At 36.6% G+C, this 58,936-nt stretch overlaps 2 protein-coding genes across 2 annotated transcripts; both read left to right on the top strand.

The window, feature by feature from the left end:
- The first annotated feature begins 7,402 nt into the window (after window positions 1-7,402).
- LOC117326714 (basic salivary proline-rich protein 1-like) lies at window positions 7,403-14,398 on the top strand. Its single transcript, XM_033883440.1, has 5 exons — window positions 7,403-7,842; window positions 8,343-8,413; window positions 9,233-9,290; window positions 10,746-11,242; window positions 11,676-14,398. Exons 1-5 carry the CDS (start codon window positions 7,507-7,509, stop codon window positions 11,779-11,781), a joined length of 1,068 nt encoding a protein of 355 aa, XP_033739331.1. The 5' UTR covers window positions 7,403-7,506; the 3' UTR covers window positions 11,782-14,398.
- A 2,695-nt stretch (window positions 14,399-17,093) lies between these two features.
- LOC117326724 (WD repeat-containing protein 90-like) lies at window positions 17,094-58,463 on the top strand. Its single transcript, XM_033883450.1, has 42 exons — window positions 17,094-17,248; window positions 18,466-18,557; window positions 18,842-19,154; window positions 19,283-19,453; window positions 19,619-19,742; window positions 21,667-21,734; window positions 22,400-22,509; window positions 23,984-24,133; window positions 24,283-24,336; window positions 24,698-24,766; window positions 24,957-25,067; window positions 25,282-25,427; window positions 25,902-25,959; window positions 29,034-29,152; window positions 29,426-29,587; window positions 31,723-31,847; window positions 31,957-32,073; window positions 32,211-32,281; window positions 32,725-32,889; window positions 35,254-35,393; window positions 36,865-37,126; window positions 37,245-37,415; window positions 38,085-38,213; window positions 42,412-42,539; window positions 44,352-44,404; window positions 46,041-46,187; window positions 47,505-47,605; window positions 48,547-48,741; window positions 49,141-49,243; window positions 49,955-50,076; window positions 50,484-50,640; window positions 50,757-50,998; window positions 51,216-51,360; window positions 52,075-52,274; window positions 52,977-53,066; window positions 53,263-53,382; window positions 53,870-54,110; window positions 54,397-54,527; window positions 55,275-55,448; window positions 55,595-55,717; window positions 55,970-56,054; window positions 56,915-58,463. Exons 1-42 carry the CDS (start codon window positions 17,239-17,241, stop codon window positions 57,067-57,069), a joined length of 5,649 nt encoding a protein of 1,882 aa, XP_033739341.1. The 5' UTR covers window positions 17,094-17,238; the 3' UTR covers window positions 57,070-58,463.
- The last annotated feature ends 473 nt before the right edge of the window (window positions 58,464-58,936 follow it).

Raw genomic sequence — 58,936 nt, forward strand, 5'->3', positions numbered from 1 at the left:
ATCTCCTTTATTTAAAAAAAAAATATCTATCTCCCTTATTGGTCTGCAAAAAGTATGGCATGTAAGTCTTATGATAAACTGTGCTTTGGCATTTATGAACAGATAACATTATCCAACACCCCACACAGACCTAAAATCTCGTTAAAACATTTTTACTTTTTTTTTTTTTTTTTTTTACAAAATGAAATGTACTTGAAACTGCGGAACTCCTCAATTAACCACGATCTCCCTCATCCGGTTCAGCAGAGACTTGTGTGATATATAAATCTCTGGTTTCGGCTTGATAGTGCTATCTATATTTTAAGAAAAGATATATATTCGCATGTGTGTTTATAGTTGTTTTAATTCATATTTGCTCGGAATGTAAATGGCCTTTTAACACAAACAACAGTAAGGCTAAGCAGTAGTACAGTAGGCTAAAGATAGATTTAGTACAATCTTTTCGTAGCTCATTTGCAAATATAATTTTATAATAATTTCAATATCTTAAATCATTGCATTGACGCAGAAAATAATTTGAGCCGCTCATCAATTTGACGCTTCAAATTTTGACTAATACTAATAATAATAATAATAAATAATAATAATAAATAATAATAATAAATTAGTTTATTAAAGTGTCACGCATTGATCAACATAAAATACATTATACAATAAAATATACATAGTACAATGATCAACACCCAGCCAGTATGGTTGACTTATGAGACACTTAAAACAGTAAAAAAAATATCACATATGTTATAATAAAAGTGTATCACCTAAAAGTCAATATATATATAGCTTAATGTACACAGACTACGGTATAGTATGGTCAAGAAAAATATGTACATATATAAAAGTATCACAAAACTGAGGCTGAACTATTGTACGAATACATGAATGAGTGAAATTTCAATTATGACCCGTACAACTGTTGAAAGTTCAAATGTTCAAATTTCAGTAAGTGGAAGTAACGAGATCACGCATATTTAATTAACTCAATTATTACCGTATTTATTCTAGAACACATATGCTTATTTAAATTTATTATTAATAGTGCTGCATGTAAGTTCTTTTGTGTTGTCCTATATACAGACTCACCAAAGTGTAGGTTAGCTATGGTCAGTGACACTAATTGACCCCAATGGGTTAATTACAAGAGTCAGCCAACCGTGAAACACTCCGACTGTCGCCAAATTGGGTCACAGGTGAATTCTCCAATTAACAACTTTACATGAAGTAAATTATGTTATTTACAACCTAGATAGTTTGCTAAGAAACAGTATCTTTCAATTGACTTAAGAATATTGGGCTAAACTGCAGCCATTCTCTCTCAAATATTGGCAAAATCTCTCTCTTTTTTTTTCTTTTTTTTTTTCTCAAGCGAAGCTTATAAACATGAATTTTTATAAAAAAGAAAAAAGAAAAAAAGACAGAGACGTATATATACTTATATACATATTGTGACTGTAATAACTGTATGTTTAAAATGTTCTGAGTATAAAAGAAACACAGATATATTTAATAAATTCTTGTAAAAACTCTGTCGTCTATCTTCACCGGAAATCGTTTTAATATTGATCCGAAATTTCCTTTTTAATCATATCTGCACCGTGTAAATTTTGAATTTTTATAGCCATCTAACATTTGATGGTCTTATTCTAATTATTATATTAATTGCACAAGTACATATGTTTTAATGCAAAAGAAGTGTAACTAGATCTAGCTCAGTAGAGTTTTCTAATCCAATCCGATACAAAACGATAAATTATACTGTATCTTTAAACCTTCAGTCAAAGATAATTTACATTTAGTTAAAGTTATTATAAAGAGTCTTAAGAAATTCTGGGTATATCTCGCAGGTGAAAAATGGAGGTCTATAGGTTAACAACCCCCCCCCCCCCAACTTAAAACCCCCAGTGTAGACTTAAACTCATCATATTGTATGACTTACTTCCAAACCTGAATATAGTACTTAAAAAGACAGTGGAGGATTTGTATATTGAAATTGTGAAAGTCGTATTCCAGAAATCTATATAACACACGCTATAATAGCAACAAAAATTAAATAAATATTTCATACAGTAATTGAATCTGAGTAGTCAATCATATATAGTTCATAATCTTACTTATCAAGGTAAAGTAATAATACAAACTGGTAATTGCGTTGCCTTTGTATAATTTATATAAAATACCACACAACACTGCAAATCACCATTCTACTGTGCCACGCACTCACTATTTCTTGCATATTATGTAATATGTATAACCATGGATAATATATTAAATCATTATTTTTTATTCTTATTTTGTATTATACAAGTTCCTGTGGAATTTGCATAATGAGGATGTTGGAATTATAAAACGTGTAAAAAAGTTATGGTGTAACATATGTTTATCAAAATAAGATGTTCTTAAAATTTAAATGATTTCAATGCAGTAACCTTTGTGTTGATTATTGAATAATATACAGTTTATTCAAGTGTCTTTAATATTTCAATTTATGTCTTAATAATTATGCTATTTCAACAACATATAGAACTATTGAATTCATATTCAAATCAGACGGGAATCGGGCTGTGAATCCCGAATGATTAAAAAATAAACCCCTAACATTTCACATAAGATACAGTTGTGCAATGGAGAACATATATTTGAGTCCATTCTCTGAAATTAATACCAATTAAGACCCCATTTTTAGCCCACCGTCTGATTTTTAGCCCACCATCTCATATGTAGGTTGCCCTTGGTCCCTAGTTACAATGTATGCATATCTCATTTTGGGACCAGTCAGAAAACAACATGGCCGACAGGCAACCATCTTGGATTTTGACAATTGAAGTTTGTTATCGCTATTTCTCAGAAAGTACTAAAGGGATCTTTCTGAAGTTTCATATGTAGGTTGTCCTTGGTCCCTAGTTATGCATAATTCATGTTGGGGCCAATCGAAAAACAACATGACCGACAAGCAGCCATCTTAGATTTTGACAGTTGAAGTTTGTTATCGCTATTTCTCAGAGAGTACAGAAGGGATCCTCTTGAAATTTCATATGTAGGTTCCTCTTAGTCCCCCGTATTGTATTTTGGGACCAATCTGAAAACAACATGGCCGACAGACAGTCATTATCGCTAAATCTTAAATTTAATATATAGGTTCCCTTTGTACTGACCGTAGGCCGGTGGTTTTTTCTCCAGGTACTCCGGCTTTCCTCTACCTCCAAAACCTGGCACACCCTTGCTGTTAATAGGACGTTAAACAAACTAAACCAAACCAATTTGTTTGAAAAGTACTGGAGGGATGTTTCTCAATTAACACAGATTAGTAAGAGGAAGAGAAAATAGAGAGAAGATCAATCTGACATGGAATATATAAAGATCATTCAATGGTGGACGCCAACATCCCTCTGGGATCTCTTGTTTATCTCCGTTTCGGTAATTCTAAGTCCGTTTCGGCAAATAGTTATACCTCAAATCCACCAAACATCGTTGCCAGCTCCCGGTACTCTTCCTCATAACTCTGTCCCCATTTTTTGGCAATTCCATGGCATTGACATAGAAAACAGATATAAATATTATGGAGGCATCGACCAAGCCATATATATGTGATCTTGGGATGCCATTAATACATGTGTGCAAGTAGAATTTTAGGTTATTTGGGAGTATTTGTAGTCCGAGAGATTTCCATCAAACTTAGTAACATGTTGACATGCCTTAAAAGTTCGGCCATGTCCGATTGCCACTTTTGCAATCGGTGGATTTGTGGTCCGTTTATTGATAAGATGACTGAATAAAAATATGGCCGGTTTCCTTAAACTTAGTAGAGTCCGACCGAATTCTTCATTCTTTAAGATTTAAAAAATCTGATAGCGTTGAGAGTCGGAATGGTCTTTTCACTACATCTTCTCCATACAATGACCAGGGTAAAACGCTTCAAAATGTTGCAGTGTCCGCGTCTGACATTCATTTTTACCTTGACACTGCTTCACAAAATCAAAAGGCCCTAAATTAGTTACATTTGACTTGTGCGTTCATGTAATAGAAGTCAACAACATCTGTTGCAATAAATTAACATCAACCATATTCAATGAAACAACTATGTTAACACTTTCAAACGGCTTTTGGCTAACTAAAATGAATACAATGGACATGTGAGTTTGGTCAGGTCCAAGCGTGTTATCTGTCAAATTACGGTAATAAACCAATTGAAGAACTGAATATCGACTTGCTCAAAAATAAGGGAAATCCTGTTTGTGATACAATTCCAACAGAAAAAAAACGTGTAAAATATTGTCAACTGATAAAATTGCAAAAAAAAAAAGAGTTTTAGCGCTACAGTACTTTGATTTGTTATTTTCATTATTTTTTTTTCATCGTGGGTTAAGATAAGAATAACGAGATGTGATAAGTACAGAGTTTGTACATTTTAAATACTGTAGCTATAATAATGTAATTTTATGATCTACGCGAAAATGTAAGAGAAGCCTTTTGGCCATAGTAGATTTTTACGCCGGACCTGAAATAATTTTGTCGTTTACGTCACCATTGATCAGCAGCCGTACGTGTTAGAACAGTATGCACACGCATGCTATTGGTCGCCCCTGAAGTAACTCTCGTAGCCTTGTCATTTTAAGACCCCTGTCTCTTAAGGTAATTTCTAACAGAACGAACTAAATCTGTACTAACAGCACGAACTAAATCTGTACTAACCGAACGAACTAAATCTGTACTAACAGAACGAACTAAATCTGTACTAACCGAACGAATTAGATATGTACACGTGTACTAACAGCACGTAACAGAACGAACTAAATCTGCACTAACAGAACGAACTAAATCTGTACTAACAGAACGAACTAAATATGTACTAACAGCACGAACTAAATCTGTACTAACAACACGAACTAAATCTGTACTAACAGAACGAACTAAATATGTACTAACAACACGAACTAAATATGTACTAACAGCACGAACTAAATCTGTACTAACAGCACGAACTAAATCTGTACTAACAACACGAACTAAATCTGTACTAACAACACGAACTAAATATGTACTAACAACACGAACTAAATCTGTACTAACAACACGAACTAAATATGTACTAACAGCACGAACTAAATCTGCACTAACAGAACGAACTAAATATGTACTAACAGCACGAACTAAATCTGTACTAACAGAACGAACTAAATATGTACTAACAGCACGAACTAAATCTGCACTAACAACACGAACTAAATATGTACTAACAGCACGAACTAAATCTGTACTAACAACACGAACTAAATATGTACTAACAGCACGAACTAAATCTGCACTAACAGAACGAACTAAATATGTACTAACAGCACGAACTAAATCTGCACTAACAACACGAACTAAATATGTACTAACAGCACGAACTAAATCTGTACTAACAACACGAACTAAATATGTACTAACAGCACGAACTAAATCTGCACTAACAGAACGAACTAAATCTGTACTAATAGCACGAACTAAATATGTACTAACAACACGAACTAAATATGTACTAACAGAACGAACTAAATCTGTACTAACAGCACGAACTAAATATGTACTAACAACACGAACTAAATATGTACTAACAGCACGAACTAAATATGTACTAACAGAACGAACTAAATCTGTACTAACAGAACGAACTAAATATGTACTAACAACACGAACTAAATATGTACTAACAGCACGAACTAAATCTGTACTAACAACACGAACTAAATATGTACTAACAGCACGAACTAAATCTGTACTAACAGCACGAACTAAATATGTACTAACAGCACGAACTAAATCTGTACTAACAACACGAACTAAATCTGTACTAACAACACGAACTAAATCTGTACTAACAACACGAACTAAATATGTACTAACAGCACGAACTAAATATATACTAACAGCACGAACTAAATCTGTACTAACAGCACGAACTAAATATGTACTAACAGCACGAACTAAATCTGTACTAACAGAACGAACTAAATCTGTACTAACAGAACGAACTAAATCTGTACTAACAGAACGAACTAAATATGTACTAACAACACGAACTAAATATGTACTAACAACACGAACTAAATATGTACTAACAGCACGAACTAAATCTGTACTAACAACACGAACTAAATCTGTACTTACAGCACGAACTAAATATGTACTAACAGAACGAACTAAATATGTACTAACAGAACGAACTAAATATGTACTAACAACACGAACTAAATATGTACTAACAGCACGAACTAAATCTGTACTAACAACACGAACTAAATATGTACTAACAGCACGAACTAAATCTGTACTAACAGCACGAACTAAATATGTACTAACAGCACGAACTAAATATGTACTTACAGCACGAACTAAATCTGTACTAACAGAACGAACTAAATATGTACTAACAGAACGAACTAAATATGTACTAACAGCACGAACTAAATATATACTAACAGCACGAACTAAATCTGTACTAACAGCACGAACTAAATATGTACTAACAGCACGAACTAAATATGTACTTACAGCACGAACTAAATCTGTACTAACAGAACGAACTAAATATGTACTAACAGAACGAACTAAATATGTACTAACAGCACGAACTAAATATGTACTAACAACACGAACTAAATATGTACTAACAGCAATGATTTCTGAGATGTGTAAGTTCCCGGAGAAGATATTGAAATTGTAGATTAATTCACTACGGTGGTACGTAAAGATGCAAGTATCGACAAAGAGTAATTAATATCGATTTAAAGACAAGAATATGCCGTTGTATATTTGTATATGTAACAGGAGAGGAGAAAATGTAGCGGCCAGACCGGGGTTCGAACCCGGGACCTCCGAACACTAGCCGGATGCTCTACCAATTGAGCTTCCTGGTCACCGATGATCGACCCAGTCCAGTCCCGCTACACATACAATACCCAAAGTTAGATAATTTATGCTATAAGTATAACCACCCTCCGAACGTTTTTTTTAATGGAAAATTAATCAATTGCGCAAATGAACGTTATTTTTTTAGGATTTTCCTCATCCGAACGATGAAGGGGTCTCCGTACACAAAAAGAACATGATATGATGGAGTTAAAATACATTTCCTAACGTTTAACTTGGTCTCCGTTTATACTGTTTAGATGTACTATATATACAGAGAAATAAAATAAATTACAATACATATTTATTATATAAGTTCCCCGTGTAGTTATTGAATTATTTATAATTGTTAAGAATGTTTAGTCTGCATTAGCTGTTTGTCAACATCGATGAATAGGAACGTATACTATACACAGTGATACACGCCATCCTGAACACGCCTCTAGTATATCATTTATGGTGTTCCAGGTATGTAATCATTGCGCATGTCACAGGTGAGTCAGGTAAATACAGGTGAATTGTGGGATAGTGATTAACGGAAGTGAAAGAGCTGTTACAAAAATACAGTTCCTGATGAAGACAACATTTCGTTTTTCATAACAACTTAGACTTATAACGATGTCTAAAAGTCGCCATGACATCGATAAAGATACCGTGGTGGCCTACCACGACTTTATACAGGGCCAGATTAAAGGTGAGCTAAATGGCGTTAATCTGGGCCCTGGACGGTCCTGCTGTTTGATGGCGGGGATAGTGTTTGTACTCGGACTGGTATTTGGCATGGTCGGTATCCTAGTGGTCACTCTGAGGACTCGCCATGTTTACCTGTGGGACTGGAACGACCAATTTCTGGGGCCAGCCTTCATCGTGCTGATGTTGCTGTGTGTGGGGCTGGCCGTGTTCCTAGTGGTGGAGGGGAAACGGAGAGCCAACGCCTACAGGAGAGACCTAGTGGTAAGTATAAGTCTAGCATAGATTCCTATATATAAGGATGATTGTTAAAGTGAATTGTACCTTACCCTTAGATAGTAAACTAGTCACAGCTTATTTATACCTTATTCTTTAGTTACTATTTAGTGTGTATAACAATAAGTATATATGATGGATTGGGTGGTCGGGTCACAAATTTACAGTGGTAACACACTTGTCTTTAACCTAGGCGACCAGGGTTCGATCCCCGCGATTCCCCTATCGGACGTGAAAAGGTATGGGATCACCTGCCCGACCACGTGGGTTTTCCCTGGGTACTCTGGTTTCCTCCAACAGTAAGACCCCACGCATGCTTCCATCCGGGCCAACAAGCGTGATTAATGAAGTTCATATATTAAAACTTGTTTTGCAGTTGTTGTAAAATAAATAAAGTTTGCATTTTAGGGTTCCAGCTATTAGAGAGATCACAAGTAGAGCTGTATACAAAACAACAAGGTTGTCATTATTTGTCATGTTCTTTCTAGTTCCGGCCCATTGGTGACTATGGAGTAGCTGTTGTCCACAAAAGTAGACTGAATTATGAAGAGAAAACAAGGTACAGTATAAAATATTACACTACTGTGATAGTTAGTATGAAAACTGGCACAAAAGAATTCAATTATGTGAAATCATTACTTGAATTAATCCATTTTTAGGTCACCTGAGACAAAGTCGTGCGTCGTGAACAATTTACATTTTCAACTTCTTCTCAATTACCAAAAGGCCCAGAGAACTGATATTGGGTCTGTAGCATGATGGGATGAAGGGCTACCAAGTTTGTTCAAATGGATGACCTTGACCTTCATTCAAGGTCACAGGGATCAAATATGCTAAAATCTTTGAACGACTTCTTCTTGATAACCAATCGGCCCAGAGAACTTATATTGGGCCTGTAGCATGCTGGGATGAAGGGCTACCAAGTTTGTTTAAATGGATGACCTTGACATTCATTCAAGGTCACGGGTCAAATATGCTAAAAACTTTGAACGACTTCTTCTTGATAACCAAAAGGCCCGGAGACCTGATATTGGGCATGTAGCATGCTGGGATGAAGGGCTACCAAGTTTTTTCAAATGGATGACCTTAACCTTTGTTCAAGGTCACAGGGGGCCAAATGTGCTAAAATATATCAAAACTCAGGTGACCGTTAAGGCCCATAGGCCTCTTGTTATTTATAAAGATATCATGACTATGTTGACTCCAGCCAAACTAAGTGAGTTATGATCCTGACAAACTACTGCAGTAGCTAGATATATATATAGTTTTTCTGAGATATATCAACCCAAGTTGAGCTAAATCAACAGTTTTGAAGCCAGCCTAGTAACATCTTTATGACAAAGTTTTGTAGTTTACAGTTGTGTTTTGATATTTACAGAGATAACTTGAAGTCAGGGACAACACCACATCAGCCCATTCAGCCCAAACCTTACCAGGTGAGTTATCTCCATTCAATTTGTCAAATTGACGAAAGGGGAAGGGGTGTATAAATAGTTTGAATGAGGGTTTGCTTATTCTTCTCCCTGTAAGTATGTTTGGTATACATGCTCTGATTTGTTTTCATTTCTGTGTAGTTGATTATCTCCCCTTAGCCTCTCATTGCTGTGTAGTTTATTATCTCCCCTTAGTCTCTCATTGCGGTGTAGTTTATTATCTCCCCTTATTCTCTCATTGTTGTGTAGTTGATAATCTTCCCTTGGTCTCATTGCTGTGTAGTTGATGATCTCCCCTTAGTCTCTCATTGCTGTGTAGTTGATTATCTCCCCTTAGTCTCTCATTGTTGTGTAGTTTATTATCTCCCCTTATTCTCTCATTGTTGTGTAGTTGATAATCTTCCCTTGGTCTCATTGCTGTGTAGTTGATGATCTCCCCTTAGTCTCTCATTGCTGTGTAGTTGATTATCTCCCCTTAGTCTCTCATTGTTGTGTAGTTTATTATCTCCCCTTAGTCTCTCATTGCTGTGTAGTTTATTATCTCCCCTAAGTCTCTCATTGTTGTGTAGTTGATTATCTCCCCTTAGCCTCTCATTGTCCATTGTTGTCCCTGTGTGGGGTGCTATACATGTGTAAAAGTCTTTCACTTAAATGTAGTACGGTATGTATGGTAACTGAATTCTTATATAATTATCTGAATTGTTACAGATTTTTCTGAATTTTTATATATTTATCTGAATTTGTATAATAGCTTATGCTAGTTTTCCTGTTATATAGTTTTCCAGTTATATATTCATATTCAGACATTTTATATTCTTGTTTTGGCAGTCATTTTCGACAAAATTGCTAAAAAAATAACAAAGGAAATTAGTTTAGCAAGTATGATGTTATTAACGCTATTGAGATTGTTACCTTGAATTCAGCAATCTGAAATTATTTACAATGAAGTCTTAATTTATGCACGTTCTAATATCATAATGATAACATCTGTGTACAACAACTTCAACATCTATAAATCTTTAAACGTAATTATGATTAAAAGTATATCCAGTAGTGTTAAAAAGTATGTTCAGTAATGTTTGGAATAAACAATTCATGATTGGTAATATCACCATTCCTCAAATGATTTCTGATCGTTTATTGGTCAGTCATGACCTGACACAGATTATACAAGAAAGTATATTCATTGTGAGTGATCTTCAATGTAATATCCAAATGGTACTAAAACACTGCAAGAAATGAATTTGTGGAACTATGGAAATACAATGTACAAAGTATTCAGCATTTTTCCTATGATATATATTTACAACCCTATATTAAACAATGTACTATATTCAAAGTTGTAAGAAAACATACATTGTACTTTTAATTCTGTGCTTCTATCTACCTTTGGGTAAGAGAGATATTCACTGATCACTAATATGCTTGTCTGATTATCTCAAATTATTTTATTTACAGCCCATTACTTATGATCATGAGGGTCGTCCAAGAAAAGCTGGATATGAGAATCGAGGCTATGGAGACACTGACCCAAGAGGTCCCCCACCTCGGTATGAAGAGAGAGGTCGACATCCTGATGATCGCAGACCTCGAGGTCCTGACAGACGAGGGCCTGATGACAGGAGAGGCCCTGATGACAGACGTAGACCTCCTGGTGATCGACCAAGGGGACCCCCAGATGACCGGACTAGACCTGATCGTCCTCGTATGCCACATCCACGTCGTGGTCCCCCAGGTGGGCCTGATGATCGTCCAAGGAGACCTCCTGGTGGCCCTGATGATCGAAGAAGAGGCCCTCCAGGGGATCGGAGGAGAGGACCTCCGGGACCTGATGATAGGCGACGCCCACCAGGACCCCAAGGGGACAGATATAGAGATGATAGAAGACGAATGGAAGATGATCGACGAAGGGAGGAGAAGAGAAGGGAAGCAGAGGGTGAACCACGGCGAGAACCGTAAGTAATTTTAGTTTTTTTTTTTTTTAGTTCACTTTTCTGAGTACATTTATACTTTCATGTTCCAACATTTGAGAAAACCCATTTAGATTAATAATATTTACTAAAAAATACGATAACTTGAAAAGTACTACATTTTGGAAACTATACATTTCTATTTGGGGGGGGGGGGGGGGGGTTATTTTCTTTGATGAAACTTCCTTGCATAAAAACTTCTTTCAAATGACTTAAATCCTGTGTTGATAATGATGATTAGTTATTTGAGTTGACTTACTGCCAACGGACACGATGATGATGTCCTGTGTTATATTACTTTACAACCTGTTTTCATAATCTCTATGCGTTTGTAGTAAAATAATTCTGCTCCTAGATATAAATTACCATATTCGCAAGTTGCGAGTAATGCTGACATTCTAATTCCTATTCCCTACAGTATGCAGCAACCACCTGATGCTGATTTCAGACCTCCACGAGGGGGTGACGACACCAATCGTGTCCTGCTCAACAATGATGGTCGACATGAGGAGTCCGAGTTTTAAAGTCCCGTGTCAGCAATAAAAACAAGTTTGGACCAAAGTGATAGATTTTATTGGAAGCTGTCTGAATGGTTTAAGTCTAGTCCTGACATCATATTCAGCAAACTGTCTGCATTTTAACTTGTAGGTTCTGTGAAAAACACAGAGTGTAAAACAACTCAGAATTGTGTCATCTGTTCAAAGATTTGATTACAGTTTTATATTGTACATGTAAGAAATATCAGATCTTATAATTGTGATCGGAGCTTGATCATCATGAATAAGATATGGTTTATACATATGATATGAATTGAAATTATTGAGATGGGAGCAGCTGCAAGATGTTTATAGGATAAGAACCACCCTGTTTAGTATGACACCCTGCTGAGTATGACAATATCTACACTTGGTAATCTGTGGGGTATCTGATAACCCTGTAGTTACAAGGCCACTGTTAATTAGGGGGCAACTGATCTACAACAAGTGTCATCTATCATAGATTATATGTACACAAGACCTCAGTGAATAAGAAAATATTAGTCGAAACGTTTTTACATATATATGTAATTATTTTGAAATTTTACGAACTACAATAATTGCCAAAAAATTGAAGTTTACTTGTGGAATCTGATATACAACTATTTTACTGGAAACATTTTTAAGAAAGTTATTTCTAGCAAACTGATGACAAAGAATATCTTGTTATCGTAAACAATATTGTATGTAATAACTGATGTACACAGGCAATTGTCATGCATTTCAAAATTTAAAAAAAACCTTTTTTTAAACAATTTGAAATTTGTATTAGAATTTTAAGTATATTTTGTTAAAGAATTTTTATTTGAAACTACTACTTTTTATCAATCAACATAATACTTTATGTGTGTGAGGTCTGAGTCTTTGACCTATTGATCAATCCATGCTGGCAGACTACCAGATGAATGATACAGAATGGCTGACAGTAAACATTCCATTATTCTATTTAAAGTGTGTGATAGTGAATCTCTTAACTTGGGAGACCAGATTATAATATATAAATCATAAAAACATAGTTTTTTATTCCATCTATGTCAATCAAGAACAAGAAAACAGTTAATTTACTCAATTTATTTTATAGGTTACTCTTACCCAAGTATCAAACAATATAGGTTACTGTTACCCATGGATCCGGTAACCGGGACTGTGACAATTTTCTGTTACTATAATATAAGGATTTTACAGCTTCACCAATATTAGTTTGCTGTTTATAAGGATTTTACAGCTTCATCAATATTAGTTTGCTGTTTATAAGCTCACCTGCCTGAAGGCCCTTGACCTATATTCAAGGTCACAGGGGTCGAGTAGGCAAAAATCTTTAAACTCCTTCTCTATTACCAAGAGACCCAGAGAGTTGATATTTGGCCACTAGCATGCTTGGGTGAAGGGCTATCAGTATCGTTCAAATGAATGACCTTTACTTACATTCAAGGTCACATATGATAGAATTTTAAACAGTGATTTCTCTATAGCCAAGAGACTCTGAGACCTGATTTTAGGCCAATAGTATGCTGGAATGAAGGACAAGAAATTTCACAATTTTTGCCAATTGACATGAATAAAGCTAGTCTACTATGTTATTTGAATAAAGCAGTAATCAGCATAGTATCTGCAGAAACGACCTAAATCAACTGCAAAATTGTTGTAGAAAATAATTTGATTCATGTTATGGTTAGACATCAATAAAAAAAATCATAACTCTCTTGTTTAAATTTAAATTGCTTTTTTCTTCCTCTTCCTTTTTTCTTCTTTTTTTTTTAGTTTCGGTCATTTGGTAGATGGAACAAATTTCCTGAATGATATAAACATACTATGATATAATATATCTGTGAATTACACCCAATTCATTTGGTGGGGTTCATGATAATTTATTCGGGTGTTAATTTAATCTGGATGATACAGGTACATCATACATTCCTATAAGATGGCTGCTTCACCTAGAAACATAGACATATCCTCCTCTGTAGAAAAAGAGCGAAGGTGTAGTAATGGTAACTGGTCAGCAGGGAGAAGAGGTCAGAAAGGACCTTTTTATGTCATTAAGATTTATATCATTTATAGATCATCAAAACATGACCTCAAGGACATGAAAATAAGCATTGGTAAGTGTAGGTCATCAAAAAATAATCTTTTATGTGATTAGAATACAACATACTTGTAGGTCATCAAATTATGACCTTTACGGTCATTAAAATGTGACCTTTGTAAGCGTGGGTCATCAGAACATGACCTCTATACCTGTATGTCATCAGAATATAACATTCATGTAGGTCATCAAAACATGACCTTGAAATCATAGAACACAAACTGTATCATCATGTGGTGTTGTAAAATATCTACGTAGGTGAAGCACATTTGCCATACCATCATGTGATTTAATGGTGTATATCAATTCACTGATTCGTCTTTGATTCAAATTTAGTAAAGTATAAAAGTATGTTTCCTAGTTCTATTTTTGTACCATATTTTATTGTACATATTTGTAAATATGTGATCATTCAATCATCATACATTCAGTGCCATTGTACATCAAGATCAACATTGTATCAATAACCATTTCTTTTGTATAATCAAAGATCTTAATAAAATTTTATACTAATTAGTATATTTTGTACTGTTTTGTTCCTGTTTTTATACAGTTCGAGGCACATCACTATAGCGTTATGTACCTAATAAGTATGGCAGTGTTCATACAATGGTCCAGGGTTTGGTTTGTCTTACTAATAGTAAACAACTAGGAAACGAAAAAGTACATCTCCTGTACAAGTGATGTTATTAGGGTCATCATGTCCCCATATAGTCACCACGTCAGCCATCTTGTACTGGTTTATAATTGAAACTTTATCAGAATGTTCAGTACAATTATTATTGCAAAGTTGTAGTTTTTTCAGGTCAGTAAGAGATTGATTAACATTTCAATAATCCAAACAGAAACTTTGTCAGAATGATTACTGATGATCCTGTTAGTTATTACATATAATCCAAAATGATAACTGATGATCCTGTTAGTTATTACATATAATCCAAAATGATTACTGACGATCCTGTTATTTATTACATATAATCCAAAATGATAACTGATGATCCTGTTAGTTTTGAGATATAATCCAAAATGATTACTGATGATCCTGTTATTTATTACATGTAATCCAAAATGATTACTGACGATCTTGTTAGTTATTACATATAATCCAAAATGATAACTTGACGATCCTGTTATTTATTACATTTAATCCAAAATGATTACTGATGATCCTGTTATTTATTACATATAATCCAAAATGATTACTAACGATCTTGTTAGTTATTACATATAATCCAAAATGATAACTGACGATCCTGTTATTTATTACATATAATCCAAAATGATTACTGATGATCCTGTTATTTATTACATATAATCCAAAATGATTACTGACGATCTTGTTAGTTATGAGATATAATCCAAAATGATTACTGATGATCCTGTTATTTATTACATATAATCCAAAATGATTACTGACGATTGTGTTAGTTATGAGATATAATCCAAAATGATTACTGATGATCCTGTTAGTTATGAGATATAATCCAAAATGATTACTGACGATCTTGTTAGTTATGAGATATAATCCAAAATGATTACTGATGGTCCTGTTATTTATTACATATAATCCGAAATGATTACTGATGATCCTGTTATTTATTACATATAATCCGAAATGATTACTGACGATCCTGTTAGTTATGAGATATAATTGAAAATTATTACTGATGATCTTGTTAGTTATTACATATAATCCAAAATGATTACTGATGATCCTGTTATTTATTACATATAATCCAAAATGATTACTGACGATCTTGTTAGTTATTACATATAATCCAAAATGATTACTGACTATCCTGTTAGTTATGAGATATAATTGAAAATTATTACTGATGATCTTGTTAGTTATTACATATAATCCAAAATGATTACTGATGATCCTGTTATTTATTACATATAATCCAAAATGATTACTGATGATCCTGTTATTTATTACATATAATCCAAAATGATTACTGACGATCTTGTTATTTATTACATATAATCCAAAATGATTACTGACGATCTTGTTAGTTATTACATATAATCCGAAATGATAACTGATGCTCCTGTTAGTTTTGAGATATAATCCAAAATGATTACTGACGATTGTGTTAGTTATTACATATAATCCAAAATGATTACTGATGATCCTGTTATTTATTACATATAATCCAAAATGATTACTGACGATCCTGTTAGTTATTACATATAATCCAAAATGATTACTGACTATCCTGTTAGTTATGAGATATAATCCAAAATGATTACTGATGATCCTGTTAGTTATGAGATATAATCCAAAATGATAACTGATGATCCTGTTATTTATTACATATAATCCAAAATGATTACTGATGATCCTGTTATTTATTACATATAATCCAAAATGATTACTGACGATCCTGTTAGTTATGAGATATCATATAATCCAAAATGATTACTGACGATCCTGTTAGTTATGAGATATAATCCAAAATGATTACAAATGATCTCCTTGGTGGATATTTGTTGTCATAGTATTGATTTACAACATTACACCATGGGTACTCACCTCGTCTGTGAATACACCCAATATATAATATAAAAGATATATTTTTTATATATTGGGTGTATTGACAGATTAGGCAGCATGTATGATTACACATGGTACAGGTATTGTCTAATGATACTGGGTTTCTAACACTATATTCAAACTTTATGTATTAAATCACATCCCAGCAATTGCAGACATCCCATCTGATAAGGCCAGTGCTTAGTAATACTTTTGATCCATACAAAGCTAACAAATATTTTACTCATTTCAAGAGCCTTGATCCATTACCTACACATTTGTGTTTTGACCATTGTTATGGCTGTAGTGATATGTTGATTATCCCTGTAAATTATCTATAATCAACTTGTCCTGTGATTAAGTAGGCATTATTTATCTTTACTCAATACGTGTTGGGGACTTCACTCTTGCTTTTGTTGACGAAACATACTGGATGAGCCAGCACAATCTACTCAAGTTGTTTATAGATTTCTTCTAACATGATACGATCTTTAGGGGAAATATTGCCACAACCTTAGTACTCCATGCATAGATTTTCTGTTTCGCGTTTCAAAAGAAAAATACGAGCATGCTTGAAAAAATGAATGTGTGTTTCTTGGGATTTTGCACTCGGTAATACAATCGAATGCGCCTTTTAGCAACCGGAAGTTGATGTATTATGCGTAGAGAAAATGCGCATGCAAATCAAAACATGGCGGTAAACCCAAAAATGACACGGGAAGACGAAGCAGCATGTGGAATTTAGCAGCCTAACCATCGATTAATCTGACTTACATTGCCTTCATCACTGGAACATTATACTCAGCATTCCAGATCATTCAAAATGTCACAGTGTGAGTTTTTTATATTTAATTTTACACATGTGTTATACGTTGATTGTTGACGTGATGGAACATGCTCAGATCAGATCGCTTGTCGGTCTGCAATCCATAAAATAATTGCTATTATCAAATTCCTACACGTTAAAGAGAAATAAATTGTGATTTGAATCTAAATGATTAGTAATTGAAACGCTCATACTTCTGTATTGGTGATGTAGACTTGCATATATGGATGGCCGTATGACAGTTTCGATACTTCAAGGCGTTTAACACCCCATGGTATTTCACCAGTTCAATAAGAAATTAAGAATACATTTACTAATATTGTTAGCATACCATATACCTCACAGCTAATAGAAAAAAATAATATGATCGTATTCGTAGCCAATATAACTCGAATTCCATTATGATTATGTGTAATTGATAAGCGAATTAAAGTTATATTTAATTTCTTCATTTCAACAAAATACTATTAAAACCATACTGTACGAATGAAAAGAGAAACAACAACCAAGGTTCAGTGGGGTCGAATTTTGACTTCAGTAAAACGTTGTGTAACTGTACAACGTATATGGAACTTTACTTTGTTGATCACTAAATAGAGGACTGGTGAGCACAACACTGGTGGCCAGGTAGCTCAGTTGGCTGGAGTGTACAGAGTTCCAGAAATGAATGACATTGGCTGTATATAGCTAAGTTGATTGCAAGAACACAGGACAAATTGTCCTTACGGTACATGGATAAGAGTTTGTTTCTTACATTTGTATTTGAAATTTAAAAGAACTATGATACTGTTTCTACATTTGTATTTGAAATTTAAAAGAACTGATGTATCATATCTGTTGCCATTATATCTTAAAACAGACCGTGATGTGCATTGTAGAGCTAAATAACAATATGCATGCTATATTTCACTTAAGGGGCGACAGTTTGTGAGACTTGCTGCAGAATAAGGGACACAAAATAAAGTCTCCTGTATCTCGAGTATCTCCGGTCCTTTCCCTTCCTATACCAGTTTAATTTACTAGTTTTGTTATACCATTTCAGAGGATATAATTAAATGTGATCACATCAACAAAAAAGTTTTGTACCATAATTATAATCATTACAGTTTTGAATTGTGATTGTTTTGTGATGTTACCGATCAGTGTTCCAATGGATTGTCGAGCCGTATTACATACATGTTATTTGAAATATTTATCATGATATTAATTTTGTGTATTAAACAGTGTGGCAGCACCCATATGTGAATGTTTTCAAGCACTTCAACCTTACGTCATGGAAGAAGTCAACAAAGGAAGGAGAAGTGCTTGGAGTAATGGTATGATGATCTAATACTGAAATACACGATGTTGATAGTAATCTTGGTCTCTCTTTAAGTCTGATCCACAAGAAGCAATTTTTCAGTGAATTTGATAAACTATATTATTATGTAAAAATCGGATTTCATAAGACAAATTAATTCTGGAAAAGTCTTGCTTTGCTGGGCAAATCTATGCTGAAATAGTGTATAGGAAATCTATATATTCATATCAATACCAAAACAAGTCTTGACTCTTGAATGGATATTTTTAGCTCATTTTTTTATGATTTTTTTTTCAACAGGACAAAGCATTGAAATGCACAGTCTACAAGGTGACGGGTTCAATCCCTGCAGGGAATTATATCCAGCTCCCAAAGGCCCAGACCCAATCCCTGGGTTTAACAGGGCGATACCTGTACCTCCTGTTCAAGCCAGTCCCCACCAAATACTTTGTTGTGCACATTGACCTTGCTACGCAGGATAATCTGATTGTGAGGGTGTCATTCTCTAACCTGTTTAAGGAGTTTAAGTCTACTTCCACATGGCTACAGTTTCCATTTCTTTGTAATGCTTCCAAAGGATCTGTTCATGCATTTGCTGCTGTAGGGGGAAAAGGTAAGACTAGACAGAAGTAAAGTTAGAAGATAAAAATATTATTAGTGATCTAAATCTATTAAAAACATCAACATGAGAAAAATATGTTTCACATACTGTATATGTAAAATGAATGGTTTGGTTTGCAGATCATAGCGGCCCTGCACCCCATGCCACACGATGGACAGTTTTGTGTTTAGACTTCAACTATATCCTGTCCATGTACCTCAACAGAAAATTCTCCTACATGAAGACAATAAGACTTTGTGCCAATATGGTGGTCAAGAATATATTCACAAGTGACACCTTGTATGATCCAGGTAATACAGACCAATGTCGGGTCTTTATTTTAAAAAATACACAGTTTCAAATGCTCCTACTGTTTGGTATATTGTAAGTTATGCTAATAGATTAATAAATTAACTGTTATGCTGACTTTATCAGTGAAGTTTGATCATTATAAACTGTAACTGAAATTTTGACAGGTGTAACCCTTGACCAAGCCAAGAAGGCAGGACTAATAGACCAGGGAGTGTCACCAATGCCTAGAGAGATGGCCTTTCCAGTCCTAAAGGGAGATCACTGGCATGACCACTACGATCTCATCAGGTACCATACCAGTAACATTATCATAATGTTCTCATCAGGTACCATACCTGTAACATTATCATAATGTTCTCATCAGGTACCATACCTGTAACATCGTAATGTTCTCATCAGGTACAATACCTGTAACATTATCATAATGTTCTCATCAGGTACCATACCTGTAACATTATCGTAATGTTCTCATCAGGTACCATACCTGTAACATTATCGTAATGTTCTCATCAGGTACCATACCTGTAACATCGTAATGTTCTCATCAGGTACCATACCAATAACATTATCATAATGTTCTCATCAGGTACCATACCTGTAACATCGTCATGTTCTCATCAGGTACCATACCTGTAACATTATCATGTTCTCATCAGGTACCATACCAATAACATTATCGTAATGTTCTCATCAGGTACCATACCTGTAACATTATCGTAATGTTCTCATCAGGTACCATACCTGTAACATTATCGTAATGTTCTCATCAGGTACCATACCTGTAACATCGTAATGTTCTCATCAGGTACCATACCAATAACATTATCATAATGTTCTCATCAGGTACCATACCTGTAACATCGTCATGTTCTCATCAGGTACCATACCTGTAACATTATCATGTTCTCATCAGGTACCATACCAATAACATTATCGTAATGTTCTCATCAGGTACCATACCTGTAACATTATCGTAATGTTCTCATCAGGTACCATACCAATAACATTATCGTAATGTTCTCATCAGGTACCATACCTGTAACATCGTAATGTTCTCATCAGGTACCATACCTGTAACATCGTAATGTTCTCATCAGGCACCATACCTGTAACATTGTAATGTTCACATCAGGCACCATACCAGTAACATTGTAATGTTCTCATCAGGTACCATACCAATAACATTGTAATGTTCACATCAGGTACCATACCAGTAACATTGTAATGTTCACATCAGGTACCATACCAGTAACATTGTAATGTTCACATCAGGTACCATACCAGTAACATTGTAATGTTCACATCAGGTACCATACCAGTAACATTGTAATGTTCACATCAGGTACCATACCAGTATTATTATCGTATTGTTAATGAATCAGTTACTGGAGATGTTGATCAGTTTACAGTGTTTTCAGACATTTTACATGATGATAGCAATATTATGATACTAACATATGATGTTCTACTGCCTCAGGAAGAAAATAAGGGTCATCGGGGCCAAGGGGTTAAGGGGTTCTGACACTTTATCACTAGCCCTCCACCTCTGGGTTGCGGGTTCGAAACCCATGTGGGGCAGTTGCCAGGTACTGACTGTAGGTTGGAGTAGGTTAGATGCTCCGGCTTTCCTCCACCTCCAAAACCAGGCACATCCTTAAATGACCCTGGCTGTTAATAGGATGTTAAACATAATAAACCAAATGCCTCAAGAAAAAAAATAGTGTGACAGTATGATAGTATCCTTACAGAAGCAACGGCATTTGTTAAACTGGTTAAGTTGATGTGAATCTACATTGCTCACAGAAGGAATGTAGTGCATTGTATTTAGGTCAATGACTTTCATCTTTAGGTCAAATGTTAAGTAGGATTGTATTAAAATATTAATCTATTAACTCCAATATACTCTGTATATATTGTAATACCACAAGGTCACTGACCTTTTCCTCTAGGTCAAAAGTTGAATAAATCCCAAGCAATGAAGCATATGGAAAAGGCCTAAAAATAGTACATCTTTACTAAGTTTATATAGACCAGGAGGCTTGACTTTGATAGTCTTTCCTTGAAAATATTTACTCATAAAGAGCAATCTACCATAAATTTAAGTAGTAATGCACATAGATATTTCCTCTTAAAGTTAATTAAGTTCCTACATTGTAACAGCTACCAGTAATCCTACAGTGATCTATAAACATTTCCATGTCATTTTGTACAGGTTTCCTTCTGATGGTGGTAAGAAGCCATTTGACTCCATGCAGTATAGCAGTCCTGGTAAAAATACAAGTTAGTAAAATTATTAAAACAGTCTTCTTGAATATTTTGTGTGTGTATGTTTTAGGGACTACTCGGCCTGAATGTTTTTGTGTGTTTTTAAAGGCTACTTAGCCTTTTCCAGTAAAACATATATTCCACTTGAGGACTCCAAGAACTCTTTGCATGACACGAGAATATGTCTTATTATTTGATATTGTTTTAATAACCATTCTTTCATTGGGGCCGCCCTTAAATGACCTTAGCTGTTGATAGGGGTAAACAATACAAAACCAAACCAATATTCTTTCATTGCTTCTTGTTTAAAAGCCTGGACTGCTCTGGTAGGGTGAAAATTTCACTGGAATAATCCTAAGCATATTTAATATGCCTTTAATGATGAAGATATTAGCGACTTGTAGATTTATTTTGTGGTTCATGACCTAGGACTAGCACCTTATGTATAAAATTGTACAATCTAGGTTTTTTTTTTTCTTGTTCAATTAAAGAATTAGGTTTTCTGGTAATTTTCAATTTCTGTCCAAGGTGTTTGTTTCCTGTTATATTCTCCATGATCACCCCAGTTTGAGCTGCACTTTTCATTATCAGCTATTCAACATAATTTTGACTTTTAGTATACAATGTTATAACATGTGATTGTCTTTTAGTAAGTACACTTATTGATTTTGGTTTTTCAGACAGTCATCGTACAGGAAGTCCAAAAAGAGTTTCCACACGGTCAGTTGATGTTAGTAAATGTGTCTCTGACAGAGTCGCAATGATCCACAAACTCACAGAACCCAAACAGGTGAATATCATATGTACTAGCCACGAGTGAAACAATGTATGTAAGAAACTTATTTTGGAATAATTCATATTTAGGTGCTGTGGAACAGCCACGTATAGCGATCATCCCCTAATTTTGATAGAACAAATTTATTTGGAACTCTTGGGGGATCAAAATGTCGCTTATTTCTATGATAAATCCTGATGAGTTCAGGAGGGGACCAGAAATGATTTTTCCCCAAATAAAACTAACAGCATACTAGACAATCCATCTCCTTCCGCAAAGTATTTGTTTGTAATCTAGTAATATGATTCACGCTTTTAAATGTTTGAAGACATCTGTTTAAGATAAATACATTAGATAGAAAAGAAATTTAAAATCACACACAATGGCCTGCTTTATCCCTGAGTATTCTAAACTATTTTCTGTACAAATTATTATGCTTGCTGCCTGATTAGTGCGAGGGGAGATAACTCGTACACACTTTAGTTGATGCGACATTGCAAGCTCACCTCAAGCTCTTGGGTAGATAAAAATGGCCCTTAAGGAATACTATTTTTAGTCTCAGATTTTCCAATTGGGAATCGATGAATGAAATCTACCATTGTTTCTACATTTGATACTTAAAGTGAAAGTAGGATATTTCTGATTGGTTCTGGTGTCATTTCCAAGAAATAGGCCTATGAAAATGGCCGTACTGGTTGAAGTGATTATGAGGCGAAACCAAACGTTAGCTTGTTTCCGCAAAAGAGAAAGAGGTTGCATGGTTTAAATCAGTTGACAGTGAAATGCTTGTACAATGTATGTAACATGAACGAGCAATTCAACAAGTCACCAGAACTGATAAGGTATGCCCATTCATCGGTAACATATCAAATTTCTGAAACAAGTTTCTTCTGACGAAAGTTTTCAAATATCTAATCATGATACAGATCAATTAATATATTGAGAGGAAAAAAACCCAGTAAATTGAGTACAATTTAAAAATTTAGAAACCAAAATGTATTGGGAGAGTAATTTACGGGAATCTTATATGTAGAAAAAGGTGATGTTGTTTATCAAGAAGCATGACAGACATCACGGATAAATCAATCTAAGAATTAAACTTAATCATAGTGTGCCAATCCCAGTTAGTTTTAAAAATAATTGTTCACCATCCAGTAGAACAATCGTCTTTTTAAAGTAAACAAGATTCCTTAAAATGACAGAATAATCATCAAACATCCAGGAATGCCATTTTATATTTATATACTACAGTACTTGTTTTTCTCCTTAATTTCGATCCCTCATGCACAGCAGATTTATTGTTAGGAGGTACACTTGTTTCTTGTGTCTTTGGAGTCTTCATTGAATGGTAGATTCTTATTCAAATGATTATAAATTATCTTCATTTAATGCCAACATTCGTTGAAGCCATACACTCTAAGTTCTATGTAATAAACGTTACAATATTCAGTACTTTCATCAGTCCTGTAACATCTACACTTGTATATAGAAAGTGAAGCGCCGTCAGGTCACGTCACAGTTACCAACAGTAGGAGTGGACGATATGACAGTTACAACCGACACCCAAGGAGAGGTACACGTGTTTGCACACCCAGAGGATGAAATATTGGTCCACCAGGAGGGTCAGTCAAATGAACAGGTATGTTCCATTAACATTTCTTACTTCAGTATTTGTAGCGGTCGGTAAGTGTGTAAAACCAGTATATTACTATATATAGTACATTAATATCTGTCAATTCCATGGCCAGTATTTTTACATCTACTGACACATACTATTCTCACACATAGGTTTCAAAACTATCTGTACCTGCAAGTCTGGGGCCAAGAAAGGTAGCGAGCAAGGTAAGTACCTTATTGTTTGCACATTTTTAGATATTTAAACAAAATAACAAAGAAGGATGAGGCTTTGTCTCATCGTGGTGGAGGGACTGAAGTTAGTCTAAAGTGTTACTTAACTGTTGCTAATGGAGTCTGTGTCGACATCCACATCAGCATGAAGAAATGGTGTATAGTACTACACCAACCAAATGGTGTATAGATAGATCACATGATTGACAGGTCCAACCAAATGGTGTATAGATAGATCACAAGTCCAACCATGACTTGAAATTCTACTGTATCATATAAGAGTTGTGTAATTCAACAGAATGCATTTGATGCCCATGTAAGGTATTTACAGTATAAATTTGTGATAACCTTTCAGAGCCTGGAGCCAGATCCCATTATGAAGCTGAAAAGGATTGTAGGATTTGGTGGAGCTTCTTTTAGAGATGTAAGTCTCAACTTTTTAAATCATTTTTGGAACAGGCATTATTTGATTTATTTTAACAATCAAATGAAATGTATATATATATTAAGTTTACAATATATTGAGATGGAAGATAACGTAACACCAAAACTTACTGATGTTTAGAAAGGAAGTAGTACCTGGATAATAGAGTGTTGTTATTGTTGTGTTACAGGTACTGTGGTCAGTCGATGCAGCTAATGTAGTCTATCCGTGTCATGCTGTAGTCATTGCTATGAAGATAAGTAACGGTCACCAACGTTTCTTCATTGGCCACACTGATAAGGTGAGAGTTCAGTTGTCTTCACATTCCACTCTAAAATAAAGAAATCTAAAAATGTATCTTACTTAAAACATGAAATTATGGTGTTCTAGAATGTTCATTTTGTGTTTCCAGACACCTTCAGATACCTATGGAAACTTGACTTCTGTATTATGAGTTGTAAGAATCTCATGTACATATTTAATGACATTTCTGAAATTATGTTTTGTGTAAATAGGTATCGTGTATCAGCTTGACGGGTAACTCCGCCTTGCTGGCCTCTGGACAGACAGGGCCTCTCAGTGCTGTCCGTATCTGGAAGTTTCAGACAGGAGAATGTCTTGCTATGTGTAAAACACATGTTCATTCCCTCCATTGCCTGAGGTAAATATGAGAAACAACTTTTTTCTCGCATACTTCACAGGGTAATCCAAGCGTTGCTAGGGGTGACGAAGACAGCCATCTCAAAGCAGTTCACAAATTAGTATCTTGTTCTAGGATACAACACAGTGCCCATCCTGGTAGTTGAACTAGTGATCGTTTGCTCACGTAGCTCTGCACCCTATCACTAGACCACCTTGCCTCCAATAGTGAAATAGTGGCTTGTTTTGTTTCAGATTTACAGAGCCATATTATTTGAAGTATATTTGATTGGTACACTCTGTGTTTACCTTACCACATCTAAAGATAAACATACTTTGTATAGTCACTCATTAGGTACTGTTAATACACTACCTGCTCTGCAGTATGTACTATTTTACATATGAGACAATAGAGAGAACTGTTTACCTTTGTTGTGCCATTTGTTTCAGCTTTAATTTTGTACTCAGGTCTAACACAAACTCAATATTGTTTCAGCTTCTCTCACAAAGGGAATGTGCTTTGTGGTGTAGGCAAAGATGGACATGGTAAAAATGTAAGTAGTTTGGAAATAGCTTTTTGTTCTTAGTCATTGCTAGAGCAGTGATACAAACTTCCTATGGTGTAACCAAACTATAAGATCTGTAATGGTACTTGGTATAGAGAACACACTCGGTAAAGAACTGTTATATGGTACTTGGTATAGAGAACACACTCGGTAAAGAACTGTTATATGGTACGTGGTATAGAGAACACACTCGGTAAAGAACTGTAATATGGTACTTGGTATAGAGAACACACTCAGTAAAGAACTGTTATATGGTACGTGGTATAGAGAACACACTCGGTAAAGAACTGTTATATGGTACTTGGTATAGAGAACACACTCGATAAAGAACTGTTATATGGTACGTGGTATAGAGAACACACTCGATAAAGAACTGTTATATGGTACTTGGTATAGAGAACACACTCGGTAAAGAACTGTAATATGGTACTTGGTATAGAGAACACACTCGGTAAAGAACTGTAATATGGTACATGGTATAGAGAACATACTCGATAAAGAACTGTTATATGGTACATGGTATAGAGAACACACTCGGTAAAGAACTGTTATATGGTACTTGGTATAGAGAACACACTCGGTAAAGAACTGTTATATGGTACTTGGTATAGAGAACACACTCGGTAAAGAACTGTAATATGGTACATGGTATAGAGAACATACTCGATAAAGAACTGTTATATGGTACATGGTATAGAGAACACACTCGGTAAAGAACTGTTATATGGTAATTGGTATAGAGAACACACTCGGTAAAGAACTGTTATATGGTACGTGGTATAGAGAACACACTCGGTAAAGAACTGTTATATGGTACGTGGTATAGAGAACACACTCGGTAAAGAACTGTAATATGGTACTTGGTATAGAGAACACACTCGATAAAGAACTGTTATATGGTACATGGTATAGAGAACACACTCGGTAAAGAACTGTTATATGGTACTTGGTATAGAGAACACACTCGGTAAAGAACTGTTATATGGTACTTGGTATAGAGAACACACTCGATAAAGAACTGTTATATGGTACATGGTATAGAGAACACACTCGATAAAGAACTGTTATATGGTACTTGGTATAGAGAACACACTCGGTAAAGAACTGTTATATGGTACTTGGTATAGAGAACACACTCAGTAAAGAACTGTTATATGGTACTTGGTATAGAGAACACACTCAGTAAAGAACTGTTATATGGTACTTGGTATAGAGAACACACTCAGTAAAGAACTGTTATATGGTACATGGTATAGAGAACATACTCGGTAAAGAACTGTTATATGGTACTTGGTATAGAGAACACACTCAGTAAAGAACTGTTATATGGTACTTGGTATAGAGAACACACTCAGTAAAGAACTGTTATATGGTACTTGGTATAGAGAACACACTCGGTAAAGAACTGTTATATGGTACGTGGTATAGAGAACACACTCGGTAAAGAACTGTTATATGGTATGTGGTATAGAGAACACACTCGGTAAAGAACTGTAATATGGTACTTGGTATAGAGAACACACTCGATAAAGAACTGTTATATGGTACATGGTATGGAGAACACACTCGGTAAAGAACTGTTATATGGTACTTGGTATAGAGAACACACTCGATAAAGAACTGTTATATGGTACGTGGTATAGAGAACACACTCGGTAAAGAACTGTAATATGGTACTTGGTATAGAGAACACACTCGGTAAAGAACTGTTATATGGTACATGGTATAGAGAACACACTCGGTAAAGAACTGTTATATGGTACTTGGTATAGAGAACACACTCGGTAAAGAACTGTTATATGGTACGTGGTATAGAGAACACACTCGGTAAAGAACTGTTATATGGTACTTGGTATAGAGAACACACTCGGTAAAGAACTGTTATATGGTACGTGGTATAGAGAACACACTCGGTAAAGAACTGTAATATGGTACTTGGTATAGAGAACACACTCGGTAAAGAACTGTAATATGGTACATGGTATAGAGAACACACTCGGTAAAGAACTGTTATATGGTACTTGGTATAGAGAACACACTCAGTAAAGAACTGTTATATGGTACTTGGTATAGAGAACACACTCAGTAAAGAACTGTTATATGGTACTTGGTATAGAGAACACACTCAGTAAAGAACTGTTATATGGTACATGGTATAGAGAACATACTCGGTAAAGAACTGTTATATGGTACTTGGTATAGAGAACACACTCAGTAAAGAACTGTTATATGGTACTTGGTATAGAGAACACACTCAGTAAAGAACTGTTATATGGTACTTGGTATAGAGAACACACTCGGTAAAGAACTGTTATATGGTACGTGGTATAGAGAACACACTCGGTAAAGAACTGTTATATGGTATGTGGTATAGAGAACACACTCGGTAAAGAACTGTAATATGGTACTTGGTATAGAGAACACACTCGATAAAGAACTGTTATATGGTACATGGTATGGAGAACACACTCGGTAAAGAACTGTTATATGGTACTTGGTATAGAGAACACACTCGATAAAGAACTGTTATATGGTACGTGGTATAGAGAACACACTCGGTAAAGAACTGTAATATGGTACTTGGTATAGAGAACACACTCGGTAAAGAACTGTTATATGGTACATGGTATAGAGAACACACTCGGTAAAGAACTGTTATATGGTACTTGGTATAGAGAACACACTCGGTAAAGAACTGTTATATGGTACGTGGTATAGAGAACACACTCGGTAAAGAACTGTTATATGGTACTTGGTATAGAGAACACACTCGGTAAAGAACTGTTATATGGTACGTGGTATAGAGAACACACTCGGTAAAGAACTGTAATATGGTACTTGGTATAGAGAACACACTCGGTAAAGAACTGTAATATGGTACATGGTATAGAGAACACACTCGGTAAAGAACTGTTATATGGTACGTGGTATAGAGAACACACTCGGTAAAGAACTGTAATATGGTACATGGTATAGAGAACACACTCGGTAAAGAATTGTTATATGGTACTTGGTATAGAGAACACACTCGGTAAAGAACTGTCAAATGGTCTCTGTTACAGATGGTTGTTATCTGGGACACATCCAAAGTGACCAAGTCACGAGAAGTGTCGGTGATGGCCAAGGCACACACAGATGTGGAAATAATACGCATGAAAGTGGCCGCCTTTGATGATACCAGGTATTGTATATATGACAGTGTAAACTATTATTATTTGTTGGAACCAAATCTGTTGCTGTAAAACATTAATCAATGACCAACCATGCCAATTGAAGGGTGTGGGGTGTGTGTGTGTGTGTGGCGGGGGGGGGGGGGGGGGGGGGGGGGGGGGGGGGTCACTAATATGACTCCTCTCCAAATGACATATTCAGGGGGTCACCATGACTTCATAGTGAGAAGGTCTTCTATTATTCCTAAATGAAGATTACAAATTTGAATCAATAAATATTGAAGGATGGTATCTTGTGGACGTGACAATATTCGGCTGTGGAGGGTCAAAGATGGTCATCTGAGGTCAGCTCCGGTCAATCTGGGGGAACATCACACAGTCGAGTTTACAGATGTGTGCTTTGAAGCAGGATACCATGCTGACAAGGATCCTACAGACAGACTAGTGTGAGTATTCAGTCATTACATCTACACTTCTTACCAGTGTGAATACCATAAAGTAGGAATTGGTGTGAATACCATAAAATAGGAATTGGTGTGAATACCATAAAGTAGGAATTGGTGTGAATACCATAAAGTAGGAGTTGGTGTGAATACCATAAAATAGGAATTGGTGTGAATACCATAAAGTATGAATTGGTGTGAATACCATAAAGTATGAATTGGTGTGAATACCATAAAGTAGGAGTTGGTGTGAATACCATAAAGTAGGAATTGGTGTGAATACCATAAAGTAGAAATTGGTGTGAATACCATAAAGTAGGAATTGGTGTGAATACCATAAAGTAGGAATTGGTGTGAATACCATAAAGTAGGAATTGGTGTGAATACCATAAAATAGGAGTTGGTGTGAATACCATAAAACAGGAATTGGTGTGAATACCATAAAGTAGGAATTGGTGTGAATACCATAAAGTAGGAGTTGGTGTGAATACCTTAAAACAGGAATTGGTGTGAATACCATAAAGTAGGAGTTGGTGTGAATACCATAAAGTAGGAATTGGTGTGAATACCATAAAGTAGAAATTGGTGTGAATACCATAAAGTAGGAATTGGTGTGAATACCATAAAACAGGAATTGGTGTGAATACCATAAAGTAGGAATTGGTGTGAATACCATAAAACAGGAATTGGTGTGAATACCATAAAGTAGTAATTGGTGTGAATACCATAAAGTAGGAATTGGTGTGAATACCATAAAGTAGGAATTGGTGTGAATACCATAAAACAGGAATTGGTGTGAATACCATAAAGTAGTAATTGGTGTGAATACCATAAAACAGGAATTGGTGTGAATACCATAAAGTAGGAATTGGTGTGAATACCATAAAGTAGGAATTGGTGTGAATACCATAAAGTAGGAATTGGTGTGAATACCATAAAGTAGAAATTGGTGTGAATACCATAAAGTAGGAATTGGTGTGAATACCATAAAACAGGAATTGGTGTGAATACCATAAAGTAGTAATTGGTGTGAATACCATAAAGTAGGAATTGGTGTGAATACCATAAAGTAGGAGTTGGTGTGAATACCATAAAATAGGAATTGGTGTGAATACCATAAAGTATGAATTGGTGTGAATACCATAAAGTATGAATTGGTGTGAATACCATAAAGTAGGAGTTGGTGTGAATACCATAAAGTAGGAATTGGTGTGAATACCATAAAGTAGGAATTGGTGTGAATACCATAAAACAGGAATTGGTGTGAATACCATAAAGTAGTAATTGGTGTGAATACCATAAAGTAGGAATTGGTGTGAATACCATAAAGTAGGAATTGGTGTGAATACCATAAAACAGGAATTGGTGTGAATACCATAAAGTAGTAATTGGTGTGAATACCATAAAACAGGAATTGGTGTGAATACCATAAAGTAGGAATTGGTGTGAATACCATAAAGTAGGAATTGGTGTGAATACCATAAAGTAGGAATTGGTGTGAATACCATAAAGTAGAAATTGGTGTGAATACCATAAAGTAGGAATTGGTGTGAATACCATAAAACAGGAATTGGTGTGAATACCATAAAGTAGTAATTGGTGTGAATACCATAAAACAGGAATTGGTGTGAATACCATAAAGTAGGAATTGGTGTGAATACCATAAAGTAGGAATTGGTGTGAATACCATAAAGTAGGAATTGGTGTGAATACCATAAAACAGGAATTGGTGTGAATACCATAAAGTAGTAATTGGTGTGAATACCATAAAGTAGGAATTGGTGTGAATAACATAAAGTAGGAATTGGTGTGAATACCATAAAACAGGAATTGGTGTGAATACCATAAAGTAGGAGTTGGTGTGAATACCATAAAGTAGGAATTGGTGTGAATACCATAAAGTAGGAATTGGTGTGAATACCATAAAGTAGGAGTTGGTGTGAATACCATAAAATAGGAATTGGTGTGAATACCATAAAGTAGGAATTGGTGTGAATACCATAAAGTAGGAGTTGGTGCGAATACCATAAAATAAAAAGGAGAAATAAAGTGAAATATAAATGTAACATCTCTATATTATACCATCAGTGGACTTTGTCGCATACAATATTTTATTGTATGTATAATTACTTTTACAGGTATGCCTGCAGCAGATCTGGTCACATATTTGAGATAGAGCTTCAGAAAGTATCGATACAGAATGTCCGTCGACTACTACCAACAGACACCAAGCCAGTGAAAGAGAAGCAGACTTTCAGATCAAGTAAGATTCTTATTTACTAATCTGTCGTACAGTAATAAAGTATATCGGAGAGACTTTGTCATTACAGTTGGACTGTTGTATTTATTAATTCTGTGAAATCTGTTGTCAGGTTCAGGTATTGGGATCAACTGTATGACAGTGAATGAGACATTTTGTGTGACGGGATCTGACGATGGATTCCTTCGTCTATGGCCACTAGACTTTGCCCACGTTTACCTTGAAGCTGGTAAAAACGATCTGTTTTACAATTTTCTTTCTGTCATTGAATCCCTACAAAGATAAAATTATCTGGTGTTAAATCTAGCATACAGGTGTGTAGTAATATTTCAGTAACCATAAAATATGTGTGGTTTTGTGATACAGAACATGAAGGACCAGTGACAGCTATAGACCTCACATCTGATGGACTCAAGATATTGGCAGGAACCGCAATGGTAGGTCACTACTGATTCATTGTTAGCTCACCGTGAGCTAAAGCTGTACCCCGGCGTCCACGTCCGCGTCCCACCCAAGATTTTAAAGTTTTTGGAAAGCTTGCAAGTCCAAAAGTATACAGCTGACACCCTTCAAATTTGGTTTATACATCCATAGGAGGTCTATGAGTGATGTTATGGCAAAGTTATGGTTAAAGTTTTTGGTTTTAAATCTAAAGCCATATGCCTCATACAGCTACAAATCGATTTATGCATTCATTGAGGACTATATGTGATATAACTGCAAAATACATACATAAAAAATGAGTACATCATGTGATTGCTGCTGCCGATGAGCTTCGCAATCATTGATTACACTTGGTTTTTTTAAAATTTGACTTGAGATTTAGTGCCACTCATTGTTTCTAATTGATGTAGTATTGTGTGTGTTGTCATGGTTACAGGGCACCCTGGGGACACTGGACATCTCCACTCGGGCATACACTACAGTGATGAGGTCACACACAGCACGTATTGCTGATGTGGCAGTGGACCCATACAGAAAACACATGGCCACTGTGTCTGAGGATCACTCCATCCGTGTGTGGGACTCCGAGACTCTACAACAGGTATGTCCAGATAGGGTTTAAAATCTTAATCTTACAATCTATTTTTAGGTCACCTGAGACAAAGTCTCAAGTGACCTATTCTAATCGCCTTATGTCAGTCGTCGTCTGTCGTGCGTCTGTAAACAATTAACATTTTCAACTTCTTCTCCAAAACCCCTAAACCAAATTCAATGAAATTTGGCTGGAAGCTTCTATGGCTAAAGGTCAACCAAAATTGTGAATTATACGGTCTCCACCCCCGAGGGGCCTGAGGGGCGGGGCTAAAATGGGTCAAATTGACTAAAACTTCAAAAATCTTCTTCTCTACTCTCAGATATGGTGGAATCAAACACTCTTCAAAGATGGAATGGTCTTAAGGTGCTTTACCAACATTGTGAATTTCATGACCCAGGGGTCTCATGTTTGCCCCTGGGGAGGGGATAAACTTTACTATAGTTTACATATTGGACATCACATTTTTGACTCTAATTTGTTTGATTTCGATTGGAATTCATTCTAACATGGTTAACATTATCACCATCGGATGACAGTTTGATGGCATGCACATGTTGGCCCTGACTTAACCCCGGGGCTGATTGGTGGGGCAAAAAAGGGTCAATTAAATTAACTGAAATATTTCAAATCTCAGGTGACCGTTAAAGCCCATGGGCCTCTTGTCATTGTAGAAATTTCTATGGATATGTAAATTTAGACTTTGCTCCAGCAATGTTACTTTTTAGGTTAAATGAGATAGGAGTCCAGTATATTACACTAGTAATGTTGTGTTTACAGCTGTTTGACTTCAATACTCCAGAGTCCAGTGTATTACACTAGTAATGTTGTGTTTACAGCTGTTTGACTTCAGTACTCCAGAGTCCAGCCTATTACACTAGTAATGTTGTGTTTACAGCTGTTTGACTTCAGTACTCCAGAGTCCAGCGTATTACACTAGTAATGTTGTGTTTACAGCTGTTTGACTTCAGTACTCCAGAGTCCAGTGTATTACACTAGTAATGTTGTGTTGACAGCTGTTTGACTTCAGTGCTCCAGAGTCCAGCGTATTACACTAGTAATGTTGTGTTTACAGCTGTTTGACTTCAGTACTCCAGAGTCCAGTGTATTACACTAGTAATGTTGTGTTTACAGCTGTTTGACTTCAGTACTCCAGAGTCCAGTGTATTACACTAGTAATGTTGTGTTTACAGCTGTTTGACTTCAGTACTCCAGAGTCCATTGTATTACACTAGTAATGTTGTGTTTACAGCTGTTTGACTTCAGTACTCCAGAGTCCAGCGTATTACACTAGTAATGTTGTGTTTACAGCTGTTTGACTTCAGTACTCCAGAGTCCAGCGTATTACACTAGTAATGTTGTGTTTACAGCTGTTTGACTTCAGTGCTCCAGAGTTCAGTATATTACAATAGTAATGTTGTGTTTACAGCTGTTTGACTTCAGTACTCCAGAGTCCAGCCTATTACACTAGTAATGTTGTGTTTACAGCTGTTTGACTTCAGTACTCCAGAGTCCAGCGTATTACACTAGTAATGTTGTGTTTACAGCTGTTTGACTTCAGTACTCCAGAGTCCAGTGTATTACACTAGTAATGTTGTGTTGACAGCTGTTTGACTTCAGTGCTCCAGAGTCCAGCGTATTACACTAGTAATGTTGTGTTTACAGCTGTTTGACTTCAGTACTCCAGAGTCCAGTGTATTACACTAGTAATGTTGTGTTTACAGCTGTTTGACTTCAGTACTCCAGAGTCCAGTGTATTACACTAGTAATGTTGTGTTTACAGCTGTTTGACTTCAGTACTCCAGAGTCCATTGTATTACACTAGTAATGTTGTGTTTACAGCTGTTTGACTTCAGTACTCCAGAGTCCAGCGTATTACACTAGTAATGTTGTGTTTACAGCTGTTTGACTTCAGTACTCCAGAGTCCAGCGTATTACACTAGTAATGTTGTGTTTACAGCTGTTTGACTTCAGTGCTCCAGAGTTCAGTATATTACAATAGTAATGTTGTGTTTACAGCTGTTTGACTTCAGTACTCCAGAGTCCAGTGTATTACACTAGTAATGTTGTGTTTACAGCTATTTGACTTCAGTACTCCAGAGTCCAGCGTATTACACTAGTAATGTTGTGTTTACAGCTGTTTGACTTCAGTGCTCCAGAGTTCAGTATATTACAATAGTAATGTTGTGTTTACAGCTGTTTGACTTCAGTACTCCAGAGTCCAGTGTATTACACTAGTAATGTTGTGTTTACAGCTATTTGACTTCAGTACTCCAGAGTCCAGCGTATTACTATAGTAATGTTGTGTTTACAGCTGTTTGACTTCAGTACTCCAGAGTCCAGCGTATTACTATAGTAATGTTGTGTTTACAGCTGTTTGACTTCAGTGCTCCTGAGGAGTGTCCCTGTATCATCCACTACCACCCATCACGACAGATATTTGCCTGTGGATTTGAGAGTGGTGTAGTCCGTGTGTTTAATGTACAGACCACCACTATGATGGCAGAACACAGGTAAGGAACACAGTTCTCCGCCAGGACTACATTCCAGTGATTACTAGATAGATAGGCAGAGTAGTGGTTATAATGGTGGTAACTAGACAGAGTAGTGGTTATAATGGTGGTAACTAGACAGAGTAGTGGTTATAATGGGGTAACTAGACAGAGTAGTGGTTATAATGGGGTAACTAGACAGAGTAGTGGTTATAATGATGGTAACTAGACAGAGTAGTGGTTATAATGGTGGTAACTAGACAGAGTAGTGGTTATAATGGTGGTAAATAGACAGAGTAGTGGTTATAATGGTGGTAACTAGACAGAGTAGTGGTTATAATGGTGGTAACTAGACAGAGTAGTGGTTATAATGGTGGTAACTAGACAGTAGTGGTTATAATGGTGGTAACTAGACAGAGTAGTGGTTATAATGGTGGTTACTAGACAGAGTAGTGGTTATAATGGTGGTAACTAGACAGAGTAGTGGTTATAATGGTGGTAACTAGACAGTAGTGGTTATAATGGTGGTAACTAGACAGAGTAGTGGTTATTATGGTGGTAACTAGACAGAGTAGTGGTTATAATGGTGGTAACTAGACAGAGTAGTGGTTATAATGGTGGTAACTAGACAGAGTAGTGGTTATAATGATGGTAACTAGACAGAGTAGTGGTTATAATGGTGGTAACTAGACAGAGTAGTGGTTATAATGGTGGTAACTAGACAGAGTAGTGGTTATAATGGTGGTAACTAGACAGTAGTGGTTATAATGGTGGTAACTAGACAGAGTAGTGGTTATAATGGTGGTTACTAGACAGAGTAGTGGTTATAATGGTGGTAACTAGACAGGGTAGTGGTTATAATGGTGGTAACTAGACAGAGTAGTGGTTATAATGGTGGTAACTAGACAGAGTAGTGGTTATAATGGTGGTAACTACTGCTGGTCTAATAAAACTAACTGTAATGGTGTAAGATTGGTTTATGTCAGGATTCTGGGACAAAATCCCACTAGAGACACAAGTCCATGACTGAGTTGACCAATTTCCATTCATTTGCATGTGACTTGCATCTCTTTAATATCTTTAAAAAGTAAAATTACCGTTATTTACAGGTATTCCATCCTTGGCCCTAACTTGTGTATGGCCTCTGTGTTGGGAGATTCTGCATAAACAATGCTGTTTGTGATTATATAAAAAAAATATTTGATACATTTGTTTTTGATTTAATTGCAAAAAAGTTAATGACAGGTAGAATATCTTTATTGTTTGAAGTATTAATATATCGTAGAGTGCAGATAAATACATCACCATTTGATATTTAGAGTAGAAACATCTAGCATGGGGTATCACATCAAATATCCTTGTGAATAGTTGAAACTAGACAAAGAACAATGTTTCTTCCTTCATGTTATCAGATTCTGTATCCACTTGATAGAAAACCAAGTTAAATATTAACATGTCTGCCTTTAAAATAGAAGTTTTGTTTGATCCACAGACAACACAGAGGGAAGATTACTGGTCTTGTTTTCTCCCCCACCGGAGACTATTTATACAGTGCCTGTTCCCTTGGCTCACTGGCTCACTATGATGCTAATACAGAGAAGTATGAGCTCCTCCGTCTCCTTGGTAACACAGTAGCTCGAGGTACCAGGCATACTCCAGACATTTTGTCAGTCAGTGCTGATGGACGAAGAATGGCATTTATTGGACCATCAGAGTACACAGTCTGTGTGGTGGATGCCAAGTCATTAGATGAGGTTTGTTCTTTACTTATTTTTGAGTCATTCCACTCTGGAGGTTTCTGCTTCATGTGCCTTGTGTGACTTGGCAACATGATGTTTACATTGGTTTTGATAAGGGCTGTGTGTCTTGTAGGTTGTTCGGATAGATGTGACAAGCCTAAACTCGTCCGATGTTGGACGGTCATCACTAGATGCTGCTGTCAGGCTCCACTTCGCCCCACTTAATCTAGGACATCTTATAGTCATCACATCTAGCCACAAACTGCTCAAGTTTGATGCCAGGAATGGACGTCTGGTCTCTGAGGTAAGTTAGGGGTTTCACACAAAATAAGTGAGTCCAAATCTAAATTACTGTGTATATTTCCTGGATGAGAGTTGAAAGAGAATCATCACAAAAGTGTACACTTGTGTGCCTCAAAGAAAAGAACAAATCTTGATTTTGGACATACTCTACCTAAGGTGAAGGTTGCAAAATTAATTTGTTTTGCCGTGCACCCACGATTACTCAATTGAGAACATGATCACACACAAAAAAAAATTGTTTGAATTGCCTTAGTACATTCAGAACCATGCAAACTTTGGACATTCTAATGAGTGGGCTGCCTTATGGTAAGGACCGTGTTGATTGGAGATCAGAGTTTAGTGATAGACCCAGTCTAGTCCACCTCAAATCAGCTCATCTCCCTTCCTTAACGTGACATCTGACAGCCCCGATGTCGAAGTGAGATATTAACAGTAATCATTTAATACCATTGTTGTAGTGGTATAAACTTCCCAAACAGAATGTCATGTTGTTATAATGCTTAAAGCCCATGTTCACGCCATACACTGTCATTCACTTGCCTGTTTATGAAATTAATGTTCTGCACCAAGAAAATGAACACAATATGGTGTTTTAATGGTCTCCATTATTACAGGTTTTAGACATAATACTAGGAATGTCATTAAGAATGTACATATATTTGTATCACAGGTGCCCAACATCCACAGGACTGGCTGTTCTACGCTGGCGGTCACAAGTAATGGCCGTCACCTAGCAACAGGAGGGGACAAAGTCATCAAGATCTGGGACTACAACATGAAGCTGGACATCAACTTTCAGGTAATGTTGTACATGAGATGTTTTAACCCTTATCCCGCCAAACATCCATGTGTACATACGCACTGGCTGCTGTGTATACATTTTTGCTGTATACCTCCCACTGCCAAGTAAACTATTGTTGTGTTTGTCAAAAATTACTAACCTATTTATTTAGTTATAACTTTTTTATTTTTTAGTATAGAAGGAAAAAAAACTTGTATAATGATTTGATCAGTACATCATCACTTTTTCATTTGTCATGTGATATATTCCATATCTGTCCTGTATCTCCAGTAGGACATATCAGATCTGTGTATAACCATACCTGTCCTGTGTTGTGATACTCCAGTAGGACATATCAGATCTGTACTCCAGTAGGACATATCAGATCTGTATATAACCCATCTTCGCTAGCCAAGGCTTCTGATTACGTTACACTCCACGAACCGTTCGTGGAGTGTAACGTTATCAGAAGCCTTGGCTAGCAAAGATGTATATAACCATACCTGTCCTGTGTTGTGATACTCCAGTAGGACATATCAGATCTGTATATAACCATACCTGTCCTGTGTTGTGATACTCCAGCAGGACATATCAGAGCTGTATATAACCATACCTGTCCTGTGTTGTGATACTCCAGTAGGACATATCAGATCTGTATATACTCCTGTAGGACATATCAGAGCTGTATATAACCATACCTGTCCTGTGTGGTGATACTCCAGTAGGACATATCAGATCTGTACATACTCCAGTAGGACATATCAGATCTGTATATAACCATACCTGTCCTGTGTTGTGATACTCCAGTAGGACATATCAGATCTGTACATACTCTTGTAGGACATATCAGATCTGTACATACTCCAGTAGAACATATCAGATCTGTACATACTCCAGTAGAACATATCAGATCTGTATATACTCCTGTAGGTCATATCAGATCTGTACATACTCCTGTAGGACATATCAGATCTGTACATACTCCTGTAGGACATATCAGATCTGTATATACTCCAGTAGAACATATCAGATCTGTATATACTCCAGGAGGACATATCAGATCTGTACATACTCCTGTAGGACATATCAGATCTGTACATACTCCTGTAGGACATATCAGATCTGTACATACTCCAGTAGGACATATCAGATCTGTACATACTCCAGTAGAACATATCCAGTCTGTTATACTCCAGTAGGACATATCAGATCTGTACATACTCCTGTAGGACATATCAGATCTGTATTCATACTTCCTGTGTGGATACTCCAGTAGGACATATCAGATCTGTACATACTCCAGTAGGACATATCAGATCTAAACCATACTGTCCGTTGTATACTCCAGTAGGACATATCAGATCTGTACATACTCCTGTAGGACATATCAGATCTGTACATCATACTCCGTAGGACATATCAGATCTGTACATACTCCAGTAGGACATATCAGATCTGTACATACTCCTGTAGGACATATCAGATCTGTACATACTCCTGTAGGTCATATCAGATCTGTACATACTCCTGTAGGACATGTCAGATCTGTACATACTCCTGTAGGACATATCAGATCTGTACATACTCCAGTAGGACATATCAGATCTGTACATACTCCAGTAGAACATATCAGATCTGTATATACTCCTGTAGGACATATCAGATCTGTATATAACCATACCTGTCCTGTGTTGTGATACTCCAGTAGGACATATCAGATCTGTACATACTCTTGTAGGACATATCAGATCTGTATATAACCATACCTGTCCTGTGTTGTGATACTCCAGTAGGACATATCAGATCTGTACATACTCCTGTAGGACATATCAGATCTGTATATACTCCAGTAGGACATATCAGATCTGTACATACTCCAGTAGGACATATCAGATCTGTACATACTCCTGTAGGACATATCAGATCTGTATATACTCCAGTAGAACATATCAGATCTGTATATAACCATACCTGCCTGTGTTGTGATACTCCAGTAGGACATATCAGATCTGTACATACTCCTGTAGGACATATCAGGTCTGTATATAACCATACCTGTCCTGTGTTGTGATACTCCAGTAGGACATATCAGATCTGTACATACTCCTGTAGGACATATCAGATCTGTACATACTCCAGTAGAACATATCAGATCTGTACATACTCCAGTAGAACATATCAGATCTGTATATACTCCTGTAGGTCATATCAGATCTGTACATACTCCTGTAGGACATATCAGATCTGTACATACTCCTGTAGGACATATCAGATCTGTATATACTCCAGTAGAACATATCAGATCTGTATATACTCCAGTAGGACATATCAGATCTGTACATACTCCTGTAGGACACACCAGATCTGTATATACTCCAGTAGGACATATCAGATCTGTACATACTCCAGTAGGACATATCAGATCTGTACATACTCCTGTAGGACATATCAGATCTGTACATACTCCTGTAGGACATATCAGATCTGTACATACTCCAGTAGGACATATCAGATCTGTATATACTCCAGTAGGACATATCAGATCTGTACATACTCCTGTAGGACATATCAGATCTGTACATACTCCTGTAGGTCATATCAGATCTGTACATACTCCTGTAGGACATGTCAGATCTGTACATACTCCTGTAGGACATATCAGATCTGTACATACTCCTGTAGGTCATATCAGATCTGTATATACTCCTGTAGGACATATCAGATCTGTATATAACCATACATGTCCTGTGTTGTGATACTCCAGTAGGACATATCAGATCTGTACATACTCCTGTAGGACATATCAGATCTGTATATAACCATACCTGTCCTGTGTTGTGATACTCCAGTAGGACATATCAGATCTGTACATATTCCTGTAGGACATATCAGATCTGTACATACTCCAGTAGGACATATCAGATCTGTACATACTCCTGTAGGACATATCAGATCTGTATATACTCCAGTAGGACATATCAGATCTGTACATACTCCAGTAGGACATATCAGATCTGTCCATACTCCTGTAGGACATATCAGATCTGTATATACTCCAGTAGAACATATCAGATCTGTATATAACCATACCTGTCCTGTGTTGTGATACTCCAGTAGGACATATCAGATCTGTACATACTCCTGTAGGACATATCAGATCTGTACATACTCCTGTAGGACATATCAGATCTGTATATACTCCAGTAGGACATATCAGATCTGTACATACTCCTGTAGGACATATCAGATCTGTACATACTCCTGTAGGACATATCAGATCTGTATATACTCCAGTAGGACATATCAGATCTGTACATACTCCAGTAGGACATATCAGATCTGTACATACTCCAGTAGGACATATCAGATCTGTATATACTCCAGTAGGACATATCAGATCTGTACATACTCCTGTAGGACATATCAGATCTGTATATACTCCAGTAGGACATATCAGATCTGTACATACTCCAGTAGGACATATCAGATTTGTACATACTCCAGTAGGACATATCAGATCTGTACATACTCCTGTAGGACATATCAGATCTGTACATACTCCAGTAGGACATACCAGATCTGTATATAACCATACCTGTCCTGTGTGGTGATACTCCTGTAGGACATATCAGATCTGTATATACTCCAGTAGGACATATCAGATCTGTACATACTCCTGTAGGACATATCAGATCTGTACATACTCCAGTAGGACATACCAGATCTGTATATAACCATACCTGTCCTGTGTGGTGATACTGCAGTAGGACACACCAGATCTGTATATACTCCAGTAGGACATATCAGATCTGTACATACTCCTGTAGGACATATCAGATCTGTACATACTCCTGTAGGACATATCAGATCTGTATATAACCATACCTGTCCTGTGTGGTGATACTCCAGTAGGACATATCAGATCTGTACATACTCCTGTAGGACATATCAGATCTGTACATACTCCTGTAGGACATATCAGATCTGTATATACTCCAGTAGAACATATCAGATCTGTGCATACTCCAGTAGGACATATCAGATCTGTATATAACCATATCTGTCCTGTGTTGTGATACTCCAGTAGGACATATCAGATCTGTGTATAACCATACCTGTCCTGTGTTGTGATACTCCAGTAGGACATATGAGATCTGTATATAACCATACCTGTCCTGTGTGGTGATACATAACAAACCTGTTATTATATCCTCAGGTCTTCATAGGACATTCAGAGAATGTGAGTAAGATCCTCTTCACTCCTGATGGTCAGGGTTTGCTGAGTGTTGGAGAAGCGATTTATGTGTGGGATTTCCTAGCAACCAAGCCCCCATCTCCAGTCGAGTAAGTAACCACAGAGGATCTCTCAATAAGGCAAAATAATTAATGAAAATTACCTCCACAACATAAAAAGCAAGTCCTCCTCCCTCATTTCAAAAGAGTAAGTCACCCCTCATTTTATAGTCAATCCCTCATTGGAGTGAGTCATTTCCAGTAGAATGAGTCCTATCTTTGGTGGATTGAGTAACCTCCAAAGTATTGGAGAGAGTTATCATGGTAGAGAACATTGATATCCACGTCTGCAGTCATTTCTCAACTGTATAGTGAGTCATGTGTCAGTAGAGTCAATCTTTGTGAGTATATATCACTACAATAAAACAAGTCACTTCTGAGAAGATTGAGTCACTGTACCACATTATAGAGCTAGTGGAGTAGTTATTATGTCATCGTCAGACCAGTGATATTGTATGAGGACTAGTAAGTCATCCCCTCGTCAGACCAGTGATATTGTATGAGGACTAGTAAGTCATCCCCTCGTCAGACCAGTGATATTGTATGAGGACTAGTAAGTAAGTCATCCCCTCGTCAGACCAGTGATATTGTATGAGGACTAGTTAGTAAGTCATCCCCTCGTCAGACCAGTGATATTGTATGAGGACTAGTAAGTCATCCCCTCGTCAGACCAGTGATATTGTATGAGGACTAGTTAGTAAGTCGCCCCCTCGTCAGACCAGTGATATTGTATGAGGACTAGTAAGTAAGTCATCCCCTCGTCAGACCAGTGATATTGTATGAGGGCTAGTAAGTCATCCCCTCGTCAGACCAGTGATATTGTATGAGGACTAGTAAGTAAGTCATCCCCTCGTCAGACCAGTGATATTGTATGAGGACTAGTAAGTCATCCCCTCGTCAGACCAGTGATATTGTATGAGGACTAGTTAGTAAGTCATCCCCTCGTCAGACCAGTGATATTGTATGAGGACTAGTAAGTCATCCCCTCGTCAGACCGGTGATATTGTATGAGGACTAGTAAGTCATCCCCTCGTCAGACCAGTGATATTGTATGAGGACTAGTTAGTAAGTCATCCCCTCGTCAGACCAGTGATATTGTATGAGGACTAGGTCAGACCAGTGATATTGTATGAGGACTAGGTCAGACCAGTGATATTGTATGAGGACTAGTAAGTAAGTCATCCCCTCGTCAGACCAGTGATATTGTATGAGGACTAGTTAGTAAGTCATCCCCTCGTCAGACCAGTGATATTGTATGAGGACTAGTAAGTAAGTCATCCCCTCGTCAGACCAGTGATATTGTATGAGGACTAGGTCAGACCAGTGATATTGTATGAGGACTAGTAAGTAAGTCATCCCCTCGTCAGACCGGTGATATTGTATGAGGACTAGTAAGTAAGTCATCCCCTCGTCAGACCAGTGATATTGTATGAGGACTAGTAAGTAAGTCATCCCCTCGTCAGACCAGTGATATTGTATGAGGACTAGGTCAGACCAGTGATATTGTATGAGGACTAGTAAGTAAGTCACCCCCTCGTCAGACCAGTGATATTGTATGAGGACTAGTAAGTAAGTAATCCCCTCGTCAGACCAGTGATATTGTATGAGGACTAGTTAGTAAGTCATCCCCTCGTCAGACCAGTGATATTGTATGAGGACTAGTAAGTAAGTCATCCCCTCGTCAGACCAGTGATATTGTATGAGGACTAGGTCAGACCAGTGATATTGTATGAGGACTAGTAAGTAAGTCATCCCCTCGTCAGACCGGTGATATTGTATGAGGACTAGTAAGTAAGTCACCCCCTCGTCAGACCGGTGATATTGTATGAGGACTATGTTAACAACCAGGTTTTGTTTTACCAGGGGTCGGGAGTACAGAGAGAAAGACTACATGCAACTACAACGGGACAGGACAAGTAAGTATCTAAAGGTCAACACCCCTTGTTACCACGGCTACCTACATCTGATCTAACTTCTTATTAGCTCACCTGGTCCGAAGGACCAAGGTGAGCTTATGCCATACTGTGGCGTCCGTCGTCCGTCCGTCAACAATTGACTTATTTGACTTCTTCATAACCGCTGATCGGAATTTCACCAAATTTGGTCAGAAGCATCCTTATGGGTAGGGGACTCAAAATTGTACAAATGATGGGGCTGACCCCCTGGGGGCCTCTGGGGCGGGCCAAAAGGGGTCTATTTAGCTATTTTGATATAAACGACTTCTTCTCTGAAACCGAACAATGGATATCGCTCATATTTGCTTGGTAGCATCACTATGGGGTGGGGATTCAAAATTGTACAAATGATGGGGCTGACCCCCTGGGGGCCTCTGGGGCGGGGCCAAATGAGGTCAATCGGGCTATATTGATATAAACGACTTCTTCTCTGAAATCAAGCATTGGATATGGCTCATATTTGCCTGGTAGCATCACTATGTGGTGGGGATTCAAAATTGTACAAATGATGGGGCTGACCCCCCAGGGGCCTGAGGGGCGGGGCCAAATGAGGTCAATTGGGCTCTATTGATATAAACGACTTCTTCTCTGAATTCGAGCAATGGATATCGCTCATATTTGCCTGGTAGTATCACTATTGAGTGGGGACTCAAAATTGTACAAATGGTGGGGCTGATCCCCCGGGGCGCTGAGGGGCGGGGCCAAACAGGGTCAATAGCACCTACTTGGGGTAGGAATTCAAAATTGTACAAATGGTAGGGCTAACCCCCTGGGTGTCTGAGGGGCGGGGCCAAAAAGGGCCAGTTTGGCTAGATTGATATAAACGACTTCTCCTCTGAAACTAAGCAATGGATATCTCACATATTTGACTGGTAATATCCCCTTGGGGTAGGGATTCAAAATTGTACAAATGATAGGGCTGACCCCCCTGAGGGCTGAGGGGCGGGCCAGAAGGGGTTAATTTGCCTAAATTGATATAAATAACTTCTTCTCTGAAACTAAGCAATGGATATATATATATCTCTCATATTCGCCTGGTAGCATCCCCTTGGGGTAGAGATTCAAAATTGTACAATTGGTGGGGCTGACCCCCAGGGAGCTGAGGGGCGGGGCCAAAAGGGATCAATTTGGCTAAATTGACATTTTTAGAATTACAATAAAAACAATGTTCATGTAACGATATAAAATGCCTATGATATATTGACATAGCAATACCAGTGGCAAATATCTCATGAAACCAGGTGAGCGATACAGGCCCTCTGGGCCTCTTGTAATGGTCAAGTATGAGAACACCTCAAACAAGTTTGTGTTTCAGGGGGTCAAGGTCACAGGCAAGGTCATGATTACTCATTATAGGATAAAGTCAGCACTCTAATGACTTTTTTTTTAAACAGATTTTGTTCAAACTTCATATATTGGTCAATTATGGGAATATGTGAAACAAGTCGGCCTCGGGTTTATAGGGGGATATTTTGGTGGCACGAGAGGATTTGTATCACTTTAGATACATCGTTATTATTGACAGAATCTGGAATCAGGTTATATACTAACAAATTGTGACTTCATGCCCTCACGTGCCATTTTGTTTTTGTTGTAGACAATAGCATTGATGAACTTCTTGAACGAAGTGTTGAAGACACCTCATATCTTGAGCTACCAAGGAGAACCCCACCTCGACCAATTAGTTTCAACTCTCATAGTCGCATAGAGGACCTCAGCTCCATACAGAAAGTTTCTAATGAAGGTTGGCCTCACATAACAGATAGACACAGATACAGTGGAACTTTGTTAACTCAAACTCAACTGGATCACGAGAAAAATTCAAGTTATTTGAGTGTTCGAATTAGTTGTCATTTTTGATACAAAGTTTCTTTGACTTTCTCTTCAATAACAATATAATGTACATGTCATGTTTGCAAAATGAATAATGATACAACGGAATTCAATCTAATAATAATTTATTAACGCACATAAAAAAAATGTTTAAATTTAACCAACATTATATATAAATAGTTATAGAACCATTACCTTACACTACTTACGTTTTACCATTAACCACGCCATTTCCATGTGTATTAGCACAGGAAGTTGATCTGTGCATGTGAGAGTAAAATATTACTGTTACTGAGTTGGTAGTAGTGACTGTTTATATGGAGGTACTCTGAACACTTCACAGTAATTACGATATTTTTTCAGTCATTTAACAATTTGATAGGCAGCGATAACTGTTTCATTCCTACACTGTAAAAACATCAGCCGAGTATCAAACCCCAGGTTGATATTCTAACTGTGTAGTATATCTGAGATTAGTTCTGTTTGAGCGAGGGGGTAGGTGTGTTGTTGACTTGTGTGTATTAGTATCGGCGACCACCTTTGGAAAATGTATGATGTAAGTAAAGCAGTAGTTTTTAATACAGAGAGGTGTTGTTATAAGATTCCACAGACCATTTGTTTGATTAATTTATCAAAGACTTTTAATAGCATATGATAATCTATAGGTTTGTAGTCCCGATACCTTCAGTATTACGACTGGAAATTTGATGTTGAAAAAATGTCAACATTTACCATCGATTGTTGTTAGACTTCAAAAATTATACTTCGAAACATTCGATCATTTCAAGTAGGATTTTAATTGTTGGGACCAAATTTTTGCTTGTTTTATCCGAGTTTTCCGAGATTATATGATATTAAATAACACATAACAGATTATATGATATATAGCTTACATGACAGACCCTACTGTATATAACAATATATACAATGACTTACAATTCTTATAATAAATATTAACTCCCCTAGAGGGGATTTTGTAATGTATGACAACATACACACTAAGTGTTCTTTATTTAAATGCTGTATCAAAAACCATACACAATATCACAACATGATAACATGTGTGAATCATCATTAATTCATTTGTAAAGTATATAAACATATGCCGTAATATATTTCTAGTCCACATGATACATAGTGGTTCTAAGATGACAGAGTTCCGAGTTGTTTGTGTATCAAATTAAATCTACAGACTTAGCATCAAAAGAATACTCTTTCTGGTTGTCAGATGATGATTTGGTGACTGGGATGTCTGACAGGGAAGCTGTTTTAGTTGGTCCAGAACTAAAGACAAGATTTACGCAGAAACACGAAGACAGTCAAGATTCTGTAAGTATTTGTCTGGTCACCAATTAAACTGTCCTAAATTTGGAGTTCAGGAAGTCATAAGTGTTTATTTTGAAATTAAGTGGAGACTTCCTAAAGTTATGGTTTGTTTACAGGATGAGAATGTTGGAGTTGCATAAACTATGGTTTGCTTACAGAATGAGGATATATTTCGGTATTAACTTCCAGTTAGTTCAAACAGGCAGATCGCTCAAACACATATTTTTTAAAAAAAATCAATAATAATGATTTTTTAGCTGGTGTTAGTTTTAATTCTGGTTGTTTATAACTGCCACAATTTTGGATAGTACAAATTGGTCAAGTGAAGAACGTAAAATACAATTTTTTTTGGTAAACTCCATTGAAAGGTCGTGACGATTGTCCCAGTAAAAATGCCAACACTTTGATCAATAGACACATTAGGATGTGCCCCTTTTTTTAGCATTAATTCTGTTCTTTACATTACAAAAAATACCACGCAGGAGACAGCTGATTGCAACTTTAGATCCCGACAAAGTATAAATAACATGTAATATCAGACTCGAGTAAAACATATAACCAATGCGGAAACTCAACATTTATCTCTTTAACTAGCCTGACTTTTTTGTTACAAATGAAATGATTAATATACAGTAACAAATTAACGATCATAGTTATCACGAAATGAAGAAAGTTTAACAATCAATTAACATTGAATTAAATAGAATGCTATCATTTTACTTATTTACATGTGCCATTGTTCAGGCCGTCGTTACCTATCAAATTTACATTGTTGTGTTTGTTTCTTAATTTACTCTTCGCCAAGATTTTTGCCTATATCAACATGGATAGTTCAAACTCATGCTTATTTTCTGAAGCATAATTTGGTATAGTTCGAACATCAATAGTTATTTAATTTTGTTTAAACTGAAGGAAGGTTTACCGTAACTGTGGTTTGTTATCAGGATGAGGATGTTGGAGTTGAACCCCTTGCACCAAGTCCCCAGCGGCAGAAACACAAACAGTTTAGTGTAGGAAAGCGGGGTCCAGGAAAGAAAGCTCCTGTAGTGAGTCCTGGAGAAAGGCGAGAGGGCGAGGCTGTGAAACCTTCCTCACATAAACACTTCCAGCAGCGGGAGCAGACCTATGGAATGGCTCAGGTGTGTTTACCTGTCACAGAATTAGCTGTACCTTATATACATAACTCTTGTTAGCACTAATGAGCTGTGCCTTAGATACATAACTCTTGTAAGCACTAAATGAGCTGTCCCTTAGATACATAACTCTTGTAACCACTAAATGAACTGTACCTTATATACTCTCACAGTTGTTTCTTAACTTCTTCCTCAACTTTCTAGGCATCAATGCCTAAGTATACCTAAGCTGCTAGTGAATTAACTTATTATAGCTGGGCATAGTATGTAAGTGTAATGTCTCGGTATTTGGCCACAGTGAACTTTTTATAAACAAAGACTGAAAAATATTCAATTTTAGATATATGCCAAAAGCTTTTACCATAAATTATTTTAAGTTTAACTCTTAATTTTCTTCTTTGACAGAGACGGTATACTGCCCCTCCTAACCAGGCTGGCCTGAAACTTAAGTCTGTGATTGGCTACAATGGAAATGGTAGAGGCAATATGGTGTGGCACCCTGACACAGGTACGATTTACATTTGATTTGCTCTAAGTAAGTTCTTCAAAGATACAATGTTACCATGTTAAGCATCAACTTATCATCAGGAACCCGAGGGACCAATATTTTTACAATGTCTCTGTCACTATGTCCGCGTTTATCTTATCTGTGCTCTATCTCTTACACTACTTGTCACTTGAACTTCATATTTGGGTCATGAATCTACCTAGTAGAATCTGTTCGTTATATAACAAAAGTAGATCAGAGTATACATTTTAGCCTTTGACCTACATAAAAAAAGTTTGTTGGGGCAATATCTTCTATACTAATTGTCACTAGAACTTCATATATTTGGATGTGGCCGTCGTGGCCAAGTGGTTCAGATGTCCAGACACTTTATCACTAGCTCTCCACCTCTGGGTTGCGAGTTTGAAACCTACATGGGACAGAGCCAGGTTGGTGGTTTTTCTCCGGGTACTCCGGCTTTCCTCCACCTCCTAAACCTGGCATGTCCTTAAATTACCCTGGCTGTTAATAGGACTTTAAACAAAATAAACTTAAACCAATCATATGTTTGGGCATGGGCTCACCTAGGTGAGGCAATGTGTCATGTACCAAAATTAGGTCCATTTGACCTACATCAAAGAAATAGTTTGCCTGGACTCTATCTCCTGTACGTGAAGTTACGGGAAAATCATACTTGTGTCATATACCTACACTTATTTTGACAATGTACAGGTCTGTTCGCCTACACTTGTGGCTGTTTGATTGTGGTGGAGGACCTCAACACTGGAGAACAGAGACATCTAACTGGACATGTGGAAGAGATTTCAACCATGGCCTTACAGAATGATTGTCAGGTAAACACAAGTTCTCCACAGGATAGTCAGATAGCTAAACCTAAGGAACCAGCTTTATCCTACTTTTGTTTGATGAAAAAGATGTAAATCATATAAACTTCATTAGTTTGTGCTTTTACCATGTGCAGAATTATTTATTGTGTTGGGCTTTTGAAGAAAATCCTGCAGTTGGGTCAGGCAAGTGTATAATGGTGTTCACTGTTGACAGTCTAGGTTGTGTTCAGTCTGGAACCAGGTATATTTCTGGCCACCTGAATCTTCAAAATCCATGGAAGAACACCGCACTTGGCTTTAAAGAATGCCTGTGTTGAGATTGTACAATTACACATTGCACAATAAATTTATACAGTATGATTATCTTTACTAAGGTTGAAACCTGTATTACACCATTTTTTTCACAATTCCAGGTGTTAGCCTCTGCCAGTGGTTCCTTTGGTTTGTCTGCCAGTCAAATATATCTGTGGAACCTACAGGAAATGGTGTGTCACAAAGTCCTACAGCACCATGAACACGATATTGTATCTCTGGCCTTCTCCCGTGATGATCGCTTCCTCATATCTGTCGGTGAGTACGATCACCCACAGGTGTTACAGGAAACACCAAGTGGAATATATCCTTACTCTGTTGTGTAGGTGATCATATCTATTCCTTATTTCTAGGTGACATTGTTTGTGTTCTAGGTGACTATAGAGACTGCTGTGTGGTTGTATGGAGTACATATGACTATGAGATACTGACAAGTTCCCGAGTGACCAGCCCTATCCACGAGCTGAAGTGGGACCCCTACACTGTCAATGAGTTTGCCTCTGTCGGAGAGAATGGCACAGTGTTGTTTTGGCTGTTGGATGAAACCTCAAGTGAAGTGTGTCTAAATGTCCATGAGGCTGAAGTTCCAGAGGAACTCTTACAGACTCACCACATGGTTAGAATTGCTATTAGTCACACCAAGCTTTACTGCATATCACTATCAAGTCACTCATAATTTATCCTAATACAATATAATTGCTTTGATTTAACAAATCTGAGGTAAAAACCATATATTGTAAATTTGAGGAAAGAAACTAATAATATTGTAGTTTTGGAATTACTGGTGTCTCTTGTAAGTTGTTGTAACTTGGTTTTATCTATTATTGATTAAGGGGAGCGGAGCAATAGACTTCACATCGATGGTGTATGCTGGAGACAGCACTCTTTATGCATCAACTAACAATGGCAAGGTGTCTGCCTGGGATACCCGTCATAACACATGCTTCATGCACTGGGAGGCAGATAACTGTGAGATAGGTAAGGATATGTGTATGTCACATTGATATACAGGTATGTCTGACATACAAGGAAATACAGGTATGTCTGACATACAAGGAAAAACAGGTATGTCGGACATACAAGGAAATACAGTTGTGTCTGACATACAAGGAAATACAGGTGTGTCTGACATACAAGGAAATACAGTTGTGTCTGACATACAAGGAAAAACAGGTGTCTGACATACAAGGAAAAACAGGTATGTCTGACATATAAGGAAAAACAGTTGTGTCTGACATATAAGGAAAAACAGGTGTGTCTGACATACAAGGAAAACAGGTATGTCTGACATACAAGGAAATACAGTTGTGTCTGACATACAAGGAAATACTGGTATGTCTGACATACAAGGAAATACAGTTGTGTCTGACATACAAGGAAATACAGTTGTGTCTGACATACAAGGAAATACTGGTATGTCTGACATACAAGGAAATACAGTTGTGTCTGACATACGAGGAAATACAGATAAATATGACTGATGAGGAAATACATATAAATCTGACTGATAAGGAAATACTGGTATGTCTGACCGATGAGGAAATACGGGAGTATATCTGATTCATCCTGTCCCTGTCCAAAATACTAAGTATGTAAATCAATTGCAACGCCTGGTATAAATCGATATAAACTTTGATAGGATTATCACTTACACAATTGAAACACTAATTGGTCATAAAATCTTACATACAGGTGCCTTAGTGTGTCGAGGCGGCCGTCTCCTGACAGGAAGCACTGGGCGCAATCTACGAATGTGGTCCATCGTAGGTGTAGGAGAGATGCGACTACCAGGAGAGCACAATAACATGCGAGGCGGTGGCCTCACTATGGAAGATGAAATGAACGTGGATGGAGAGGTTGTGTCTCTGGCATTTGATGAGGCATTAGATATGGTAAGGATTCTGGTTTGTAATGCATCGGTTCTTTGTAGCCTCTCCATCATTTTTCTAATGTTTTACAAACCAATATATTTCACTTTTGCCCTTGTCCAACAAAGTTGGGAGGGGGAGCTGAGGAGTTGATGTAGATCAACATGTTTATCATCCTATCATTATGTCATACAAGTCAAAAAGTTTGTGCATATCACACGCGTAACTAGTAATGGTACATTGAGTCATGGAGTTATCTTGTATGAGTGACGACTGCTATGATTGCTCTGCTGATTGTATGTTACGGATGCTGAATTTGACTTACATTTCATGTTTCATTGTTTTAGTTAATTATCAGATTAAGAAGGGAACCTTATTGTCTATATCAGTGTAACTATAAGTACTATACAGAATGAATATTAGCTGATGTTGATCTACGTTTTACACCTTACAGATAGATACCAGGTTACACTAGGTATCGTCCTTATTTGGATACCTCGAAGTGTGAACTTACATCAATGACAGTAACAGGGTTACTTCACTTAATGTTGTCAAATAAATATGTTTGGGTTTGAGCATTTTGCATCATTAGAAATAATCGCCTTGTTTGTACATAAATAAAGTAAGATTAATTATAATAACAACAACATCCTTTCTGTATTTTTAATGGTTGTTCATTGATGTGACCAACATTAACGTTAGTGTGATATTTTTGTCTGGTTACAGGGAATCGTGGGTACAAGTTCAGGCACACTGTGGTACATCAACTGGCCTGAAAGAACAAGTATCCGCCTTGTGTCAAGTCACATGTCCAGGGTAGGTACTGAACAAATAGGAAATACTTAATTAGGTCACATCTCCAGGGTATAAATGAATGAAATCAAATGTCTAAATATACTTGCCTGCATTTATCAGGTAAACAGCATGTCTGTATTTGATAGAAGGTGTGATATATGTACTTACTAACTAAAAAGTCTACCAGTATTCAAGGACTTGATGTGTATTTTACCAGGTGAACGGTCTGTCTTCCTGCAATAGCTCCCACGTGGCATCATGTGCAAATGATGGAAGTTTGCGTGTCTGGTCTGTTGAAGACCGGGAACAGTTGCTACAGTTCCAAGTCAGAGATCAGGTCAGTTTTACTAACCTGTTCTATACTCTCTTTCTCTCTTTAGCTTAGTTTCTCAGAAAAGTTTAAGTAACAAAATTTGATGTGTAGTTTGATCATAGAGAGTTTAACTTTAATCGGAAGCAAAAAATATCATTAGATTGCATGTACGTGGGTCTAATTATTGGGTAGAGGACAAGGAACTTCGCTATTTGGTCTTCATTTCTTCAAACATTTTCAAATTGAAATTAAATGAAAATTTTGTCCCCTGTTTCAAATAAAATCATTCAGATAAAACAAGCTTTTTTGTGACTTTGCCATTTTAGAGAGTCAAAGATGGAATATACTTACAATTCTGGTATGGGAGGTATGCCTCTTTACATAATTATCAGCTGGAAGTCAAGTCTTGCAAAGTCTTTTTCATAGTTATCAGCTGGTACTACTGCTGATAAGTGTAAATCAAGTTTGGTTAATTTGAAATTTTGCCACAGTTTGTTTTTCTGTTTCTCAGTCCTGTACCTGTGTTGCTTTTGCCCCCTCGGGTCCAGACACTGTCACCATGACAACCGTGAGCAACCTGGAGGAGGCTCCGGTGGTGGCCCATCAACACCTGGAGAACAACCAGCTTCCTCAGATTGTGTCTGGGTACAGTGACGGCACTGTACGTCTGTTTGACCCCAACAAGGTGGAAATGATCCTGAAGATGCACCCTCATGCTGTTGCTGTTACTGCCATAAGTTTCTCCTCTGATGGTAGGTATAAAGTTGAGGGAGGTATATATGTGTATATTGTTCATGAAAATAAGTAACAATGGAATATAAAATGTTCAACAAAGTGAAGAATTACAGCAAATTTCTTTTACCAATTAACCCATGTAGCCTAATGATCTTTTAACAAAATTTGGCAACTTCTAGAGAATGAGTTCTCACAAATGTATTCACAAATGGTAGAAGCATGACATGTTTGAGGTTATTATCACATCTGTGAAAATCACAAATAAAGCCCTAAATATTCAATGGCCTTGATTTGACTGTTAAGGGCGTATGATAATATCGGGAGGAAGTGATGGCCTGATCGCGGTCAGCAGTCCCACCACTGGAATGACTGTCCGAGTTATCAATGACCATAAAGGTGCCCCCATCACCAATATTGATGTCACAGACAAACAGGTAAACAAAACAAAATATATGTAACGTATGTGATACATACTTGTATATATACTTCCCACCTGTAATATGGTATTGTTAGATAGATATATTGTGTGCGATACAAACTTGTATATACATGTATACTACCCACCTGTAATATGGTATTGTTAGATAGATATATACTACCCACCTGTAATATGGTATTGTTAGATAGATATATTGTGTGTGATACAGACTTGTATATATACTACCCACCTGTAATATGGTATTGTTAGATAGATAAATTGTGTGTGATACAGACTTGTATATATACTACCCACCTGTAATATGGTATTGTTAGATATATTGTGTGTGATACAGACTTGTATATATACTACCCACCTGTAATATGGTATTGTTAGATAGATATATTGTGTGTGATACAGACTTGTATATATACTACCCACCTGTAATATGGTATTGTTAGATAGATAAATTGTATGTGATACAGACTTGTATATATACTACCCACCTGTAATATGTTATTGTTAGATATATATATCGTGTGTGATACAGACTTGTATATATACTACCCACCTGTAATATGGTATTGTTAGATAGATAAATTGTGTGTGATACAGACTTGTATATATACTACCCACCTGTAATATGGTATTGTTAGATAGATAAATTGTGTGTGATACAGACTTGTATATATACTACCCACCTGTAATATGGTTAGGCTATTAATTAAACTCTGACAACTGACCTTTTGTTTTGTAACTCCAGGACCAAGATGTAGGTATCACTGCCCCGCTACTGTGGCTGGCAACGAGTGCTGACCGCCGTGTCAGTGTTTGGTCAGCTGACTGGTCAAAGGATTTCTGTGAACTTGTCGATTGGCTGACTTTCCCAGCCCCAGCCTTCACACCAGATGGTGCTGTCATCTCCAAACAAGATCAGGTAAGTCAAACTGATGTCAGATTTCTGTTTTTTTTTTTTTATTCTTTTACAATTTGACATACACTAATCATACAAGTATAGAAAGATCATGATACTAAGCTTTACTGGCACAGGTTTAATTAGTTATTATGTTTGATATTTTCCAGGGTTTATATGGTGACCTACCCCCAAGTCTTGCGAAATTTTCTCCAGAAGAGCAAGATATCATAGTCTACACAGGCTATGGTAGTCAGAAGCATGTGCAGTTTTACAGTCTGTCACAGCGCAAGGTATCTGTCACCTTTGTCTTGCAGTACAGGGAGGAATGTGATATGATATTGGAAAACCTTAGGTGCTTATTAAGGAATAGGTCAAGGATTTCTAAAGGCCATATGTTAAACATGCATGAATTGTCAGATTTTCAGAAATTAAGTGAAATTTACACAGATGTGTTTGTTTACAATACTCTGAATTCCTTTCTCCTATGTAATTTGATACAAAAGCCTCTTCACAACATTTATTGTTATGATTGTGTTGTACAGGTGGTGCGAACATCAGCACTGACACATTGGTCAACATGTATGGATATGAGCCCCAACTCCTCCTTGATTGCTTTGGGTGCCAATGGTAAGTCTGGGGACTAAATAGTTCCCTTTGTGGCTATGATAAATTACACACCAGTCTGGGATAGTATAATGATAAGCCATTTTCTTGGGTCTAAAGGTAAATCAGTGATGACTCCTGGGTCTAATGATACATCACACATGATGACTCGGGAGTCATGTGGTAAATAACTGATGACTCCAGGGTGTAATGGTAAACCAATGATGACTCCAGGGTCTAATGGTAAACCAATGATGAGGCCAGGGTCTAAAGGTAAACCAATGATGACTCAGGGTGTAATGGTAAACCAATGATGAGGCCAGGGTCTAAAGGTAAACCAATGATGACTCCAGGGTCTAAAGGTAAACCAATGATGACTCCAGGGTCTAATGGTAAACCAATTGTGACTCCAGTGTCTTATGGTAAACCAATGATGAGGCCAGGGTCTAAAGGTAAACCAATGATGACTCAGGGTCTAATGGTAAACCAATGATGACTCCAGGGTCTAATGGTAAACCAATGGTGACTCCAGTGTCTAATGGTACATCAATGATGACTCAGGGGTCTAATAGTACATCAATGATGACTCCAGGGTCTAATGGTACATCAATGATGACTTGCGAGTGTAATGGGTCAGGGGTCCAATTATATGTCTGGTATTTTTATAACCATGTTCTGATCTCAGGTACTCAATAGGAGAATGAGCTTGATTCTTTGTATAGTGCATTAACTGTTTCTGTCTAAAAAATATATATCGCCATATTCATATCAATGTGAATTTTTATATATTATATATATATATATAAAATGGTATTACTTACATAAAAATAAACTAAAATATTCCTGTTGAACACATTCTATTGTTATCTGTTTTAACTTTTCAGAACGTCTGATGAAGTTAATGGATTATTATGAAGGAAGTTTCCAGGATTTCACTGGCCACAATGACTCTGTGACTGTTGTTAAGTTCTCACCTGACAGTAAATACCTATTCTCAGTGGCCCACGCAGAAATACTCATATGGGAAGTGAATGTATAACCATGGCCTGCAGTTTCTGTCCTATTTAATACCAGGATTTAAAACTTTTATTTTACAGAATACTTGGTCTGACATTTGATCACATTAAAAAAAAAGATTTTCCTGTTTCATGAAAGCAGCTTGTTTGAATATTGCTTTCTTTATATAAATTTAGTGTAGGTGGCAGATGATACCTTAATTGGAATCTTTAACCCCTACTTGAGACAACTGAATTATCCCGGACAAGGGGTGAATTATGATAGTCATTCTATATATATATATATATCACATGATACTTACGCTAAATATGAGATTTGTATTATGGAAGATCTGATAAGGAACTATATGCATATTAAATTATTTACGTACCTTTATTTTATTTATACAAACATTATTATACAAACAGCAAGTCTTGTGTTGTCAATATTCCTTCTATGTATATTAGTGCTGTATAAAGCTTTGATAATTTAATTCTTTATATTTGTTGCTGAATATCAATCATGGTTTTGTGTCATATGTAAAATTAAAGTATTAGCTATGTGTGATAGAAACAGAAAATTTACAGTGTATTTTTAAAATCATTACATGAGTGTATGGATGAGTGTATGGATTACAATGTATTTAATCATTGCATGAGTGTATGGGTGAGTGTATGGATGACAATGTATTTACTCATTACTTGAGTGTATGGGTAAGTGTATGGATTACAATGTATTTACTCATTAGTTGAGTGTATGGATGAGTGTATGAGGAGATTATAACCGAGTTGATGAATGAAGATGTAGAAGAGTGAATCCATGGATGGGTGTGTCTTAGATTTTGCAGATCTTAAGACCTTGATCGTGTCTAGAAACCAAAGTTCTCAAACCTGTTAAAACATTAATCTAGCTAGAAAGGTGTAAATAATTTCTCTTTCAAACAATGATTAACAAAGAGAAGTGTTATTTGCCAGCTGTGCAATGCAGCATATTGTGACCCATTCCATGATGTGAAAGTTCACCATGAAATACATTTGTTTAAATAAGTAACCTGCATGAAACTGTATACCATAAACAAATGGGCTGTTTAACTGTGATATGTTTGTGCTGCAGAAATGGATGTGAGTGAAAATTAGGTACTGTCTGTCTCTAGAAAGTTCTATAGTGTTAGGTTCAAAAAGACCTGTCACCTTGACCTTTGTGTGATATAGTGAACAAAATGATGGTGTTGCCTGAGCATTCATGTACTATAGGACTCGGTAAGGCAATGTATATCATATGTATCGGTGAACACAAGCATAGGTATGTGATAATCAAGGCTTATTTTGAATGTCCCAACTTGATTGTAAACATGGGCTCGTTGTAGTGTTATTAGAAAATATATATCTATGACTGTAGCTTTGTGGTAAATAAATTCTTATTTAGACCAGGATCTGCTATGAAGCTTTTGTTGTTTTGTTACAGATACTTTATTAAAAGTAATTGATGTTTTGAGTTATTTCCAGAACAATTAAAAAATGATGTAGAATTAACATACACTAACCTACTTTAGAAAAAAAAAGTTTTGAGATGAGGAGAAGTGGATACTAACAACAATGTAATTAATTAGCCATGAAGTTTGGTAAATTTAATATCATAGATTACGTTGAAATTATAATGATCAACGTTAAATAATGTAAAATATGCTACTTTACAACAGAAAAAGCTTTTGACAAAAAAATATATATTGAAGTAGATGGAGAAGTGGTTCTTTGTACAATTATATAATCTCACTTACTCTTCCCATCTGGGTCAAATGTGTCAAAACTTAAAAGCCCAGCCATATTCATCCAAACATGATGCTGTTGTCCTAAATATATCATGATCCTAGGCCTTCCTCCAGCTGGTGATTCAAAAGTTACTTCATTCAT

This window comes from Pecten maximus, chromosome 1, assembly GCF_902652985.1.
Source record: "Pecten maximus chromosome 1, xPecMax1.1, whole genome shotgun sequence".
Lineage (NCBI taxonomy): Eukaryota > Metazoa > Mollusca > Bivalvia > Pectinida > Pectinidae > Pecten > Pecten maximus.

Bases quoted from the DNA above. Each gene is read 5' to 3' on its own strand.
- LOC117326714 (XM_033883440.1), top strand. From the start codon at position 7,507: ATGTCTAAAAGTCGCCATGACATCGATAAAGATACCGTGGTGGCCTAC. The intron at 8,414-9,232 runs GTACAGTATAAA...TGATATTTACAG, and splicing joins AATTATGAAGAGAAAACAAG to AGATAACTTGAAGTCAGGGA. The intron at 11,243-11,675 runs GTAAGTAATTTT...TATTCCCTACAG, and splicing joins GGTGAACCACGGCGAGAACC to TATGCAGCAACCACCTGATG.
- LOC117326724 (XM_033883450.1), top strand. The intron at 46,188-47,504 runs GTTGGCCTCACA...TCTGGTTGTCAG, and splicing joins ACAGAAAGTTTCTAATGAAG to ATGATGATTTGGTGACTGGG. The intron at 55,718-55,969 runs GTATCTGTCACC...TGTGTTGTACAG, and splicing joins ACAGTCTGTCACAGCGCAAG to GTGGTGCGAACATCAGCACT.